Source organism: Chenopodium quinoa, unplaced genomic scaffold (assembly GCF_001683475.1).
Source record: "Chenopodium quinoa cultivar QQ74 unplaced genomic scaffold, ASM168347v1, whole genome shotgun sequence".
Taxonomy (NCBI): domain Eukaryota; kingdom Viridiplantae; phylum Streptophyta; class Magnoliopsida; order Caryophyllales; family Amaranthaceae; genus Chenopodium; species Chenopodium quinoa.
In genome coordinates this window covers 4,181,841-4,253,929 of record NW_018743783.1, presented here as the reverse complement: position 1 = coordinate 4,253,929, position 72,089 = coordinate 4,181,841, and the positions used below count along the sequence as shown (strand labels likewise).

At 40.4% G+C, this 72,089-nt stretch overlaps 1 long non-coding RNA gene across 1 annotated transcript; it reads left to right on the top strand.

The window, feature by feature from the left end:
- Window positions 1-41,340: 41,340 nt before the first annotated feature.
- LOC110684785 lies at window positions 41,341-42,414 on the top strand. Its single transcript, XR_002503820.1, has 2 exons — window positions 41,341-41,843; window positions 42,191-42,414. It is a non-coding gene; the product is annotated as an uncharacterized LOC110684785 (long non-coding RNA).
- Window positions 42,415-72,089: the final 29,675 nt, after the last annotated feature.

Sequence of the window (72,089 nt, the reverse complement as noted above, 5' to 3'; positions counted from 1 at the left end):
AGAGATGGGATTATAACAGCCTTGGAATTATTCAGGGTTGGTCGACCCAGAATCATGTTGTAGGCCGAGAGTTCTTCTACAACCAGGAACTGGACTACCACGTGTCGTCCTTCCCCTTTTTCGCCCAGGCGGATGGGTAAATCCACTCGTCCCAGTGGGTGGACGACTCCTCCTCCAAACCCTACTAAAGGGTGGGAGGCCGGATGTATGCAATCAGTCTGATATTTTAGTTTCGACAGACATTTGCTACTGATGAGATCTGAGGAGCTTCCGGTATCTATGAGGATTCGGCCAACTCTCTGGTTGGCCACTTTACATTCAACAACGATAGGGTCGTCATGCGGCCCTCTTACCCCTCCTAGATCTTCTTCAGTGATGACAATCTCAGGAAATGAATATTTGTACGGCCGTTCTTGGTGAATGGAATTTATATCTAACCGCCTGATATTGTCCTTGTTGCCCCTAATAGTGGGGCCGCCTCCTGAGAAGCCGCCTGCAATGGTGTAGACGACTGCATCATCTGTATCGGAGTTGTCAGCCTGTTGATTCTTTTTGGCCGACTGCTTTTTTGAGGAAGTGTTCCCCGTAGATTTCTTGACATAAGTGTCAAGATCACCTTGCTCAGCCAGGCGGTCCAGATACCGCATGAGACTGATGCAGTCATTGGTGTGATGACCAACATCATCATGATAAGCACAAAATTTATCTTGGTTCCGGTTGTTTGCAGAACCCTTCATGGGGACCGGCTTCTCAATTGAGATCCGTCCCTTGATTTCTTTTAGGATAAACTGGTTATCCTTGTTAAACGCATACTTTGGGGAGTATGGTTTGAATTCTTTTTTCTTTTTCTGGGCCGGCTGTTTAGAGGAATCAGCCGCCCAGACCTCTTTTCTCTTCTCATCTTTGTTTGACGACTGTTTCTGTCGTCCTTCTCTTTTGTCGAACCTTTTCCCGTCCGACTGTTTTATCGTACTACAAAGATCAGTCGCCTGTATATAGGCTTCTGCTTCAATCAAGGCCTCTTGAAGAGTCGCCACCCTCTTTCGAACCAAATCAAATTTGAAGGTAGACCCGTCTTTGAGACCTCTGAAAAAGTCAGTATAGGCTACCTCATCCGGTAACCCTTGAATCTGTATTCTCATCAGGTTAAACCGCCTGATGTAAGAACGAAGCCCCTCCTTCTCGCCCTGCTGAATTGTTCCTAAATCAAGGGTCGTTTTCTTCGCAGGGATGTTCATGGCGAAGTTGGAGGTGAATAAGTAAGCAAGCGTCCTGAAGCTATTTACACAACCAGTCGGCAGGTTGCCGAACCATTGTTGTGCGATTCCTTTGAGAGTCGCTGGGAAACACTTGCACCAAGTGGGATCATCCAACCCTTGAAGGTACATCAGGTTGGTGAATGCCATCAGATGGTCTTCTGGGTTAGTAGTGCCGTCATAGGCGCCTACTAGTACATTTTTCACTTTGGCCGGCTGAGCGACTTCAGTAATTTCCTTGGTGAAGGCTGACGGCTATTCACCAAGTCTAAGCAACCGTAGCTGCCAGTCCATAGGTTGGACGTTTTTTGCTGCAGGTCCACCAAACGGAGGTGGCTGCAAAAAATATTGTTGTTGCGGCACAAATGGTAAGTTTGGTACCGCCTGGTCGCTATGAAAGCCGGACTGACGGGAGGTGCCACCTGACTGACTCTCATGATACGACTGAGTATGCCTCATCGAGGCATTTCGCAGACTGTCTTGAAAGTTTGAAGTAGAGGCCGACTCTGACAATCGGTCACTCTTCTTCTTCTCTAGCAGTAGCCGAGCGTCTGTGAATGTCTGCTTCGACCCGTCCGCCTGAATATGACAAACAGGTTTCCTATTTCCTGTAGGAAAACGGAATTTTGTGAAATCAAGGGTAGGTGGCTCCCGCTTCCTAGATTTAGGATGAGGAGTCGCCTCTCGCCCTTGAACTGGCTTCCTCTTCAGTGAAGTGGAGGGTTTCTTAGCCGACTGCTCCTTGACTGGAGCAGGCGGCTTCTTGTTGATCAACTCTTGAATCTCTCCCTTGAAGTCCCTCATGAAGGTCATGAGTTCGTTCCTTGTGATGGAAGCAGACCCATCAGTCGGCTGTTGCCGAACAGGTGGTGCGCCTGCTGGCTCACTTCCAGTTTGAAGAGGTTCCCGTTCCTTCCTTTCGGTATGACGGGTACGTCGGGCCCTTAGGGTCCCGTCTGAAGCTGTGTGAGCTTCAACTTCAAATTCACTCTCGGTATCATGGTCCGACTGAACTTGAGGGTCGTCTAGGGGACGCCTCTCTTCAGGAGTCGGTACAGACTTGGATGCCATCTCAGAAGTACTCTCCCCACAGACGGCGCCAAATGTTTCGGGGTTTTCTGATGTCCTGCGGGAGAGTTACAATTCCGAGACTGGAACCGGACGCCTGTACCTGCAAAATAACGGAGACTCCTGGTGTTGGGAGCTCCGCCTCCAACGGTCAAGTTAGTACTTGATTAAGGAGTAATTAATGCGGAAATTAAAGTGATTGGGTCTCTCTAGGTGAGAGTGTTTAATGTAGGTAATCTGCTTTGTTAGCGAGATCAGCCGGTTATTACTGTGTGTAATTAATGTGTTTTTTTTCCGTAATTCCCCTTAATGAGGATTAAGGGAGGTATTTATAACCTTGGGAAACGTGCCCATCCTAGGTGTAGGTTAACCTAGGGCCGATTGGGCTTCCCTCGGAAGTTGGGCCTAGGTGGCCGGTTTCTCCATTAGGCATGGAGTATGCCACATGACATGACATAATAGGTCCAAGGTGGACGAATAAGCGCGTGCCACGTGGCAAGCCCTGACAGTTCCAACTGGGGGACACTTGGCAGGACCTGATTGGCCCACGTGGCGCATTCCGTGGGAGCAAAATCCCCTAATCAATAAGAAAATAAACAAGATTCGCCTTGGCTTAAGTGATCAACCAACAATTATTTAATTCAATTATAATCTTTATTAAACGCACGATACTATGTGGAATTGAATAATTAATTATTTTAAAGGTGATCAAACAACACTAATTAATTAATTAAAGTCCTTTTAAACAAGAAAATAAAGGTGATTTAACTAAGTGCTCATGAATTTACCACTTCTCTTTGATAGATCTCCGTTTAGAACACTTATGGACTCCTTCTTGTTGGGGAACCTCCACCATAGTAACAAAGTATCGAAAGGGTGAGTGTTTAGGACAAGAGGGCTAGGTTGCACAAGTTCACAAGTTATTTCGCCAGAGTTTTAGGTAAATTTCTGTCTGTTTAAGCCTCGGTTTAAGCTTGTATTTATAGGGAATGATTAGGTTTAGGGTTTCAAGCATTCTGCCGCAGCAGGTGTCGCGTGCAACAGATGGAGTTACGCGCGGCATCCCAGCGCAAGTTATAGAGTTGCGTTGCTATGTGCAGCGCAACTAATTTTCTTGCGTGCGGCTTTATGGTAAGATTTGATTTTATATTTTCCGTATAATTCCGAATAATTCTGAATCTTCCGCAGTGCAACTCTGAATTAGTTGCGCGCCGCAGCGAAGCGCGACTCTTTAAGATGCGCGCCGCTTTTCCAGCGGCAACACTAAGATTTAACCTAGGCACTCCTAAATCCGTCATTATTAGGGTTTAAGCACAGGCTTAAGCGTAATTATGGTCGGGTTTAGTTAATTAGACCCGTTTTTGGCTTTTTCTTTAATTTGGGCTAGTCTTTTGTGTTTTGTGGCTTAACCTGTTATCCATAAGTATTCTTCACTTCGATCTGACACGAAGATGGTTTTATTTATCGTCCTTGCACTTCCTGTCGGAATAGGAGGCCAAAAGTAGATGTCTACACCCTGCAATTTAAGATGTGTCAAGTATACCACCGGCAACACCTGTTTGAAAATAAGAATAAGGGGTTAGACGGTTCTTTACCTCGACCATCATTTTGGCGGCTCTAGCCTCCGATAGGTCTCTCCGGATTTTTGCAAAGGATCGCTTAGGAGTCTTCTCATCAGCAACCATTCTCAAAGCTTTTTCTGCAAAAAATGATGGACATATGTTTAGTACAAAATAATGTTTGGTTAAGAGCAATGGTACAAGTGGCATTTCACCGGATGTATATCAAGCATACGCTTTGGAAACATTGTGCTTAGCCCACAGGCAGATAAGAACGCCTCATCTCTAAACCATGCGCACATGGGAATCCAATTATTAGGGACCTTTATTACATCCCCTGTTGAGAGTGTCTCCGAATGGAGCTTTAAAAACTTAGTTTCCATGATAGCATCATAGTCATCCCTTGGTATATGGGCAAGGGCACATTTGTGACCCAGTACGTTGGGCTTTTTATTATACCGGCATAGCTCCCGGTTCTCTCGATGAGCTGGGACAGATAGCTGTAGAAACGATTTTTCCAACGGTCATATTTGGACACCTTGTCTTTTCTAATATTCATGTTAGTATCATGTTAGGGCTAAAGCTTTGATTTTTATTGTTTAGTGACATGCTAGGGTTTGTTATTAATCTTGTTAGTATCATGCCTAGGATCTTGCTATTATTATGCTTTAACATGATCATGATTATTATTATTATTATGATTGTTATTTCATGATTATTATTGATTATTGTTGTTATTATCATTATGTTGCTTGATTATATTTATTGTTATTGCTTGATCACGCCTTTTATGCGTGTTTAAAAGGAATTGGTACTTGAAATCACGCTTAATAAGATATTTGATAATCTTGTGTAGGGTTAAGATGATTATAATTCAAGTGATCGCCAATAATAGTTTATTTGTGCATTAAAATCAACCAACATAGATAAACAGGTTTAGGGTAAACCTATTGATTGCATGTTAGTAAGAAAGCGCACATGAATACGATCGGAAAAAAGTAGAGGCATATTATTATGGTAGGTTTAATCACTTTTAGGTTGTATTTGTACCTTCATCCCCGAACTACCACCAGTCATGGTTCCAAACCTATTGGAGTTTACGATCGTTAAGGGGCGTTACCTTCACCTCGTGAACGGTTTAAAAGTTTCTAAACTTGTTGGCGATTCTTTTGCACTATCTTCTTTCTCTTTGGACGCCACCGTACTTTAGTGTATGATCACAGTGGGGATCAAGTTTGGGGTAATGCTTGAAATATTCCCTACAATGACCCAGAGTCATCATCAGAGTTTTCCTTGGAGCTAGTGGCTTGTTGACTAGGGCCAGCAGTGTCCTCCCCCGTGTTCTACATCTGGCACCGAATCACTCGGCTTAGGGGATTGATTATCATCTGACTCCTCAAGAATTGAGGAGCTCGTGTGCTAATAGTGCTTGGAGGGTCCTGGCGAACCTCAAATACAGGCGCCCTAATGGAGCCTTCAGAATAGACTGTTGAACTTTCCGAATGGTACCAGGAACCATCCGTCCTATACGTCCGAATGGTTTGCTTTGATCTTGGCATGGTGTCCTGTAGGGGCACGAACACTGTTAAATTTTGAGAAGTTCTTAAAGGGGATTCCTCCAACGAGCATTTAAATCTCCTAGTTCTATATTTAGTCGTCCCTAGTGACCGGCTTATCGCTAACCTAGGTCGCGCCGGGTGCGGTTGGGAAACCATTTTTGAAAAAGAAAAATGCAAAAATAAAGTAAAGAAAGGATCAGGCTATTACCTTAGAAGAAAGTACTAGAGGCGCTTGGTCTTGAAGTTTTCTAAAATAGGCGGACGAACGACTGAGTTTTGGATGTTGTCAAGAAAAAGTCAAGTCTTTGAAAGTCAAAGATTGAAGATTCCCTCAAGATTCATGCAAGTGTGAATCCCAAGGCAAGTCAACCCCTATTTATATAAGGGGTGAAAATCTAGGGTAAATCCCCAAAAGTAAAAAGTTATAATTTGGCCATTAAAAGGCCAACACCAGTCACATGCATCACGTGGCATGCCTCGTCACCCCTGTGAGGGTAAAATGATGATTTGGGTTTTTATACCCCTCTAAGTTGACCAATGAGAGGAAGACACATGTCGCTCTTAGAGGTGTCCAAATGGAATCCTTCTATGGACGACACGTGTTATTTTGGATGTTTTTGTCCCTCGGGAGAGTCACTGCTCGGAGACTGGTTGCTCGCAGCCTGTACCTGCAAAACAACGGAGACTCTTGAAGGTAGGAGCTCCGCCTCCGATGGTCAAGTTAGTACATGGACGAAAGTGAGAAAAAGGTTCAGAAATTTAGGTGGGATCTTCTCGGATTCCGAGATCAGATGTTTCTCTAATGTAAGAGAAAGTGGGGTATGCTGTAATAAATTGTAGATGCCCCCAAAATGGGGGAAATTTCCCTATTTATAGGGTCATCGGGAAAGGTGCCCTATATTAGGTCATTCTGACCTTACCTTGCGGGCTTGCGCCAAATCAAGGCTTTCTCGGGATTTGGGCCCCTTAGAGCCGCTTTTTTTATCCTAAATTCTAGGATGGAAACGTGTTATCGTTAAATGGAGTTTAGTCCAATTTGGACCAATCAGAGTATGACAAGTGTCAAGACACGATTAGCCCACGTGGCATGGGTAAAATTACCCAAAACATTTGCCACTCACAGATGTGATGTGGCGTGCTACGTGGCATCTGTGGCACATGCCACTCAGCCATAGTAAACTTATTTTTTTTACTGTGAAAATTTTACTTTTCACACTTCGGGAAAAATGAAAAAATTGCCCTCGTTTTTACCCCACAATAAATATGTATTTTACCCCTCTCATTTTGGAGGTTTCAAAAATATTCTAGAGAAAGAAAGTTATAAAGTTTTAGAGAGAGAGAGAGAGAGTCTGACTTTTGTCTGAGTGTGAACATACTGCTCATTTTCTGCCTGCCCAGTCAGTTTAGAACCTCATGTGCCCCATGCAAGCAAGGTCAACTTTAGTAGCATGTCAGTCGGTCATCACCGTTTGTCCCCCTTTTAGAGACAAACGTAAGGTACCGCCTCTACCCCCTTCATCTCATTTGCATTTGTTTCAATTCATTCAATTAACGGACTCATCAACAACACACATGGCACGACCTAGGTCAGTAGTAAGCCGGTCTCCTGGTACGGGAGAGTATATGACTGGGAGTGCCGGCTCAAGATGCATGGAGCAATTTTGTACTCTTCAACCGACCATCTATGTGTCTGTGCATGACACGATGGCTAGAACTGAACAGAGATAGCCACCAGACGGCGTTGAAGAGACGTTACTTTGGAAGTGTCGTGCAATGAGGTAACCCCGATTGAGGGGTCAGAGAGCAATGAAGACTCAGGGTAATACTCCTCGTGTGGGATTCCTAGAACCCCAAGTGAAACAATTTTGTACGATGAGGGTAGAGACAGTGAGGGAGCTGTCTCCCAGATGGACGTTGATGAATCTGGCCTCGAAGATAGAGACGGGGAAGAGTCTGCATCAGGGTCAGCTAGCGAAGAGGGAGACGGCGACAGTTCCGCCTTAGGGTCTAAACCTAAGGATTATAGTGATGCCCCTCTTTCCCCGCTTAAGGATAGTGAGCCGAAGAGAGGAAAAAATGGGAAGCAAAGGATGATCCTTTTATGATCCATATCTCCGCCAAAGATATGCAGGTAATGCTAAAAGGCATTGAAAGCTTTGTACATAAGCGACCCCTGCAAGATAGATATCATATCCGGGTGCCACCTAAGCTAGGCACTATCTCTTGGAAAGATGGCCAGGAAAATGCCAATGCCTACTTCAGATACTATGAGGCGGCATTCCTGGCAGGCATCCGGTTCCCGCTTCACAATGCGGTGAAGGCCATACTCAGGGGTTATGACCTAGGCGTCTGGCAGCTCACCCCTAATTCACGGGATAACATTCTAGGGTATTTTTCCGCCTACGAGATGAAAAACTTGAACCCCGGCTGGGAGGCTTTTGCACATTTGCACTATCTCAACCGCAGACCAGGCGGTAGGAGGGCGTGGTACACCTTGACCACCCTTCTCAGCATCAAATGACTTTGGACAAGGTGTCCAAATATGACCGTTGGAAAAATCGTTTCTACAGCTATCTGTCCCAGCTCATCGAGAGAGTGTCTCCGAATGGAGCTTTAAAAACTTAGTCATTTGATAAATTACTATACATGGGAGGTATCTATGGTGTTAAGGGGGTAGATCTTGATATAGAATTTATTCATACCGCCTTAGAATATTGGGACACGGATACTCATGATTTTAGACTAGAGTGTGAAGAAATTAGCCCTTTACCGGAAGAATTTGGTGCTGTCTTAGGCTTCCCCTCATTATATCTTGTAGTAATCCCTAGAATGAATGAATATTATTATTAATATTTTGAGCGCTTCTTTAATTTAACAGACAGATCTAACAAATATTGTAGATGGTAGCATAGTTAATTTGAAATAATTTGCACGCCATTACTTTGATAGACCTTATTCTGAATCTTTTCATATTTATAGAAGAAGGGCTATTCCCTTTTTCATACTTAACCAATATCTTCTCACTAATGGTAGAACTAATGAGGGCAAAGCAATCATATCAGCAGTTTTGGAGCAAATCGAATCTGGGCGAAATCTAATGCCATTAATTGTTGGAGAGACTATGCTTAGTCTTGATGAATTGAAGAGAAATCCAAAATCACCTTTTCGAGGCTCTCCAATTTTATTACAGATAGAAAATTAATATTTTTAATTACAAAAACATATTTTTGTATAGTAATATTAATTTATTTGCATTGAAATTTTGCAGATATCGCTAATAGAGAGACTAGAATTAATTAGTCCTCCTGACAATGTTGAAAAATACACTCCAAATTGCTTTGTGAGGAGAAAGAAACGCTTCTCTAAGATGGGGCGCCATGAATGGAGAAAAGTCTTTGCTTCATGCAACTTTGCTTTCAAGTGGGTCATCCCTTGGTGGAAAATAGAGAAGATGATTGGTGTCAACAAGCAACCTTTCTGTCGTCTTCCAAGCTTAACCAAGATGACTTTTTATTATCCCTGCAGGGTAAAAAGACAGTACGGCCTAGTTCAAACAATTCCTTCTGGGAATCTTCGTCGTCCCTATGAATTCAATGTTTCACAAGAAGTAGAAAAATTTGATGCATATTGGAGCGCTAGACATTTATAGGAAGTGATTATCCAAAAAGTTCCTCCTTCCTTTCCCAATGATGTAAAGAGGTGGCTTCTTGAGAAACCTTCAAAGGACATGAAGAAAAATCAGAGTAAAACCGATGTGAAGAATCGTCTAGGTGACAAGGTGATTCCTGTTACGGAACGCTTGGGTGAAAAGATTGAATTCAAAACACCTATGATGCCTAAGAAGAAGAACTCTACAAAGGATAAAGGGAAAAGAAAATCTAACACTTTAGAGAAGAAGGTTTGGGTAGAGAAGAAACATGGAGTCCTAGCTAAGGGAGAAACTATTTACTCCAAAATTGAATGTAGGTCCTCTAAAGAATGCCTACTAGCTAAAGTCATGGACGATGAAGAGGATGCAGATAAAAATTGGAAGGGAGCAAAGAAAGAGAAGAAAGATTGAAGCATTGCTTAACTTTCAATTTATTGGACTTAGTTTTAAATTTAAAGTTAATTTGTTTTATTAAGCTTTATTTAAATTTCATCAATAATGTAATTTTTAGTATATTTTATTAATGAAGTTTCAGCATTTTAATTAAATCATCTTCTTTAAATCCCAATGCCAAGGTTGTTTCAAGGCCTACCGCGCATACTTCGTATTCAGAAGCGTTGTTGGTAACGTCGAAATCTAGCTTTATGGAGATTGGAACATGCTCTTCTTTAAGTGATACTAATAATACTCCAACGCCACATCCCTTTTGGTTTGAGGCTCCATCAAAGTATAAAGTCCAAGTATCATCTTTTGTGACCATCAAGTCTTCGTTTGGAAATTCATTGTCGTGTATTGGCGTTGAATCTTCTATTGGAAAATCTGCTAGGAAATCCGAGACCACAGATCCTTTGATAGCCTTTTGAGGCATGAATCTTACGTCGAACTGGGCTAAGTTGACTATCCATCTCGGTATGCGCCCATTGAGTGTAGACTTCTTGAATAGATACTTAAGTGGATCCATTTAGGAAACTACAAAGACTGTATGCACGAGCATGTAATATCTTAACTTGGTTGTGGCCCACACCAATGCGTGACACAATTTCTCAAGCGGTGTATAGCGTACTTCATACTCGAGCATCTTTTTGCTTAGATAGTAGACTGCATTTTCCTTACCTTCTACTTCTTGTGCAAGCATGGCTCCCATTGTCTCCTTGGTGACTGTTAAGTATAACCTAAGAGGTATTCCTGGAAGTGCAGGTGCTAATACAGGAGGATTTGCGAGATAGGCTTTGATCTTTTTAAAGGCTTTTTGACACTCATCGTCCCATATTACTGGTACATTCTTTTTGAGCTTCTTGAGTATTTGTTCACATATTGTTGTTAATTTTGATATGAACCTACTTATATATTGCAACCGGCCAATAAATCCTCGAATTTGTTTCTCGGTTTTGGGCGGTGGCATTGACATGATTGCCTTGATCTTGGCTGGGTCTATCTCTATTCCTCTAGAGCTTATGACATATCCTAAAAGCTTGCCTGAGGTGACTCCAAAAGCGCACTTGGATGGATTCAACCTCATGTTGTATTTCCCAAGCCTTTCAAAGAATTTTCTTAAGGCTACTTGATGTCCATGGCAATCTTTTGACTTCACAATCATATCGTCCACATATACTTCAACTTCTTTGTGCATCATGTCATGGAGTAAGGCAGTCGCTGCTCGTTGGTAAGTAGCACCCGCGTTTTTCAACCCGAATGGAATTACCGTGTAACAGTAAGTACCTCATGGTGTTATGAAGGTTGTTTTCTCCATGTCTTCTTCTGCCATGAGAATTTGATTGTATCTTGCGTATCCATCCATGAACATGAGAAGTGCATGATTTGTTGTATTATCTACCAAAATATCGATGTGTGATAAAGGGAAGTCGTCCTTTGGACTTGCCTTATTTAAATCTCGGTAGTCGACACACATTCTTACCCTTCCATCCTTCTTCGGAACTGGGATGACATTGGCTACCCAACGGGGTATTTGGATACCCTGATAAAACCTGCAGTTATTTGTTTTTGAACTTCTTCTTTTATTTTAAGAGCTACGTCGGGTTTCATTCGACGCAACTTTTGTTTTACAGGTTTCATTCCTGGAATTAGTGGTATAGTGTGTTGAGCTATTTCTCAATTAATACCTGGCATATATTCATATGACCAAGCAAATACATCGATAAATTCTTTAAGTAGATTAATTAAATCGGTTCTTTCTTGTTCATTAAGTGTTAATCCAATTTTAACTTCTCTTTTAATGGTTGATTCATTTGAGATATCAACCATCTCAGTTTCCTCAATTATCGGTGTTTTCTTTTCAAGTGTTTCCATTGCTTTAATAATTTCTTTGTCATTTTAATTGTTAGTTAGGCAATGCTCGTCATCTTAGGTTAAAGAGAAACACGAGGAGTAAGCAGAAGAAGACATATTATTGAATTCAGAAATCATTACATCAAAAAGGGAGATGTCCTCAAGGACTTGATTACTAACTATCCTAGGAGAAGAAATAGAAGAAGGAGGGGGTGCTATAACTAAGGACTTGGGTGACTCTACAGAAAAGGACTCTGATTCAGATGACTCTTCAAACATCGGTCCTTGCCCTATTGTTATGGAGATTTTTCTTCTACTTGAAGTAGTCACCTTGACTATCTTGAGCCACCCTTGTACTGATCCTTTTGCTGGAGTGAGGAGCTTTAAGGGGTCTAAGTTCTCGCTTTGTAGGACCGTTGGATAAGCGAGGAGTTATCCTTTATGTATCTCGGCTCATCTTTTTCTCATAACATTAAAGTCAAAGCATTGGGGTGCTTTCTTCTTGCGAATAGGAGTTGGGATTTCATCTAGAAAGTAGCAATCTAAGAAAATTTCGAATCCCGGTTGCCTTATGCCATTTACAAAAAAAGGTTTGGGAAATTCATAGCATGGATAGTCCTCTCCTTCTTTTATGAATTGTCCATTGAGAGTAAGAGGATACTGATCCATTGGGATTGCTTTCTTTTGGATGCAATCGTTCCTACACGCTTTAGACCTTCCTGGGCTCGCTTAAGATCTTCCCGAGTCGGTTCGAAACCAAGTCCGAAAGTATTTAACTTAGGGAGGCCAGGTAATTCCAGCTATTTTGCTATTCCCTTCTTCTTTCCTAGAGTCATTCCAGAAAAATGCCCTTGTTTCTTAAGAATAGCATTTACCATCATATTGGAGTGGGGGTCGTGGCAGAGAGGAGTCCTTTCATCCTCCTCTATTAAGGAGACCTCTTCATTAAAGCCCCACAAGTCTTCATCGTCCTCATCGTGCTCTACATTAATGATCGGATTTTCCACAGCTTTAATCCTTATGGGTGAAGCATCGATTGTGATAGGGATTCCTTCAACTATGGCTTTTACCTGTTTGTGGAGAGATGAAGGGACGACCTTTAGGTCATGAAGCCAAGGGTGTCCAAACAATAAGTTGAATGAAGCTTTAATATCTACCACTTGAAAGGTAGTAGCATGTTCTATTGCTCCCGCCGTTATATTCATGGTAATCTTACCAAGAGCTTGACGACGAGTGTTGTCATAAGCTCTTATTCCTTGTGTTGACGGGGTTAAGTCTTCATCCTTTATGCCTAACATCTTCGCAATTCTGAGTGGACAGAAATTAATTGATGATCCATTGTCTACAGGAGTCATTGGGACGTTCATTCTCTTGCAAACCACTGTGAGGTTTAGTGCCTTGTAATGTTGGTCACCTTCTAGAGGTAAATCTTTGTAAGAAAAGGTGATCAAGTTGATAGGACTAGGTAGATCACTCGTAAGGAAGTTAGCAAACCCCTCAGGAGTGGTGTCAGAATCTATCCCTATCTTATTCAAGGCATTCATCACTGCCAACCTATGTTCTCGAGATGTAGCTAGAAGCTTCCATACGTTCATCTCGACCTTGGTCTTTTTGAATTGCTTGACAATATCATTGTCTTCTATGATAGGTATGGGAACTTGCTGCGTAGTCGGCATAGGTTGTGTTGAGACGGGAGGTTGTGTTCTTCCGGACCTTGTGAGGACGTCTATGGGTGAATCCTCTTCATCCCAAAAGTCATCTACTGAATATGATACTGAAGGTGGAGGTTATTCCATGTCATTTAGATAGACTTCTTCTTAATTGCTGTCCCAAACCCCATTGATTCTTATGTCTTCTTCTTGTGGGATCTGAACTAGCTTCTAATCATCAATCATTTTCTGCATTAAATCTTTAAATTTAAAACAGTTTTCAACGGTATGTCCCCCTGACTGATGGTATTGACAATAGAATCTGTCTTTCCTCTTTAGCAATTCAAATGGTCTCGGTTCGAGAGGTTTGACCTTACCACTCTCGGAGAGCATTTTGAACATTTTATCATATGAAGTCCCAATTGGAGTATAGAATTTATTACTCTTCTTGGGTCCGTCAATTACTTTTAGAGAGAAGGCTTTCTTTTTCGTGGGTGGAATTTTGTCGCACTTTTTCTGAAGCTTCTCTGCTTGTTTCTTTGCGAATTTGAGAGCCTCATGTAGCAAATCTGTTCCCTCCCACATGGACCATATAAGCATTCGTACATCTTCCTTGCTTGCTGGTTCAGGAAAGTCATCCATGGCATCGAAAAAGATCTCCTCCTATTCTCCGATAGAATGAATTTCTTCAACAGACTTGATGAGAGATGAGGGATCAACCTCGTTTTCCTCATCAGAGATGGCCAAGGAATGAGCGAGAGGTGTGTTGTCGATGCTTGGCTTCTTACTAGCAGGGGGCAATGGTAGTTTGTTATTATCTATTAAATCTTGGATAGCTTCCTTAAGCTTCCAACAATTTTCAGTGAGATGGCCCCTACCTTAGTGATATTTGCAATGTGCATTGGGGTTCCAATTAGCTGTCCTATTTTCAACTGAGGTCCCCAAATGGTCCAATAGGAGTTATAAAACCTTTTGCATTAGTCGGTCAAATGCGGTATCATAACTCATACCTATAGGAGTAAAGTTCTTCCTAAATGGTTTCTATTGTCCTTGGTTGTTCATAGCAAGGACTTCACTCAAATTAAAGGTGCTATCATTGTTTGAGTGGGTGGTATTGGAAGAAGAAGGATTGTCATTCTTCTTGCCTTACCAGCCACTGTTGGAGTCACTGTTATCAGCTTTTAGCTTAGCCAGGTCATCTTCAATATTAATGCCAATGTCATAGACGACCTTGAAGGTATGTAGATTATTTTGGTACTTCAGATGCTTGGAGTACTTCTCTTGAAGGTTCTTGATGAACAACCTCACATATTCTTTCTCTCTTGGTACTTCAATGATCCTAGCAGAGGTATCTCTCCATTTGTTGAAGAAAGAAGTGAAGCCTTCATTCACTTTCTGTTGGAGTATTTCAAGTTCACTATAATCAGTTTCAACTTGAATGTTGCACTTGTACCTATCAATGAAAGTGTTTACTATTGATTCCCCAGTACAGGTTCTCTCTTTGTCAAGGGAGAAGAACCATTGTTGGCAAACAGTTTCAAGAGATAGAGGAAATAAAGAGGGAAATACTTTGTTATCAATACCCTTTATACTCATTATTGTTTCAAAAGCTCTTAGATGAAAATAAGGGTTGTCAGTTGCCTTGAATTTCGGGATGTCGTTGGCATTGAACTTCTGCGGAAGAAGCTCCTTGTCCACCCTGACCCCTTATGAACTAATGCCTTGAAACTTGTAGTCACTAGATAGCTTGCTCAAGCTTTCTTGCATGAGGTCCATCTGTTATTGCTTCACAGGGTCATTGATTTTGAGGATTAAAGCCTTCGACGCCTCAGTCACGTCTGTCAATTGATTCTTAAGTTTATTGACTTCATCCTAAGTTGCCATTATCTTCTTAGCTTTCTTTTTTCGAGCGATTAGTTTGTCGAAAAGTTGTACTTGAATGAAAAGATTGTCTTTGATTCAACGCCCTTCCTTTCCTGACCACGCGCTGTAAATTAAACCATTTATTTTAATGACTTGACTCAAATTGACTTTGACTTTACGGGTTTATAAAAAAAAGAAAAAAAAATAGGGTGTATATTTTTGGGAATAAAGTATAGGGTTCAAACAAGTGGTTTAATTGGAGGATTAATATCCGACTTACCCCCCTAAAAAAATGACGGAAAACACGCGCATACAAGACTCTCTTAGACATGGTCAAAGTGTACATACATATTAGTGTGTGCTTTATATGGTGAGTGCAAGTGACATGCTTTGACTGTTGTGTAAGACCATGGGACTTAGTGCCTAGACTCGATTAAGGATTTAGCGAGTTATTATTATTAATAAAATAATTGAATTGATTAGTAAATTTTTTAATTAGACACAAAGTGATGACTCGATCAACATACCGAATTGTTGCCAAAGCAACAGGACTGTCGCCGCACTTTGCAATGTAGCGCCAGACGACAGAGCTATCGCCTGGCGCTGCACTACATAGTGTGGCGCTGCAGTCCAAATCGCTGCGCCATTGCTGGAACGTTGATCTTGGACTGCTTTCGGTATTATTACTCTACAGGGTATGCCTAAAGTCGTACTAAGTCAATTCTGATTAAATTATTAGACTTTAATTACTCTAATTAATTAATTAATTAGGAAAAAATTTTTTAGTCATTAATCAGTTTATTTAGTCTTAACACAATTCAAACAAACGGTTAGGAAAAACACATAGAGTATGCACAACAAATAATGCACAATTAGTCAAGTAGGCACAATATGATGCAATGAGTTCGCAACCTAACCATGGCTCTAGTTCTCTAAAGTTTGGAATATAGGTTAGTAAAAGAAGGTCCATGGTTAATTGTCCGGATGCACCGCGCGAAAGCCTTACATTTTGAAGGGTTGGCGCGAGTGGATGGGACACCGCGAGTTAAGAACTCGCTTCCATGGTTTGGTGAATTCAACATTCTCGGATGTACCCTTTGTTGCACAGAGCGTTCAATCAGGTAGATGGAGCATGAATTCCTAGAGGGTTATGTCCATATGTAGAATACATATGGGTTTCATAAAAGTGAGAAAAACTCAATCAGGAAGTAGGATCGAGCAAACAGTGCTAAAAACTGGACAAAATTAGAACGCATATTTTTGACTCGGCATTGGAAGAACTTGGCGCCAGAGAACAGAGGCCGACGCCGCAATTTGGCTCTGGATCCTGGCGTTAGGAGTGTCGCCTGGCGCCAAAGTCAAATTCTCGGTGACAGACTCTGTTTTCTGACGCTAGTTCCTACATGCCTTAGCAGCTTTCTATGCTCGATAAAATTTTCCAGTTTCGCGCACCATTATTTCGAACCTAGTTGTCAAAGATATTCCTCAAATTTCCCACGTGTAAAAATCCTATGTTTTTAACTCATTACAAATGGTCTTTCCAATGAGATCTTTTTTATGCATATGACAATAATGTTAATCAAAATTACGCACATGAAATACTTAGAATTTTTCGAGTCTCATCCACTCATTCTAAATCATTGCCAAAATAAATTTTAGGAATTAAAATAGAAATCCTCCCTAGTGGAGTCGCCAAAAATTGTAGGGAATATTTCAAGCATTACCCAAAACTTGAACCCCACTGTGATCATACACTAAAGTACGGTGGCGTCCAAAGGGAAATAAGATAGAGCAAAAGAGTTGCCAACAAGTTTAGGAACTTGTAAACCGTTCACGAGGTGAAGGTTACACCCCTTAACGATCCAGGAGATCGTCAACTCCAATAGGTCTGCAATCATGACTAGTAGTTCGGGGATGAAGGTACAAATATAACCTAAAAGAGATTGAACCTTCCCTAATAATAGGCCCCTACTTTATTCTGATCGTATTCATGTCGCTTTCTGACTAACATGCAATCAATAGGTTTACCCTAAACCTGTTTATCTATGTTGGTTGAATTTAATGCATAAATAAACTATTATTGGCGATCACTTGAATTATAATCGTCTTAACCCTAAACAAGATTATCAACTATCTTATTAAGCGTGATTACAAGTACCAATTCCCTTTAAACATGCATAAAAGGCGTGATCAAGAAATAACAATAAATATAATCAAGCAACATAATGATAATAACAACAATAATAAATAATACTCATGAAGTAACAATCATAATAATAATAATAATCATGATCATGTTAAAGCAAAATATTAGCAAGATCCTAGGCATGATACTAACAAGATTAATAACAAACCCTAGCATGTCACTAAACAATAAAAATCAAAGCTTTAGCCCTAACATGATACTAACATGAATATTAGAAAAGGCAAGGAAGCATCACAAGAATCACAATTGTCATATTTGATATTAGAAATTATAACCTTTTCCCTAAACATGATACTAGGAAGATCAAAACGCCCTAACATGACATTAGGAATCATAATAACAACCTAGACATGATTTCTATATCATAATAACAATACAAACAATTAAAGTACTTACTTGGATGCCTCGTATCTCTTTCTAATAACAAAATACACTCGTTAGTAACTTCAAGGAAAATAACAAAACAATTAAATTAAATAATTGAAATAGATATTTGGAACCAAACCCTCAAAAATTAAAACCTTTCACGTCTAGAGCGAAGGCAAGTTCGAACTTGGCTAGGTGTGTCTAGATCTTGTGAATGCGGAATTTTGTAAACAAAATTCTAGTTTAGAAAAGAGAGAAAGAGAGAGTAATCAAGAGATTCTTGATGAGAGTTGGTGATGGAAAACGGAGGTTTTAGGAGGCTATTTATAGAGAAAATCAGCCGAATATGATAAAAAACGAACCACAGTTTTGAAAAGAATAAAACACGAACGCAGGGCCAAACATGCGCCTGGCGTCAAACGCTGGACACTAGCACCAGACGCCAGGTCTAGCGCTAGACGCCAGGTATGGCCTCAGGTGCTGGTGCTGTCGTCAGACGCTGGAAATAAATTTCCACCCGTTTTCTTAATTAAATAAATTTTTTCCGTACGAGAGGGAAAAATCGTATTTCCTTTAAAAACACTTCTTTTATTTTGATTAAAACTCTTAAAAGTCAACTAAAGTCAATTTATCAATGCTAATTAAATTAGGAATGAAAACAACCTTCTAGAAGAATCCTGAAGACTATAATCAATTCTAATTGCATTAGGAAAGATAAAATCAATATTAGTCCCTACTCTAGATCATTGGGCCGCATATAAAGATCAAACTGGGCCTAGTTCAGTAATTTTGCAATAACTTCGTCATTATTCATCGGAATTGGGCTTATAATATATCGTTGGAAAGCTCTTTTCGAATCCGACCCAACTGCACAATTATTGGACCCTTGCCATGGACCAAACCAAACTGGATTGGTTGTTTTCTTAAAATAGGTTTTCAAAAACAGAGAGAAAGAAAAGAAATAAAAACTAACCACAACACTAGACTTTCCACACTCTCACTTCATTCGATTATGATTCAACGTGAAAGGTGTTTCGGGGTTTTCTGATGTCCTGCGGGAGAGTTACAATTCCGAGACTGGAACCGGACGCCTGTACCTGCAAAATAAAGGAGACTCCTGGGAGCTCCGCCTCCAACGGTCAAGTTAGTACTTGATTAAGGAGTAATTAATGCGGAAATTAAAGTGATTGGGTCTCTCTAGGTGAGAGTGATTAATGTAGGTAATCTGCTTTGTTAGCGAGATCAGCCGGTTATTACTGTGTGTAATTAATGTGTTTTTTCGTAATCCCCCTTAATGAGGATTAAGGGAGGTATTTATAACCTTGGGAAACGTGCCCATCCCAGGTTTAGGTTAACCTAGGGCCGAATGGGCTTCCCTCGGAAGTTGGGCCTAGGTGGCCGGTTTCTCCATTAGGCATGGAGTATGCCACATGTCATGACATAATAGGTCCAAGGTGGACGAATATGCGCGTGCCACGTGGCAAGCCCTGACAGTTCCAACTGGGGGACACTTGGCAGGACCTGATTGGCCCATGTGGCGCATTTCGATTGGTGGGAGCAAAATCCCCTAATCATTTGCCCCTCACAGGTGGCACGTGATTGGTCACGTGTTACCTGTGACAGGTGTCGCACTGTAACAGGCGGCGAAAGGCCGAGAGATTTTCCCGCCCAAATTTTGAATTCTGAAAGTGACCCTTCGCCTTCTCACTTCGCCTATATAAAGGAGAGTTGTCTTGAGTCATTTTCACACTTTGAGAACTTTTTGAGAACATTCGGACCCCTGAACTTGCTCTGACATTTCGGACCTTTTCTGCCTACCGCCTGTTCTGACAAGCCGCCTGCACAGGATTTTCAGAACTTCATCAACCGTCACTCGTTCAGGTAACTGTCAGTTCTCTTACTCTTAATTTTCTTTTTATTTTTTGAAATGGCACCACGGAAGCACACGACACAACCTAGGTTAGTGATCAGCCGGTCACCGGGGACGGCTGAATCTAGGACTAGAAGTGCCGCCTGCCCTTTTCCGGACCCATCTTTGCCCTTTATACAAAGTCTGACTGTATCTGTGTCTATGCAGAGCAGGATGGCTAGAACGAAAAAGACTGCTAGGATCTCAAATTCAGACGGCTCCTCCCACAAGGTGCCGCTTAGTGAAACATCTGACCAGGCGCCAGATGTGGAAGTGAAACAAGGTGGCCTGAAAGCCGGCAATTCTGAGGGAGGAGTCATAGTGACCCCTTCCCATTTAACAGTTAACAATTCTGCTCCTTTTCAAAGAGAGGAGGCGGGCCCTCCGGGAGAGGGGAGGAGTCGTCCTCTTCGGACTCGTCAGAGGACGATTCCGAGTCAAGCTCTTCTGGCCATGCTTCTTTGGACACAGAAGAGAAAAACAGCCGCCTGCAAGAGGCGAGACTTTCTCACGCAGTTGAGAAGGGGGACAATTGGGCGGAGCCATCCGCCTCTCACCGAGAGCTAAATACCCCCTATTACTACACGGTACCTCGGGGCCGGATCACAGCCATGCAAGAGAAAGTGGAGAGCTTTATTGCAAAACACACCATGGGCCCCGACTTTCTAGTGTTTGTGCCAGATCCAGAAGATACAGTCGTCTGGCCGGCTGATTCCAGTTATGATAGCGCCTGCTTTGGCTGCTACGAGGCGGCCATCAAGGCAGGGCTGCGCTTCCCATTACATCCGGCTGTTCAGCGGATTTTGGATGGGTATGAGTTGGGGTTATGGCAGTTAGCCCCAAACTCCTGGGTCAACGTACTCGGCTATGTGGCCGGGTGCGAACTGCACGGGGTGGAGCCGAGCTTCGAGGCTTTCGCCCATATGAACTATCTCAGCCGGACCCCTAAGACAGGCGGTACCGGATGGTATCAATTGACAAGCCACAGGGGCTACCTCATGACGAGAGGTAAAGCAAATAAGTAGAAGGACTGGCGGAGCACCTTCCTCATCATTGAGAGTTCAGACATTGAGCTGAACAAGCGCTTCAATAGGTGGAACAGGAATCCGCCCCTTCTTGCAGGCGGCTGTAGCATGCCGCCTGTTCCCCCCAAGGCTAAGAAAGAGATCCTTGATAAAGGACTCTTTAAAGTAGAGTCGAGGGTCGACTCTACTTCAGGGGTACGAGAGCAAGTACCCCTGCACTACGTCCCGAGCTTCAAATGGCTCTACGACGAGTACTTTTTGGCCGCCTGTGGCCTCAGCAGTCGGTGCTCAAGAGGTAGTCGGCCTGTCGAATACTCTGTTGTTCCATACATTTGTTGTTATCTTTTATTAACTTTGCTGTTTGTTTTTGCAGCTGACGCCATGAGCAAAATCACCGCCTCCAAGACTGCGGCGGCCATGTTGCGGGCCTTCATCATGCAACAAACTTCACCGACTCCCCCAAGAAGGGGGCTCCCTTGGTGAGCTCCGAACCTTTCACCCTCTTTTTGGAGTTGTGTTTATGCATATACTGACTTTTTTGTTTTTTTTTTTTAGACGGGTGCTCCAAGAGCTTCATCTTCCCAACAGCCAGACCCCAAGGCCCGGAAGACGACTGTTGGGAACTCTCCTGGTTCTTCTAGGAAACATGTGGCGGCTGAGAAACAGCCGGCCACTTCTTCTAAAACTCCAACTGGACCGCCTAGAAGTATGAAGTTGTCCTTGTAAATTTTAGACTTGCTCCCTTTTTTACTAGGTCTAATCCGTTTGTTTATGCTTGATGCAGCCGGCCCTCAGGAGCCTGACTTGGTAGAGATGGCCAAGTCTATGATCAGGGCAGTTCCTCCAGCTGAAAGGGAGGCGGTCAGGGGTGTCGGCACCCTTGACCTAGACGGGATTGCAGGGGTCCTTGCTGAGGTATACTTAGCATATTTTTGAGTATTTGAATTTCTGGACGTCTGTTTTCTTTTTGTTTGGAAACTGACGACTGTTCCTTTGTACTTAGGCCCTGCTCCGAGTGAACGGCCTTCGCAAGCCGCTTGATCGGAAGAACAAAGAGGTAAAGGCTGCAAAAGCTATGGCCGCCTCTGACTGTGATAAGGCAATGTTTCAAATTGCCCAAAAGGAAGTTCTGACCATTGATATTCTTTATTATCAGGCGCAGGCTACCGCCGCTGTTCGGGCTCAGTTAGAGGCGGCCCAGAAGAGGAATGACGAGCTGGAGGCGACCATCACCAATCTCAAGGCCGAGCTGAAACCTCTTCGCCTAAAAATGTACTCAAACGAAGCCTTGGAGAAATCCTTGGCCAACGTAAAGGAAGGCCTGGTGACCCAAGAGAAGAGTCTTACCCAGGAGCTCTCGAAAAAGGCCGAGCAAGAGAAGAAAGAGCTGGTCCGGGAGATGATGGAAGACTCCGCTCAAATCCAGCGCATGACTTGGGGTCGCCTCTTCCCCAATGCCGACTTTGCCTCTTGGGAAAAAACGTACCGCCAGTGTTCTGATACATATAATTAAGAGATCCTGGCGGCTGCTGAGGAAGAGGCGTTGGAGGAAGCGTTGGAGGAGGAGGAGCCGGTAGTGGCGCTTGTGCCGCTTGGGGGTAAGGCATCAAAAAAGGATGCAGCTGAAGCCGAGTCCAGCAAGAAGAGTGCTGACCAGGCGGCAGCTGCTAATATTGAAGATCTGCCCCCTTCTTAAGCTTTATGTATTCTTTCCACGGCCTGCGTGCCGTTTGTTTTGTATTTACCCGGCCAGGGGGCCGGGGCTTTGAATATTTTGCCGGTCTTTAATGACCGGCTTCTTTTTAATGAATTTTTGTTTTGCCTCAAATTTGTCTAAGTATTCCATATTCTAATATCCAATTGTTCACTAGACCGACTATTTTTCATGGCCGATAGTTGTAGACAGGTACGGATAGTTAGTCACGCCGCCTATGCCCCTGGACGACTGGTTGTCTGTTTCCAGGATAGACGATCAGTCGGCCATTTATCCAATCGGTATTCGAACTATTTTAAAGACTGGATCCTTTTTAGGCAGGCGGTCCTGTCATTTGTAAATTTAACCAAGTAGGAAAGTGGTCTGACCAAGTAAACATGAGTATTACCTAGTCGCCAAGGAACTGAGTAGTAGAGATAACAAGCGGCGGGTACCGGTTGTTTCCCTTTATTCGCCAATGTTTGTTGGCTTTTAACTCATAATTTGTTAACCTAGCAGGAGTAGTGGTTGAGAGCCCCTGTTTGCTAAAAACAGGCGGACGACTCATACCTTTTAGGCTCCATACTAAGTTTGAGTGACTATAAGTTAACATAGGAGATACTTAGTCTTCGTCACACTCTAGATTCGCCAATGTTTGTTGGCTATTAACTCAATAGGTTACCTAGTAGGAATAGGGGTTTGAGTGCCCCTGTTTGCCAAAAACAGGCGGTCTACTCAAACCTTTTAGGTTCCCTACCAAATTTGAGGGAGTGACTATGAGTTAACGTTGAAGTTACTCAGTCGCCGTCACTCTTGCTTGAGAAGTAGAGGTACCAGGCGGCGGAGGCCGGCTAGACCCCTTGATTCGCCAATGTTTGTTGGCTATTAACTCAAGAGGTACACCCTGCATTTATCCCAAGTAATACAGGCGGTCATCTGACTCAGATGTCAACTGCTACCACTGGTTTGGTTAGTGATAGAGTTATCCTTGTCTCAAAAACGGCTACGTGGTTGCCCTTGGGGACAGTCGTATAGGTGCCGTGTAATTAGTTTATAGAACAATGTTCCACCCAAAAGGGAGCTGCTCTCTGCAACGAATTTCATCCGGAGGGATGCCGCCGGACGCCTGCTATGATGTTGGGACAGGTCGTATTAGTGTTGTAGATTTGATCAGTTGGCTTGGCGCCTGGTCTGATCATTCGGCCTGTGGCCTTGGTAAGTTCTTGGTGAACGTAGGTGCTAAGTAAAAGGAGGGTAGCCGCCTGTTAGGCACAGGGTCGACCAGGCCCTAATCTTTTTAGCTAAGTATTAGGGGGGTGGCTATGTGTTTGGAACCAGTCGGCCATCTTCTTATGGAGAGTAGCCGACTATATGTCCAGACGACATGCCCCTATTGTGAGTAAAATACTCAATGGAGAGTAGCCGACTGTAAAGGTACAGACGGCATGCCCCTCTGAAGATAGAGTGAAACTCAATGGAGAGTAGCCGACTGTAAAGGTACAGACGGCATGCCCCTCTGAAGAGAGTAAAAATACTCAATGGAGAGTAGCCGACTGTTTGTTAGTAGGCGTGCCCCTCTTAGTACAAAATTGAATAGTAAGTATGCAAACTTTTATTAAGTAGCTCTTGACTATTTATATCATTCAAAAGAAATATTTCTTAAGATTATCTACATTCCAAGTTCGAGGCAACGATTGTCCGTCTAGTGTTTCCAGACGGTAGGTACCGTCCCTAACTTCCTCACAGATTCGGTAGGGTCCTTCCCAGTTGGGAGTTAGTTTGCCAGACTCATTAGCCCTACCAACTGCTTCCATTTTTCTAAGTACAAAGTCTCCTACTTTGAGTGGACGCCTGTGTACTTTTTTGTTGTATGATCTAGTCATTCTCGGGCGATAGATTTCATGGCGCAAGACAGCATTGCCCCTCTTTTCAGGAAGTGAGTCTAATGCCAGGCGCATGGCTTCCTAGTTTGCCTCTTCGTCATATAGCATTACTCGAAGAGTTGGCTCGTAGTGTTCTATTGGAAGAACAGCTTCCGCACCGTAAGTTAGGAGGAATGGAGTTTCTCCAGTCGCCCCTTTTTTTCAGTCGTCCTAATGGCCCAGAGAACATGTGGTAGCTCATCCGCCCATAGGCCGCCTGCTCGTTCAATCTTTTTCTTGAGACCGTCCGAGATGATTTTATTAAAGGCTTCTACCTGGCCGTTTGCTTGTGGACAGCCGACAGATGCAAAGTAGTTTGCAATTCCTTGGTCACCCAACCAGCTTTTGAGAACAGGCGTCTCAAATTGGGGACCATTATCAAAAACCATAGACATGGGAACCCCGAACCGAGTGATGACATTTTTCCAGATGAATGAAATTACATCCTTCGTCTTGATTCCCTTTACAGCCTCCGCCTCTACCCATTTAGTGAAGTAGTCGACGGCAACAAGTATGTACCTCCTTCCGCCTGGAGCAGGCGTATATGGACCCAGAATGTCCATGCCCCACTTAGAAAACGGTAGTGGGCTATGAATGGTAGTGAGGTCAGTAGCCGGACGGTGAATTAGTTTGCCAAACCTTTGGCACTTTCACATTTTTTCACCATCTCCATTGCATCTGCTTCCAAAGTAGGCCAAAAGTAGCCCTGCCGCCTTGCCCTTTGAGCAAGCGTCCTACCGCCTATATGAGAAGCACAGTAACCAGAGTGAAGATCGTCTAGTATCTCTCGTCCCTTTTCTGGAGTAACACACTTTAAGAAGGGTTGAAGGTACCCCCTTTTGTGAAGTTCTCCCTTTATCATTTCAAAACAGGTGGCTCGTTTTTTCAGTGCTGCCGCCTGTTGAGGATCATCCGGCAGTGTACCGTTTGTCAGATATGTCCTGATTGAATCCATCCAAGTTGAACTTCTGTCTAGGATTCCAATAGGGTTTTCCTCGATGCTTCTCTTCTCCATTACTTCCCAAAAAACAGTTCGAGGAGTATCAGAGGAGGCGGATGATGCTAATTTTGACAGTGCATCCGCCTGGTTGTTTTCCGATCTCGGCACTTGGATCAGATGGAAATCCTCAAGGGAGCCGACTGCTTGTCGGACCGCCTGTAAATACTTGATCATGGCCGGATGGGTTGCTTCGTATTCGCCATTGTACTGACTCACTATCAATTGTGAATCGGAACAGGCGTCTATTTTTCTTGCCCCTGCCGCCTTGCACATGCGGATCCCGGCTAGTAAAGCTTCATATTCTGCCTCATTGTTTGAAGCCTGAAAACTGAAGCGTAGAGCATACTCGTACCTGTCGCCCTCTGGCGACTGACATAAGACGCCTGCTCCACAACCATTTGAAGTAGAGCTTCCGTCCACATATACCTTCCATACTTGGTCTGGAACTTGAGAGTCAGGAGGACGAGTCATCTCTACAATAAAGTCAGCAAAGGCTTGCCCCTTCACTGCTTTTCTAGGCTCGAAAGTAACTTCGAGGCTCTGTATTTCTATGGCCCATTTGATCATTCGGCCTGACGACTCCATGATGGTAAGTGCCGCTTGATAGGTTGGTCTGTATACACGACGACTGCATGTGCCAAAAAGTAGGGCTACAATTTCTTAACAGCCATGAAGAGTGCAAGACCAAATTTCTCCACTAGGGGATACCTCAACTCGACATTTTTCAGTACGTGACTGACAAAGTAGACCGGGAGCTGACAGCCGTCTCTTTCAGCAAGGAGAACAACGCTTAACGCATGATCAGAGACGGCCAGGTACATGTAGAGTACCTCTTTGGGCAAAGGGCTGACCAGCCTAGGCAAGGAATGCAAGTGAACTTTCAATTTCTGGAAGACGGCCTCAGCATCCGGCCCCCATTCAAACCTTGCCTTTTTCTTAATTGCCTGGAAAAAGTATAGGCATTTGTCGCCTGATCGGCTTAGAAATCTTCCCAAGGCCGCCAAACAACCTGTTAACTTCTGAACCTCTCGGATGGTACGAGGCGACTGCATGTCAATGACCGCCTGCACCTTCTCAGGGTTTGCCTCTATTCCTCTCTGATTGATAAGGATTCCGAGAAATTTCCCAGACTCAACTCCAAATACACATTTCTTGGGATTGAGCATGACATGGTGCCGCCTGAGTGTGGCGAAAGTTTCTCGAAGGTCCGACAGATGATCTTTCTGAAGTTTAGTCTTGACAATCATATCATCAATGTATGCCTCGACGTTTCTCCCAATCTGATCAAAGAACACAGTGTTTATCATTCGCTGGAAGGTAGCCGGAGCATTCTTAAGACCAAACGGCATGACCGTGTAACAGTATAACCCCTGATCAGTGACGAAGGCCGTCTTCTCCTGATCTTTCTTCCATAAAGGAATTTGATGGAAACCAGAATAGGCGTCCATAAACTCATCAAAGCATGGCCGGCTGTTGAGTCGACCAGGTTATCAATTTTAGGCAGAGGGTAACTGTCTTTGGGGCACGCCTTGTTTAAGTCTGTGTAGTCTACACACATTCGCCAGGTGCCATTCGGCTTTTTAATAAGCACCACATTTGCAACCCAGTCTGGGAAGTAACATTTCCGAATGAACCCTGCATCAAGTAATTTTTTAACTTCGGCGGCTGCCGCCTGACTTCTTTCTTCGCCATGGTTCCGCTTCTTTTGCCGTACCGGCTTCTTTTTCGGATCCACGGCCAGTTTATGTACCGCCAGATCAGGACTAATGCCTGGCATTTCATGGACTTCGAATGCAAAGATGTCCGTGTATTCTTTCAATAGTTTGTGAAAGTCGTCACCAAGGTTTCTCAGAGCAGTCATCCCAACTTTGACTGTTCGATCAGGACGTGAGTCGTCTAAGATCAGGTCCGTATGCTCACCAGCCGGCTGAGGGCGGAACTCATCCGACCGCTCCTCTGCCAATGATTGCTATTTTCTTTCTTTTCTTGCGGCCCCTGTCTGGGATGCCTTTCTCTTCTTGCCGCCTGCTTCTTGAACAAGCGCACTCTCCTTGACATTGTCAAGGTCTGTTTTTTCACCGCTTGACCCAGTGGCCGTAACAGTGGGCTTGACATCCGAGAGATAGCACTCTCGGGCCATCCTCTGATCTCCTCTTGAGGAGCCGACTGTTCCATTATCCCTCTCAAACTTGAGCAACATAAGAGATGGGATTATAACAGCCTTGGAATTATTCAGGGTTGGTCGACCCAGAATCATGTTGTAGGCCGAGAGTTCTTCTACAACCAGGAACCGGACTACCACGTGTCGTCCTTCCCTTTTTTCGCCCAGGCGGATGGGTAAATCCACTCGTCCCAGTGGGTGGACGACTCCTCCTCCAAACCCTACTAAAGGGTGGGAGGCCGGATGTATGCAATCAGTCTGATATTTTAGTTTCGACAGACATTTGCTACTGATGAGATCTGAGGAGCTTCCGGTATCTATGAGGATTCGGCCAACTCTCTGGTTGGCCACTTTACATTCAACAACGATAGGGTCGTCATGCGGCCCTCTTACCTCTCCTAGATCTTCTTCAGTGATGACAATCTCAGGAAATGAATATTTGGACGGCCGTTCTTGGTGAACGGAATTTACATCCAACCGCCTGATATTGTCTTTGTTGCCCCTAATAGTGGGGCCGCCTCCTGAGAAGCCGCCTGCAATGGTGTAGACGACTGCATCATCTGTATCGGAGCTGTCGGCCTGTTGATTCTTTTTGACCGACTGCTTTTTTGAGGAAGTGTTCCCCGTAGATTTCTTGACATAAGCGTCAAGATCACCTTGCTCAGCCAGGCGGTCCAGATACCGCATGAGACTGATGCAGTCATTGGTGTGATGACCAACATCATCATGATAAGCACAGAATTTATCTTGGCTCCGGTTGTTTGCAGAACCCTTCATAGGGACCGGCTTCTCAATTGAGATCCGTCCCTTGATTTCTTTTAGGATAAACTGGTTATCCTTGTTAAACGCATACTTTGGGGAGTATGGTTTGAATTCTTTTTTCTTTTTCTGGGCCGGCTGTTTAGAGGAATCAGCCGCCCAGACCTCTTTTCTCTTTTCATCTTTGTTTGACGACTGTTTGTGTCGTCCTTCTCTTTTGTCGAACCTTTTCCCGTCCGACTGTTTTATCGTACAAAGATCAGTCGCCTGTATATAGGCTTCTGCTTCAATCAAGGCCTCTTGAAGAGTTGCCACCCTCTTTCGAACCAAATCAAATTTGAAGGTAGACCCGTCTTTGAGACCTCTGAAAAAGTCAGTATAAGCTACCTCATCCGGTAACCCTTGAATCTGTATTCTCATCAGGTTAAACCGCCTGATGTAAGAACGAAGCCCCTCCTTCTCACCCTGCTGAATTGTTCCCAAATCAAGGGTCGTTTTCTTCGCAGGGATGTTCATGGCGAAGTTGGAGGCAAATAAGTAAGTAAGCGTCCTGAAGCTATTTACACAACCAGTCGGCAGGTTGCCGAACCATTGCTGTGTGATTCCTTTGAGAGTCGCTGGGAAACACTTGCACTAGGTAGGATCATCCAACCCTTGAAGGTACATCAGGTTGGTGAATGCCATCAGATGGTCTTCTGGGTTAGTAGTGCCGTCATAGGCGCCTACTAGTACATTTTTCACTTTGGCTGGCTGAGCGGCTTCAGTAATTTCCTTGGAGAAGGCCGACGGCTGTTCACCAAGTCTAAGCAACCGTAGCTGCCAGTCCATAGGTTAGACGTTTTTTTCTGCAGGTCCACCAAACGGAGGTGGCTGCAAAAAATACTGTTGTTGCGGCACAAATGGTAAGTTTGGTACCGCCTGGTCGCTATGAAAGCCGGACTGACGGGAGGTACCGCCTGACTGACTCTCACGATACGACTGAGTATGCCTCATCGAGGCATTTCGCAGACTGTCTTGAAAGTTTGAAGTAGAGGCCGACTCTGACAATCAGTCACTCTTCTTCTGCTCTAGCAGTAGCCGAGCGTCTGTGAATGTTTGCTTCGACCCGTCCGCCTGAATATGACGAACAGGTTTCCTATTTCCTGTAGAAAAACGGAATTTTGTGAAATCAAGGGCAAGTGGCTCCCGCTTCCTAGATTTAGGATGAGGAGTCGCCTCTCGCCCTTGAACTGGCTTCCTCTTCAGTGAAGTGGAGGGTTTCTTAGCCGACTGCCCCTTGACTGGAGCAGGCGGCTTCTTGTTGATCAACTCTTGAATCTCTCCCTTGAAGTCCCTCATGAAGGTCATGAGTTTGTTCCTTGTGATGGGAGCAGACCCATCAGTCGGCTGTTGCCGAACAGGCGGTGCGCCTGCTGGCTCGTTTCCTGTTTGAAGCTGTTCCCGTTCCCTCCTTTCGGTATGACGGGTACGTCGGGCCCTTAGGGTCCCGTCTGAAGCTGTGTGAGCTTCAACTTCAAATTCACTCTCGGTATCATGGTCCGACTGAACTTGAGGGTCGTCTAGGGGACGCCTCTCTTCAGGAGTCGGTACAGACTTGGATGCCATCTCAGAAGTACCCTCCTCACAGACGGCGCCAAATGTTTCGGGGTTTTCTGATGTCCTGCGGGAGAGTTACAATTCCGAGACTGGAACCGGACGCATGTACCTGCAAAATAACGGAGACTCCTGGGAGCTCCGCCTCCAACGGTCAAGTTAGTACTTGATTAAGGAGTAATTAATGCGGAAATTAAAGTGATTGGGTCTCTCTAGGTGAGAGTGATTAATGTAGGTAATCTGCTTTGTTAGCGAGATCAGCTGGTTATTACTGTGTGTAATTAATGTGTTTTTTTCGTAATCCCCCTTAATGAGGATTAAGGGAGGTATTTATAACCTTGGGAAACGTGCCCATCCCAGGTTTAGGTTAACCTAGGGCCGAATGGGCTTCCCTCGGAAGTTGGGCCTAGGTGGCTGGTTTCTCCATTAGGCATGGAGTATGCCACATGTCATGACATAATAGGTCCAAGGTGGACGAATATGCGCGTGCCACGTGGCAAGCCCTGACAGTTCCAACTGGGGGACACTTGGCAGGACCTGATTGGCCCACGTGGCGCATTCCGATTGGTGGGAGCAAAATCCCCTAATCAAAAGGTACTCATCACTGGGTTTTGTTTTGGGGAGACACAAATGGATGTCTACAGTCATCATCTTCTACCAGCGCCTCTATAGACTCGGAGGAGGCCCGGTCCAAATTAAAGGACACCCGAGATTCCCTCTTAGTAGAAATGGGAGAGGGCTAGGCAATGCCATCTTCTTCGCGGTGACTTGATCGTTCCCCTTATTTCTTGCACGTTGGCAAGAGCAGGCAGGAGAAGATGACATCCGACTTCGGCAAATTTATCTCCACCCATGTAATGGGATATGGGTTTCTAGTGTCCATGCCGGATGGTAAGGACATGTCACCTGCTGATAGGCTAAAGTCGTATCACCTAATCAAAATTATTACCTAAGTCCTCCAACTAATGTAGATAGGAAAGTACGGTCGAATCCACAAGGAAATGAGTCTTTCTATTACTAATTAATTATTATAATCTAATCTATTAAGTAACCAAAATATTGTTATTGAAAGGGAACTATACTACGAAGATTATGCATAGGGATAAATCAATAATAAAAGGCCAATGTTTGAGGTTCACCAATAATAAATATTCCGGGATAAAACATAACAATCAATAATTAACATTGCACATATAACAAGATTAACAAGCTCTCGCAATTTATTAATCAACATAGATCTAACAGGCGCTAGCATTTCACTAGATCTAAGTTCCTATTGAAAATAGCCTTTAATATCAAATTAACATCCGCTCGATTCATCAATTCAATATTGCTATACTTTTACAATCAAGTCACATCTGATTGATTTATAATCCAATTTAAAGAATTAAAATAATTCAATAAGAAATTATCAAGCAATATTAATAATCAATAATAACAAATTTTTCCTTCATATTAATTACGGATCCCTAAAAACCCTAGAAATTAACTACTCACACATAATTAAAATTAAACTAATAAAAGCAATTAAACTATGCATGATAAAATGCAAAAATTAAGAGAAACAGAATAATAGTATTAAGGTAATAAGAAAAACAAAACAATAAATCTTGATATGAAAGTGGAAAAGAAAAGAAAACTAAACTAAACAAAAGAAAAGAAAACTAAAACTACCTAATCTAAAAGTTGCCCCTACGTACTACTACTACTACTCCACTTAAATAGGAAAAGAAAAAGAAGTTCTAAACCAAGTCAACTTCTCTAATCCCCACTCAAAGCTAAGGCTGCGTGAATTTGGAGCAAAACAACGAAGCCCAATAGCTGAAGGCCTCGCCCAATCGGGCCTGGTTAGTTGGGGCTGCGAATTAGGCTTTAATGCTCCATCTCCCTTTTGTTCTTGGAATTGGGCTTTTAGAATTCATTATCCTTAGTTTCTTCACTTCTTTGGTCCGTGATATAATTTGTAAAATTTTGGACCATCTCTCGTATCGAGTCCTTAATAACCGGATTAAATTTCTCTAACTTTGTCTTGGGCTTAAAATATACGGTAATAAAATACAATCAAACTCCAATATCTTTGTAGTGGCTCAGTAAAATCTGGAATTGTCACAAATCTGCAAATTCCAACAAAATAATACCAACTCTACAAAAACACTAGAAAATGTAAATTAGTAATAAAAAAATAGCTCCGTAGTTTTCAAATAAGCACAAATATCACCGTGGGACGGGGAATAAAATTTATATTTAATGGACTTATCACCTAGCCAGAGAAATCCAGTTATGGTGACCAGTGTTTTGGATGTTATGAGGCAACCATACAAGATGGTCTGCGTTTCCCTCTCCATCCGGCAGTGGAGAGGATTTTGGACGAATACCAACTCTAGGTATTTGGCAACTAACCCCTAACTCTTGAGTAAACATTTTAGGCTACGTTGCCGCCTATGAGATGCTGGAGGTGGAGCCCAACTTTAAGGCATTTGCTCATTTGCATTATTTGAGCAAGACTCAACATGCAAGTGGGGCCGGCAAGTTTACCCTTACCAGCAAGAAAGGTTTTATGATGAGGCTGGGAAAGGAGAACAAGTGGAAGGAATGGAGGTTTAATTTTTATATAGTCACTTCCCCATACTTTTAAAGAAATAGGCGGTACAACCGTTGGAACAAGGAGCCGCCCCTCCTTGCTGGGATGAAAGCCCTGCCGCCTGTCCCAAGGCAGGCGCAGGAGGAGATATTGGATCGGGGCCTTTTCTCTATGGTCGTCCGAACCAATGAGGATACGAGGGTAAAAGAGGCAACCCCTAGATCTACATTCCCCACTTTAATTGACTCCCAGACTGGACATATTTGGCCGCTTGTGGACTTAGCTCTGATAAGCCAATAGCTAGTAGGCCGCTTGGATTTACTTGCTTTGCTGCTCATAATGATTTTTATTTTTGTCTAAGTTTCTAACTCTGTTGTTGTATTGTGCAGACATAGCAATGTCCAAGCTTCCATCCCACAAGAAGCTGGCTGCACATGCGGCAGCCTTCTACCGTTCGAACGTTCTAGGCAAACGGACGAACGAGGAGCAGCCACCAGGCGGAACTCCCAAGGTGAAAAATATTTCTTTTACACTTAAGTAAAGATTTTTTGAAGTCACTACTAAAATGTAAACTCTTTGCAGGGTGGCACGTCCAAGCCTTCTCCCTCTCAACAACCGGGCCCTTAGCTGCAAAAGCAGTCAAGAGGCGATGTCATTGCTGCAGTAAAAAGCCTAAAGCACATCGCCTCCAAGCTAAAGAAAGGGACCGAAGCCTCCACCCATGTCAAGACCTCCATAAAGTCGGATACTACTCAGGGAGTATCGAAGAGTGGCAAGCCACTCAATACTTCTCTCGGCTCAGAAGCAGGCAACAGCAAAACCGCCATACAGGAAGAAGAAGCTAATATCATTCGGCCATACTTTACTTATTTGATCAGATAACACTGACCACAAAGGGAACTGGCTCTTCAAAATTTTGACAGAGATCCCGAAGAGGCCAACTGTCCTATAAATGGCCAAGCAGATACTCAAGGCGCTTGACCCTGGTCACAAGGTGTCTGTAAAGGTAGTTGAGACCCTCGACCTAGACGCTATATTGGCCCTTCTCTGCAAGGTAAAACTTGTAACTTTTTATTTGAATAATTGCTTGGCCGATTGTTATTGATTTCTTCTTCTGTTGTCGTCGAATGCAGGCTATGCTATGCGTGAGTTGGCTAGGATGCCACTCAACAACAAGTCCAAAGAGGTAAAGGCAGCTAATGCTCTGGCCGCCACCTCCTTAGACAAAGTTCAATTTGAGATTGCCTAAAATGAGATTCTGACTCTTGATATGATGTATTCCCAAGCGTCAGCCAATCTGCAAGTCTAGCAAAACTTGGATGCGGTGAGGGGGCGGATCACAAAGCTCCAAAATGAGGTCCAAAGCCTCAAGCAAAATTTAGAGCCCCTCAAGGATGCGCAGGACAAAGCTGGTCGCCTAGAGGGTTAGGTTACCAAACTCAAAGATAATGAGGCCATCATGTGAATGGCCTGGGCATCATTGTAGCCATCCGCCGATTATCAGATTTGGAAATCTATGATTGATGCGAAGAATGATGAGTTTAATAACCGACTCATGCGGGAAGTAAAGGAGGCAGCTGGCGGGGGCAATGAGGAGTCCGACTCCTAGAATGGTTCATCCTCGGGGGATGAAGAGGATCAAGAGGAGGGAGAAAAGAACGAGGAGCATTCGCTGGAGGATGAGGCGGCTGCCAATGCTGAAAAACTCCCCTGATCTTTTAAGCTTATTGGTATCATTTCTGCGGCCAATGGCCAAGTATTTTGCTTTTCCGGCCTGCATGTCAAGTACCTGTGTATCTTTAACGACCGATGGGTCAGGATATTTAACAATTTCTGGCTCTGCCAGCTAACATTCACAATCGTCAATTTAGACGGTTGTTTATTTATTTTAATGAAGCATTCGGTTGTTTGACCAGTTTTATTCATATTGGTGTTATGCTTTAAATTTTTTTTAAACCTTTCAATTTTTATGCATAGATTTTTTGAATAAGTATTATTTTAACCTGTATACTATGCAAATGTCCCTACCCCTGGCCGGATGTCGGTTGGATTCAAAAATGGATTGATTGACTTAGAAATTATTTATACTTTTAGGAGTATGTATGGTTTCTAAGTCAATAAATCACTTTGGTGATTGCCCCAAACCAAGCACAAGACGGCCATGTAGAGCATATGATTTAAATGGCTTCAATGCATCCGGCTAAAGGCCTCTTGAGATCTAGTTAAGCCACTAAGTGTTTGGACTTAGCTTATAATTTGAAAGAATAATCAATCGCTTGGCTTGCCCCAAAGAAAGAACACGCGGTAGAATAGCCTCTAAAATGAAACATTAGCCGCTTCCGCCTGTACTGAAACAGTCCAAAAAACTCAACGCCTTTTAGATTTAAAGTTATATTAGATCAAACGATTGTGAGCCTTGCCTTAACGCATTTAGTAGGGCCGCTTGTTTTTGTTCATAGTGCAATGTGCCACCCAAATGGGAGATGCTTCTCTTTGATGAATTCCCCCGAACGGACGTCGTCGATTGTCTGACTCATGTTGGAGCAGACAGTCGTACTCATGTTGGAGCAGACGGTTGTTTATATAGGAAGTATTCGACCATTAGCCTCTTTTTTTAAGAATAGATAGCTGCTAAGTCTTTTGTGACGTAACCTGTAAACGTTGAATAATATGGAGGACGACTGCTTTTTTGCAGTCGACACTTTTAGCAAGGTTTGGGCCGTCTACTGTTGGGGCAGATGGTCCCTTTATAAGATAATCAAACAAAGTGTTAAGCAAATAAAGCCGCCTGCACAAAGTGCAGGCGGTACCATATAGAGTTTAAACATTGTCCTCTTACACATTAGGCAAGCGATGTTCAATTGTGTAAAGAGACTTGAGCTTTGTCCGTCTGTACATTGTGCATGCGACACTCTAATAAAATTTTTGAGCTTGGTCTGTCTGCACATAGTGCAGGCGGCGCTCTAATAAAATCTTAAGCTTGGTCCGTCTACACATTGTGCAGGTGGCGCTTTAATTAAATCTTGAGCTTGGTCCATCTACACATAGTGCAGACAACGCTCTAATAACATGTTTAGAAGACAAGTTTGGAGATGAAGGAAAATTTTGATTAACAAGTCAAAAATTTAAAAAAATTCAGAAGAAGTACATTTTTAAGTTATGTAGATTCCATGTTCTGGGTAGCTGCCTGTCGTCTGGTGACTCAAGACGATAGGTGTCGCCTCTTACTTCTTCTTAGATTTAGTAAGGACCTTCCCAAATTGAGGTTAGCTTCCTTTGCTCATTCGCCCTACCGATTGCCTCAACTTTCCATAGCACAAAGTCCCCAACTTTTAGGGGGCGCTTGTGTACTCTCTTTTTATAGGCCCGAGTCATTCTCAGACGGTAGATCTCATGGCGCAAGGCGGCATTGCCCCTGCGCTCTGGGAGTGAGTCCAATGCCAGCCGCATGGCCTCCCAGTTTGCCTCTTCATCATACAACATGATTTAAAGAGTCGTCTCACAGTGTTTGATGGGAAAGACAGCCTCTGCACCATACACTAGGAGAAATGGAGTCTCTCTAGTTACCCCTTTTACTGTTGTTCTAAAGGGCCATAGGACGTGTGGTAATTCATCCGCCCATAGGCCGCCAGCTCTTTCACTCTTCTTTTGAATGCCGTCTGAGATTAACTTGTTGAAGACTTTGACCTGGCCGTTTGCTTGGGGTCGGCCGACTGATGCAAAGTAACTTGAGATCCCTTGATCTCCCAACCAAGTCTTAAGTTGAGGCATCTCAAACTAACGTAGGGAAAATGTAGGTCGTTATGCAATCTTCCCTAGATCCAAACAAATTTATAAACACTTAACAAACCTAAATACGAGTATAGAGGTAAGTCAAGGGTCAAACCCAAAGGAACGATAATATTCAAGCACTCTCAATTATACGCTTAAGCTAGGCCAAAATTTAAGGTAAGAGGCAACACTAACAACTAACAAAACAAACAACCAAACTAATGAAACAATAGGAATGGGGATCAACAAGTAATCATGACAATTGCAACAACTTGAGAAGATCAAGCCAATCAAAGGTTGTGAAGACTAATGATAATAGCTATCAATTGGAATCAAAGAGCTATCTCCTAATTGTTAAGCTAGGGTTCACTATGAATACCAAACTACGAGAATTACAATCCAAACCATTAAATAATTGTAATTCCTAAATAAATTTCTCGTGTCATTAGCAATTACAATGCAATCTAGCATAATTCTCAAGGTTTAATCGAATTAACACATGCAAACCTTCATTAATCACTTTAATCTCAACAATCAATCAACACAATTCCCAAATTAATCACAATCAATCAATCATACAAGTTTCACTCAATTTCTAGCCAAACAACTAATCAAGAATCATCATCTATTAACAAACAACTAAAGAAATCAAGAATCAACAAAATATCAAGAACAATTCCACTAATCAAGAATCAAACATCAAAATTAAACCAAACAAACATGAAATTAAATAAAGCAATAAAATGAGATATAGTGAGAAATGCTCATTAATTGATTAAGAAGATCTTCAATACAATTGTCACCGTTGAATCTTCAATCTCTTAAAAAACCATTGAAATTCCTCAATTTCTCTCTCTAAAACTACTCCTAAACTATCCCTAAAACTAGGGAGAGAAGCTCTCAACCAAAGCTAAGATATGAGCAAGAAAGTCTAAGCTAATCTAAAGATTGTCCTCTAAAAATAGAAAGGTCAAAGTTATTTTATAATAAAATGAGCCAAGGGAAGGAGAGCAGGCCGTGCGCACGCACCAGCTCCTTGTGCACATTCACAGCAAGGTGCAGAGCAGGTCGTGCGCATGCACCAGCCACCCCGTGCACACGCACAGAAGGGTCTGCACGAACGCACCCCTGATGTGCGCACGCACCCCTGTTGTGATGCTCGAGGCTAAGCTCCCCTTGCTTGCTCGATCGATCTTCGTGCTCCCGTGCATCCCTATCACCAGTGCACTCAAGGCGATGCCCGAGAGGAGGGAAGCCCTTTTATTCTTCAAGCACCTGTACACTATGGATCTATTCATTACTTCTTTGGTGCTCGTACTTGCAAAGCTAGCTTGGTTTGCTTGAGCTGCATGCATGGATTCCCAAACGTAACTCCATTGACTTCCTTGAATGTGCTTGAGCTTCCTCCTCGATAATTAAATCCCAGGAAACTCGGCACACCTACAAAACAAGTAAAGAAATGGAGAAGTTAGAGAAATAGCTGAGAAATGAAGAAAATAACAAGAAAACCATCAAAAGCACACATTTCTCTTAACTTATACACAAGCACGCAAAACAAGTATTATTATGTAAAACACAACATAAAAGACTAAAAACGATCATAAAAATAAGAAGAAAACCTACCCTAACAGTGCCATAAATGGCACAAATCACAAACTGCAAACCTTTGTCAAAAACCATAGAAATAGGCACCCCGAACTAAGTGATGATATTCCTCTAGATGAAGGAGATGACGTCCTTTGTCTTGATGTTTTTGACTTCTTCTACCTCTAACCATTTGGTAAAGTAATCAACTGCCACTAAGATGTAGCGTTTGCCGCTTGAAGCAACCGTATAAGGCTCCAAAATGTCCTTGCCCCTTTTAGCAAACGGTATGGGGTTGTGGATTGCCGCTAGATAAGTGGCAAGCCGATGGATCAGCTTGCCAAATTTTTGACACTTATCGCTTATTTTAACCATCTCCATGGCGTCTGACTCAAGGGTGGGCCAGAAGTAGTGTCGCCTGACTCTGACGGCCAAGGATTTTCCGCCTGTGTCAGAGGCGCAGTATCCCGCATGCAATTCTCCGAGAACTTCTTTTCCCTTTTATGGGTGTTTCGGCTGTTTTTTTGTCCCTAAGGAGAGTAACAACTCGAAGACCAGATTTGACAAGGGCGCCTATACCTGCAAAACAAACGGAGCTCTAAATGGTCAGAGGTCCACCTTCGAAGATTAATTTAGTACGGATTCGGAGAAAATCGTGCGAAAAGTAGGTATCCTCTCGGATTCCGAGATCAAGTTTTCTTTATTTTTCGAAAGCAATAAATGTCTTAATGATTTAAACGTAAAGTTCAAGATGTCCCAATTATTAGGGGAATCTCCCTATTTATGGGGTCCTAGAAAAACATGTCGTGTCCCAGGGTTTGATGACTTAGGGATTAGGGCAGCACCGTTTTGCGGTACCACTTGGAATTTGGGCCTTGAAGACCGCCATTCCCAGGGGCATATCTTAGTGACACGTGTCGTCCATCTGGGGAGTCCATTTGGACACCTCTGAGCCCGACACATGTCATCCTCTCATTGGCCCACTTGGAGGGGTATAAATACCCAAATCAATCATATTATTAATTTCACCTGTAGGTGTCGTTCGAAGTGCCCCTACGTTAGCATGTTGTGAATATGCTTGGCACTCATAGGAAGTAGGAATTGACATTAAGATTAGGGCCAAAGCAAAGTAGGGAGCCGCCAACAAGTTTTTAAGGAACTTGTAAACCGTTCACGGATCATAAAAGGCAACCAAAATAAAGGGACAACGAAAGGCAATAACGATTGACCCGTGAAGGTTACACCCCATTCATAATCCATGAGATTACTAACTCCATATGGTTCGAAATCACTAAAGGAGGATTGGGGATGACGGTACGAAGTGAATCATGGAGTCACATTCGCTCTTATTGGCCTCTACTCGATTCTTATAACGAAAAGTGATTCCTGCGATCTCAAAGGCATGCAAACAAAGAATCAATTTGCTCCAAACTATTATTATGCTAAATTAGTAGAATATTAATTCAACATATAATTCTAAAATATTGTGCTCATTTGATTTAATTACAAGATTTAAAAGGAACCTAAACCGGTCGTCCAAATTATCTTATTAGGCGTGATATTCAATTACATATTCCCTTTAAACATGCAATATGGTGATCAATAATAATATAATAAACATTAAATTTGGAAGCAATTCAACAATAAATAATGTTAGTCAAATCAAATAATTACGATAACTCTAATCATAATACTAGCAATATTAATAATAAGAGTAATTTAGAGAACTAATTACTTACTTTTCGCGCTTCCTTAAATTGCTACATCATGAATAAATTGTTAGTAACTTCAATAAAAATATAAATCAAATAGAAACAGTTAAATTAAATAAAAAAGTAGAGTTGATATGGTCTAACCCTCACTCAATTATACCTTTCACACCTTGCTTAAAGGACGGATCCTCGGGTTAAGTATGGACTCCTTGTAGTGCTTAAGGAAGGAATGATGTAGATAGGATTATAAGTTTAAGGCTTAGAGTATGAGAGAGAGAGAGAGAGAGAAGAGAATGATTTTTTGGTGTAGAAGAGAGGAAGAGAGAATGATTTTATGCCCCGAATTGCATAAATGAGGGGGGTATTTATAAGGAAAATGAATAGAGGGAACATCAAGAACCCTACAAAGATAAAAACCCTAAAAATAAATGCCGCAGCATGTTAGCATATTGCCGACACGACAAAATATGTCGTGACACTGGAGAATTTAGCGTGACACGATAAAGCTAGCTACAACCCTAAAAAGGATAAAAACACATTCAGGTTTATGCGGAGAAAACACAGGAAAGTTTCGTGACACGGCGCATGTACCGTGACAGGACAAAAAATGTCGTGGCGCGGCAAAGTTCATTGAGGCGTGACACGTGGCGCCGTGTCACGGTGTTTTATTTTTTCAAAATGTGGTGGAAAATACACAAAAAAGGCACTGTAACTCGGTTTAGAATATCGTGTCACAGAAATATGCACCGTGCCACGTCAGCCTTATCCGCGATGTAGCATTTTAGCTGTTGGGCGATAATTCTAGTTTTTTACGCATTTTTAAAACTACAATAAATTTTGATCCATAACTTGGAATAAGGAATATAATATATAATTAGAATGATTATAAAGTCTACTTTCCAACCTAATTGAAATCAGGTCAAAAGAATTTGCAGATTTTAAGATATGGCCGTTTTAGTGAAAGGGTGTCGGTTTTGGGCCGAGTTTAGTATTTTGCTCATTTCTTCTTCGTTTTGAATCGGAATTGGGTTTATGATATATTGTTGGAAATATTATTTCAAGGAATATACAACCAAGTAATAATTGGATCAAAATTAAAAGGCCAAAAAATCAGTTTCTCTCGATCTTGATTTTGTTATGTGGACACGAAAAGTGGAAAGTAAGTTATGGTTTAGGGAAATGAGCTATGAATTGGATTGGTTTATGAAATGTATTGAATGGAAAAATGGATTTTAGCACTTTAAATATTAAATACTCAACTTGAACAATAATGGCGGTGAAAGGTTGTTCATCATCGGGTTTGGTTTTAGGGAGAAATTTTTAGGTGTCTATAGAAGCCCCCACTTTGACCGAGTTTGTAGAAACGTCATTTTTGAAAACGATAGTCAAAGTAGTTGATAGGGACTGAGAATTATTTAAGACATTCTACGATCCTAAATCACTCTGTATATGCCGATACCTGCAGAAAAATGTAAGTTCCATACATAAAAGAGTAAAGGGATAGAATGCTTATCTGACACTAGTGTATCGGTGGCAAACATGTTTGATAGTATTTGACACCAGTGTATCAATGACAAATGAGTTTGGTATCTTTCTATGCTTGAATAAATCTAGCCGATGATATTTGTTGTGATACTTTCCATGCTTGAGGAAATTCGAATGATGAATTTGGCAGTTTTCTATGCTTGAAGAAATCCAACGGATAATGTTTGTTAAGATACTTTCCATGCTTGAGGAAAGTCAACAGATGAATTTGGTAGTTGTAACACCCCAATAATTCTCTCTTAAAACCTGTAAATACCCTGAACAAAATCCAAGAGAATTGCTGGTGTGCTACCTCCACGTGTTCAAACGTTAAGGCTTTATCAGATAATAGCAGCGGAAAAACTAACTCAGTTATAATTAAGTTTTGAAACCAATAACCAAAACCAAATTAAATGATACAAGATGGAACCATTAAGGCCCACTACCACAAAAAGTGGCAAAAGTAACACATAATACATAACTGTTAAGTTTGACAGGCGTTCTCTAGAAGTAAATAGAACGCCTTTGTTAGAGGATAGCTTTTTATGTTGAATCAAATAGAACGCCCCTCATTAAGAACAGTTTAATATAATTTACCATAATAAAAATAAAAATAAAATAAAATATGGATATATATTATAGAACGGTGTTCTAAGTTGACAGTTCCCACTTGATTTATCAGTTTTTATTTTATTTCAACCACTCCCCACTAGTTATAACCTAATCCCCCTAATTTTCACTTAGCTTCTAGCCTTCTACCGCCTCCTCTTTCTTCATTTTCTCTATAACTCCTCCTCTTCAATGAAATTTTTCTTCTCTTCATCTTTAGATCCCTCTATGCTTTTTTTCATCTCCAACAAAATGTAGAGGTTTCTATTTCAATAATTTCTTTTCCGACCCCCCTTTTCATTCAAGTGCGAAATCAATTCCGATCCATGATTCTCCCACAAGCCTAGATTGGAACCCTCGAATTACTTTCTCCATGGCAAGCATTCCCCGTGAATCTAAGCGCTACAAGCACCGCCACCACTACTGCCATAGAAGCTCCATCACCATCACCTTCACCTTCGTTGCATAGCCACCACCTCGGGTTGTTAGATTGCATCGTCCCACTTCAACAAGAGCATTTAAAATTCGATTTTCGGGTGGTATGGAGAAAATCAACTTATTATGAGCAATACATAATTTTTTTTTATTTTATTCAATTTTGGGTTTGAAATTTTGTCAATTCTTGTTTTTATAATATAAAGGGTAATAATAATTTTATCGATTTTTATTATATATTTCTGTCATATCAGTTCGATTTTTAGGATAATGGGGATTTAATTTATTTTTTTGTTGATGAATCAAGGTATAAAATGGATATGAAATTTGTACAGTTAAACACTATTGCTCTATCAATGAACATTCAACCACTATTTTTTTCTTTTAGAATTACCGAATCCATCTTCATGTATAGCTAAGCCTTGAAATCTAATACACTTTATTGTTGCAGGGATTTACATAATAAGGTTTTGAAGCAAAGGAGCTTGATACAACATAGATTGATTTGGTGATTTTGGTCGTATCAGCTGGGATAATTCTAGAGATTGGAGTTGGTTATTAGCATTCTAATATGAACTGTAATTTTGATTATATTAGATTGATTTTGTACCTGATTTCATTTTCTATGTATATATTATTACTGAGTTGAATTGAAATCATAATTCATTAGTCCATTTGAAAATTCTTGATTAAAGTTAATAACGCATTAGTTTTCTTACTTAGATCTAATCTCTTATTGTAATCCAAACTACCACTATTTAGCATTCGAAATTAATGCTTTCGTATAATATTTTTTTCCAATCGTTTTAATATTTTTTTTTTTGAAAAAATAGAAATAAAAAGAGAACTGATTTGTGAGATAGGCGTTCTCTTTTTATAGACTTATGAAACGCATGTCACTAAGCAACCGTTCCATTTTCCTTGTTTTCTAACTAGTCGGTATATATCATTCGAAACGCTTATTTATACCAAGTGTTCAATATTGTATTGAATATAGAACGCCTCTTGAAGACGTCTTGTAAACTTTATAAGGCACCCTAGTTGAAGAACGCCTCTAAGGCGTCCTATAATGCCTATTTAAGGCGTCCTATAATGCTTATTTAAGGAAAAACTAACTCAGTTATAATTAAGTTTTAAAACCAGTAACAAAACCAAATTAAATGATACAAGCTGGAACTATTAAGGCCCTTATTCAAAACCCAACAAAAGTACTAAATAAATAAAACCAGAGTTTAAATAATTCAAACTTATGAAAAGAAATAAACTGCGAATAATAACCAACTCTCTACTCAAAATCCCACAACCCTGATGTGAATGCTGCTTATGTAAGAACATGTGGTTAATCTACTCCCCAATATTACAAGTGTAAAAATTGGATCGTCACAGGGTCATTGAAAGGCAAAGGCCATGACCAAAGAAAGACACACAAAGCACGCAATCAGCAAAGCTGAGTACATATAAGCTGCAAAACGTAAAAGAAATACCTAACACGCTACTAATAGTCAATCATCACGCAACATTAGTTTATAGACTCGACACATGACTCAACTATCAAATTTATTAAGACTTCACTAGTTAATATTAACTAACTCATTTATTTATTTCATTGGATTTAGCAATAGACAAGGTTGTCCAACCCATGTCCCATTTGGAACATCAATAAAAGAAAAACTTCATGCCTCCTTTCAGAAACATCAATAAACATCCAACGACCACAGGCGCGACTCCGTGACCGTAGTTAGTATGAGATCTCACCTAACTCCTAGTTTTAAAAAAATATTTTAAATAGGAGACTCGTAGATCAGACGGCCTCGATAAAAGTACACGACTAATACCCCGTGTACCCCAACCCCTGATTGTCATTACTCCAGAAGTGCACCAATCCAGAGTTTTATTGCTCATCCATCTTGCACTTTACGTGATTTACAAGTTTAGACTTGGTGATGACTCATATGCATAACAATACAAACATTCTAAACACAATTCAATCAAACAAGACAAGTTTTCGATTTCAATTCTTGATTTATTAGTGACAAACAACAGTTATTATTTATTCCTTTACTACCTCGGTGTATAAACACCTTGAGTGCATAAGGCACCCCAAAACCTTAACCTCGTCTTATAAGACTTGAATTCTTCCTTTACTCATCCTGTTTGCATAATCATGAATGAGTAATAAATTAATCTTTACACCAATTGCATACCTTTGCCTCTAAGCGCACCTTGCATAATTAGAGCACAAATAATACTTGCAATATAAAATAGTGCACATCATACAAAATTCACAATTTATAACCAAACAATATAACTCAGTCATCCCTATACATGATACTAAGTTCTCGATCCGTCCTTAAACATGCACCTAAAAGAAAGGTTTCATAACTTGTACGTACCTTGAATAAACGAATTGGTATGCCACTTTACTATCTAGAAATCACCATCAATAAACTCCTCTCCTAAACCAAAGAATTACATCTCAATCAATACCCAATCAATCAAATTTACAGCAATACTAACTTACTTTAAAACTTTCAAAATCCAAATCAAACAACACTTTAAAACCTTCCCTTTAGTTAAAATTAAAGGCTTATATATAGTTCTTTAAATTTTCTTCATAAAAACCTTAAAATACACTCTTATACATGAAATTACAGCAAGTTAAAAGTCTAATAAAAATCTGAAAATTATTTAAAAACCCCTAATAATCACCCTTTTTAATGGGTGATTAAACCGTCTTTATAAAACATCAAAAGTAATACTTAGAAACTATTTTCAGCATTTAAAACTTCAATAAAACATATATTTATGCTTAATTAACTTTAAACATAATTAATTTTATCAATCAAACTCAAGGATAATATTTTAAGTATAAAAAAACGTCGTTAAAATCAAAAACTGCCCGAAAATCATATTTAAAAGCTGAATTTGGCCACAAGAGGATGGTACACACTACCAAAGGTGGTGAATCTTTCCTAAAACATTGTTTCCACATGAAAAATACTACTTTTTCATCAAAATCGGATGAGTTCAGAACCTGATCGGGTTTAAAACGGGATTAATATTAATGAACGAAAATCTTAAAATTAAAACACGAATTTAAGTGTTTAAAATAATTTGGAATTAAGTTAAACTAATTAGTAGTTATAATCACCAAAATTTCAAAACATCATTACTATAAAAGCCGTAAATCAATTGTTCATAAAAACCCTAAAATCATGATTTTCAATAATTAAAAACCCTAGGTTATAAAATTTATAAAACCTGAAAATTACGACACTTATAAAATCTGAAATTATAAAGTTTAATCATCAAAATACAATTTTATACTAATTAAATTAATTTCAAACAATAAAATCAAAACCCATAAATCAATAATTATAATTACACAAATTAATAAAACTAAGGAGAAAGAAAATAAGACTAACCTTTATGTGTGAGAAATTTTTGGGGATTCATGGGGTATTTATAGGAGAGAATTGTAGGTTAAATAGGAAGATTGGGCCTCATAAAAATAATGGGTCGATTAAGTAAATAAATGGGTTAGGCTTGTGTGATTGGACATAAATTGTAGAATAAAGGTGCATAAAATAATTTGTTCAAATAATTTTCAACCCAGATTAATAATTTAAAACTTTTGAAATTAAATTATGAAAAATAACAAATAAATATTATAAATAAAATAAAATTCCATTTATAAAATATTTAAAAAATACGGGGGATTACAGTAGTTTTCTATGCTTGAAGAAATCCACCGGATGATACTTTCCATGCTTGAGGAAAGTCGATAGATGATATAATCAATGACTTCTTCACCTTGAGAGGTGGAATCAACCGACAATTTTCCATGCTTGAGGAAAAACTAGTCTAATCATGATATAGTAAGTCTCTATGTATCGAGAACCTTGCGTCGTGAATCGTCTTCACTTGGGAGATGATCACTAAAATGATGATGTTTCGCTTGTCCCTGAACGTGGGTTGTAGATGGTTCACTTGTCCCCGAATGTGGGTTGTAGATGGTTCGCTTGTCCCCGAATATGGGATGTAGATGTTTCGCTTGTCCCCAAACGTGGGTTGTACATGGTTCGCTTGTCCCCGAATGTGGGTTGTAGATGGTCCGCTTGTCCTCGAAAGTGGGCTATAGTTGGTTTGCTTGTCCCCGAACGTGGGTTGTAGATGGTTCTCTTGTCCCGAACGTGGGTTGTAGATGGTTCTCTTGTCCCGAACTTGGGCTGTAATTGAGACCTGCAAACTAAAATTTTCCAATGGACTCGTACAGACTATGATTGATTTGACCAACTAACTTCACCAAGCTTGACTTGACTTGAAATTACATGACATGTGTATAACTTGTGGTTGTGTGAGTGTATATGGTGTGTGTGTGCAAACACAAGCAACCGAAAATGCAAAAGCAAAAATTTTATGCCATTTTTGTCATAAGACGAGTGGAGGGTATAGACTTTCTTCTGAAAAAGAAAGACGTGAAAAATGAAGTTTTGTTTTCGAACTTCCTTCGATTAGAAAATTTTGAAAAAGTTATTGAACCTCCCCAAAAGAAAAGACATAAAAAAGGGAAGAAGTTTTGAACTTCCTCATTGAGCAAACCGATATAAATCGGATGGATTTTCTTCTTGTCAACTTAAATTTCTTGTCTTGATAATAATGTATGCATGATGAATGTTCTTAGGCCAGGAGGCTAAGAATAATTACATCATGTGACACGATCAATGAATGCACTTGTTAATGAAGCTAAGCATAATAGTGTATGAAAAAGAATCTTGATGAACGTTGCTTAGGTCTAGAAGCTAAGCACGATATGCTTTGTATGATTACAAATCATTGATAGATAAATGTTGCTCAACACATTATGCCATGCGTGAAACAATGAACATTTCTTAGGTCAGGAAGCTAAGCAAGTATACAATGTTTCTTTTAATGAATGTTAACTTGAAAGATGATTTAGCATGCGCGGTAGGGAAAAAAGATTGCATGATAAAGGGTTTCTAAGGGAAAGATGATATGGCTATGTATGTGTGAAAGAAGTGTGTTAAAGTGATACTAAGGTGAGGCTGCAAAGGCTATGGTGATGGAAAGAGATGTGAGAACAGTCAAAATGGTGACTCTTTAGGCTAGGTAGGCTAAGTGACGTGGGTTCTAGCCCCCAAGTCTAGCTCTAGATGGATAGGTTCATAGGGATAAGAATTAGATATTCTTCGACTCGATCATGCATATAAATGTGGCCGCACCTCAATGTGAGGTTGCCTACATATCCGTTAGGAATCAGGTCAAACGTAACTCTAAAAGAACTTTGCACAAGTGTATGTATACCTCAAAGAGGTCTCTCAAGGGTTGTAATGTGGTTAATCTGAAGGTTTAAGGAAGAAAAGGGTAAAAGGATCAAGACCCGAGCAAAGCCCCCAAGATATGAAATTGTATATTTGAAAATTTGGACTTTGCAAGTATTATATAATTTTTTGTTTGAATTTCTTTTCTTTTTTTTATTCTTTTAAATCGATGTAGACAACCTAGGATCATGCAATCCATCACTCACTTAGCATTCATGTTTCTCAGGCACGGTACCACGTACTCAATGAGAGACGCAATTTGAGACGTGTTCATATTGAAGACATTGAAACACTTGCCTTTAGACATTGTTTTTTTTTTATTATTTACTGTAGACACCTAAAAATTTCTCCCCAAAACCAAACCCGATGATGAACAACCTTTCACCGCCCTTAATAATCGGTTTGAGTATTTAATCTTTGGAATGCTTAAATACATGTTTCCATTCAATACATTTCATAAACCAATCCAAATCCTAGCTCATGTCCCTACCATAATTTATTTTCCTCTTTTTATGTCCACATCACAAAACTGAGATAAAAAGATATTGTTTCCTAATAATTTTGATCCAATTATTATTTGGTTTGATAGGCCTTGAAATAAGCTTACCAACAATATATCATAAGCCCGATTTCGATTTAAAACGAAGAAGATATGAGCCAAACACTAAACTCGGCTCAAAACGGACACCCTTATACTAAAACGACCATATCTTTAATCTACAAACTATTTTTTACTAACTTTAATGGAGTTAGAAATTAGACTTGATAAGCTTTCCAATGATATATTATACGCCTTATTAAAAGTTACAGATCAAAGTTATGATGATTTTAAAAACGTGTAAAAAACCAAAATTACCGCGCAAAGTGTAAAAGCATCGTGTCACGGCTCCTGATGACGTGGCACAGTGCCTGGTACCACGGTGCATTTTTCCATGTTTTTAATCAACCGTGTCACGGGAATATTGCCATGCCACGGGTTTTGCACCGCGTCACGGTATAATTTCCCGTGTCACGGTGCCCATTCCGTGACACGGGGCTGTTCCGTGTAATTTCCGCACACTTTTTTTTATTGTGATACAGTGTACTATACCATGCCATGGTGGACACTGCCTTGTCATGGTACGTGTGTCGTGTCACAAAATTTTATCGTGTCTTTTCCACGTAAACCCTTCACGCGTTTTTACTCCCGTAGGTCAAATATTTCCCGCGTCACACAAGAGTTTCCCATGTCACGACACATTTTTCCGTGTCTTGGCAATATTTTTTAGGGTTTTTATCTTTTTAGGGTTTCGTGTGTTCCCCCTACTCATTTCCTCTATAAATACCCCCCTTCTTTCTACAGTTCGGGGCATCAAATGATTTTCTCTTTCTCTCTTTTATTCCAAAATTCATTCTCCTATCTCTCTCTCTAATATTCTAAACCTTAACCCTATATTTCTAATTACACCATTCTTCCCTTAAGTACTCCAAGGAGTCTATACTAAACCCGAGGTTCCGTCCTTAAACCAAGGCGTGAAAGGTATAAATAACTGAGGGTTTGGACTAAATCAAATCTACATTTATTTAATTTAATTTCAGTTGATTTATATATTTAATTGAAGTTACTAACAATTTATTCATGATGTAGCAATTAAAAGGAACGCGCGTAATGTGGGTAATTAATTTACTCTTATTTTATTTTAATATTGCTAGTATCATGATTAAGTTTATTTATATTTTATTTGACTAACGATATTATTGTTGAATTGCTTCCAATATTAATTTTTATTCTATTATTATTATTTGATCACCATAATACATGTTAAAGGGAATATATAATTGAAAATAACGCCTAATAAGATAATTTGGACAACCGATTTAGGATCCTTTTTAATCTTGTTGTTTAATCAAGTGATCACAATATTTTAGAATAATGTGTTGCATTATTATTCAACCAATTTAGCCTAATAATATATTGGAGCGAATTGAATCTTTGTTTGCATGCCTTTGAGATCGCAGGTTTAACTTTTCTCTATAAGAATCGAGTAGAGGCCAATACGGGCGAATGTGACTCAATGACTCACTTCGTACCATCATCCCAGATCCTCCTTTCGTGGTTCCGAACCATATGGAGTTAGTAATCTCATGGATTATGAATGGGGTGTAACCTTCACGGGTCAATCGTTGTTGCCTTCATTGTCACTTATTCGTGGTTGCCTTAAATGATCCGTGAACGGTTTACAAGTTCCTTATTAACTTGTTGGCGGCTCCCCACTTTATTTGTCCCTAATCTTATACGTCAATTCCCACTTTCTATGAATGCCAGGCATATTCACAACATGCTTTAACGTAGGCGCACTTCGAACAACGCCTACATTTACTTATTCTTTTTTTTTTTGTTTTTTTTTATTATTTATTATTATTTGAACTTTGTTTCTGACTGTTACACAAATTGCACACCTTCCCATCCAAGGGTTAAGTGAATGTGGGTTGAATAAATAAGGTCAGTCATTAGACGAGGCTCAAAGTGGTTGACGAAGAAATGGATATGTGATTGAATGGTTAATAGAGAAGGAAAGGGTTGCAAAGGTGCCTCAAGTTATTGGTGTACCTTGTGTTTAGTTCGGTAATTGATTTTTTTTTTTTTTTTTTGTGGAAATGATCAAGATGTATACTCAATTTGTTAATGAAAATGTTGAATAAGCTAACAAAATTATCAAATTATAAAAAGGGAAATCTATGCTACACTTGAATTGGGGAAAGGGAAACTAATAAAAAGAAGAAATCATGAAATCTCGTGCGAAGGGCTCGCCGCGCGCCTTGTCTTCATTACTGCTTGTCACTTCTTACCACCTAGAGGGACGGTAAGTTTGTTGGCATCTACTAATTCTTTAATGGCATCCTTCAAATTCTATCATTGTTCGGTAGAGTGACCCCTTCCTTGATGGTACTTGCAATGGGAATTGGGATTCCATTTGGTGCTTCTTTCTTCAAGTTTTGGCTTTGGAAATGGACCAATAGGTGCGATCAATCCTTGACCGTAGAGGCGATTAAATGCCTCATCATAAGTCCTTCCTAAAGGAGTGTATGTTCTCCTTTTCTTGGGCAACGGAGCATCAAGAGATAACCCTTCATTGAGACCAACTTGGCTTGTATTGTTGGTAGTATTTTTGTGCTTAGAAGACGAAGAAAAGGAAGGTATTTTTTCTTGTTTTTCCAAGTGATATTATTGTTACTACCATCAGTATTTATTAGCTCGTCCTCGATACTGATGTCAATGTCGTATACAGCTTTGAAAGTGTTCAGTGGAAGAAATTTGAGATGTTCCCTATACTTGTGAGTCAGATTTTGGATGAAGAGGCAAACCATCTCTCTTTCTTTGGGAGGATCTACCAAAAGTGGAGTCATTTCCCTCCACTTGTTTAGATAAGTGGTGAAGCCTTCATTCTCTATATGTTTGAGAATGGAGAGTTCATGTTCAGAAGTTTTAGTTTGAATGTTACACTTGTAACGATTCATGAAACTATCGGTGACATCTTGCCAAGTTGCAGTACACTTGGCATTTAGGGAATAAAACCATTGTTGGCAAGCATTCTCTAAGGAGAGAGGAAACACCGTAGGGAAGAGTGTTACGTCCAATCCCTTAAGAGCCATGGTTGCAGAGACGCCTTCAAATGGAATATTGAATTGTCAGTAGGCTTGAACTATGGAATATTAACAATGGAGATATATTTAGGGAGCCAGTCTTTCACATCCAAATGAGTGGGAGGCTGTTCCACATACATGAAATCCTAAGAAATCTTACTCATCTGCTCCTTCAATTTGTCAAGGGTAGAAATAGTGACCTTGTTTTTTTCCATGGTAGTGACCCTAGTGGTAAGGGTTTTTATAATGGTAGGTAGAGCCTTGATGGTTTAATGATGTTCTTAATATCTTCCTTAGTGGCCATTGGAAGAAAGTGAAAGTAGTTTGAAGGTGAACGCCTCTTAGATTGTTGCGGTGATGATTCAAACCGTATTAATCTACCCCTACTCCTTGACCAAGTACTGAAATAAAATAATTCACTTAATTGTTTGACTCATTGCTCAATATAGGAAAGGAAGAGGAAAAAAATTAGACATTTGAAAACATGTGAGAAAAAAATCATCCACTCGTTTTTTTTTTATTATGACGAAAAAAGGGTGCATGAACCTAGTATACGATCATAAACGACATGGTGCATGACTCGAGTCAAAGAATAAAAAAAGTGTGTGGACTATACTTGACTCGTGAGTGATTAAATGATATTATAAGACTCGTGGTATGATCGTATTGCTAGACATGTGAACAGTAACCAAAATGACTGATGTGAGGACCAAATTAGCACGGAAGACTAAAAAAAAAACTGACTAGACTTATTCAATTGGCACCGTGACACGGCGAATTGTACCGTTTCGTAATACAACCTGCCATGACAGGGCATTAATTGTCGTGACGCGGAATTTCTGTCGTGGCGCGCTGATCAGTTCCAAGTGTTTTTGTGTTTTTTTCAGTATTTTTTATGTTAGTGTTTGAGATAATTACTACTCCCTCTGTCCCAGTTTACTTCCAATATTTTGACTGGACACGCTTGCCGATGCACATGTTTGACCGTTGATATCTTTTATTATATATTTATATAAGTTATAAAAAGTTTATATTAAAAAATTATACATTAAAATAGACCCAAAAACATCTTACATGATTAACTTGACTTTCATGTACTAGTTTAAAAAAGATGGTCAAAGGGAGATGTGTGAATAGTGCAAAAAGTCAAACCGTTGCGAGTAATTTGGGACGGAGAGAGTAAGTGAGTACGGTCCATTGGAATTAGTAAGTCATAAAATAAACCACCATAGACAAAGAAACTCGTTAAGGTTAAAATAAAAGATGATCACATATAGGGCACGTAGGCACAATGATGCAAAGAAGAGTTCGCAACCTAAGGTAAAGTTCTAGGTTCCACTATGGTCAAGTTTATTTGGTGTCAAAGGGTACCATGGTTAAAAGTTTGACGTGTTGGCAAGGCAGCCTCCCTTGAGGGTGTATGCCAACGGGCGGCTCCACAAGTTCGTGATGAAATCGAACTCGACTCCATGGTTTAGGTTTATTTAATAACTCGGATGAACCCTTATTTCCATGAGCGTTTTTAGGTTGAGAGAGTTTAAATCCCTTGGGGCTAAGACGTATATGGAACACACACATTTTTTCAGAAAAAATTAAAGGAAGCTGACTGTGAGAGAGAAATAAAGCCTCTAGAAGGATTTCAGGACTGAAACGACACGGCAGAATCTACCATGTCAAGGTGCTGCACACCGCGTCACGGTGCCCTGCGCCGTGACACGGAAAGCTCTGTCGTGACGCGACAGTCAGGAAATCTAACTGGTGCCCCTATTTTCTACATTCACGACCAGGTTATCTAATTTTTCTTACGTGACAAATCTGAAATACGACGTTAAAATGTCTATGCATATGTAAAAATGCCAATTTAATCACAGGAATTTTTTCAAGAATCTTTCAAGTCTCATCCACTCATCTTAATTAAATACCGATTACTCAAATCGATAAATAACCTATAATCCTCCCTAGTGGATTCCCCAAATTGTAGGCGTCATTCGAAGTGAGCCTACGTTAGCATGTTGTTAATATACTTGACACTCATAGGAAGTGGGAATTGACATTACGATTAGGGCCAAAGAAAAGTAGGGAGCCACCAACAAGTTTTTAAGGAACTTGTAAACCGTTCACGGATCATAAAAAGCAACCACGATAAAGGGACAACAAAACACAATAACGATTGACCCGTGAAGGTTACACCCCATTCATAATCCATGAGATTACTAACTCCATATGGTTCGGAACCACGAAAGGAGAATCGGGGATGATGGTATGAAGTGAGTCATGGAGTCACATTCGCCCGTATTGGCCTCTACTTGATTCTTATAGCGAAAAGTTAAACCTGCGATCTCAAAGGCATGCAATCAAAGATTCAATTTGCTCCAAAATATTATTATGCTAAATTGGTTAAATATTAATGCAACATATAATTCTTAAATATTGTGATCACTTGATTTAATAACAAGATTAAAAAGGAACCTAAACCGGTCGTCCAAATTATATTATTAGGCGTGGATTTCAATTACATATTCCCTTAAACATGCAATATGGTGATCAATAATAATATAATAAACATTAACATTGGAAGCAATTCAACAATAAATAACGTTAGTCAAATCAAATAATAACAATAACCCTAATCATAATACTAGTAATATTAGTAATAAGAGTAATTAAGTTAATTAATTACTCACTTTTCGTGTTTCCTTGAATTGCTACATCATGAATAAAATGTTAGTAACTTCAAAAAAAATAGAAATCAAATTGAAACTATTAAATTAAATAAAAAGTAGAGTTGATATGATCCAAACCCTTAGTCAATTATACCTTTCAAGCCTTGGTTTAAGGACGGAAACTCGGGTTAAGTATGGACTCCTTGGAGTGCTTAAGGAAGGAATGATATAGATAGGATTAAAAGGTTAAGGCTTAGAGTATGGTTTTTTTGGTGTAACAGAGAGGAAGAGAGAATGATTTTATGCCCGAACTACATAAATGAGGGTGGTATTTATAGGAAAAATGAGTAGAGAGAACACACGGAACCCTAAAAAGATAAAACTCTGAAAATAAATTTCTCAACACGTCAGCAAATGACATGACGAGGCAAAGTCCAACGTGGCGCTGCACGTGGCGCCGTGTGATGTGATTTTTAGTCCGAAAACTAAGCCTCACAAAGATATGAATCTAACCTAATTCTATACAGAAAATTCACCAAGAATTAAGCAAGAAACTTAGATTAATTAATCAAGAATCCACCTAATTAATCAACCTAGGTGATTGTTTTAACTAAAACAAACAAAACAGCAAATTGGAATCCACCAATCAAGAATTTAAGTAATCCAACTTAAACAAAAGCAATAAGAAATATTATTATGAATGTATGATTAAAACTTGTATATTATTCGAAGATTACAACCCTATATTTATAAACTCAATCAATTATCCTAATCCCACTTGAATTAGAATTCTAATCCCCTAACAAAAACCCACGGATTGCATAACTTAATCAAGTTTAGATAACTTTGATTTAGTTATTTAATCCTACTTAAACTCTAACTACTCTTAAGATAAAACTTGCCTATTTTATCCTAACTCAAGCTTGCACTCCAAGCTATTATTGACGCCTACTAGACTAAAACAATTCCTAATGCAATTAGAAATCCTAAGTGCTTAAAACAAGAAAAACCCTTTCAAGTGAAAGGTAAAAACTTGTAAGCAAAAACCTAAGAAAGCTTTTAAAGAAACCTTAAAGAACTATCAAGAAGCTTCAAGAACTCCCAAGAACGCCACCATACAAAGCGTGGCTTTGTCTTGATGCCCCCGATAGTAAGTTTGACCTATTGAAGAAGCTTCCAAGTATAGATTCATGCCTTCTTGACTTTCTTGGAATAATTCTTCAACATGCTCATCGTTCACATTGATGCACGCATCATCCTCCCCTTCTTCAGAAGAATTTGCCCTCAAATCTTCAATAGCACCATCTGGCAAATACTTCACCAAATCCCCAATATTAAATGTTGCGCTTACACCATATTCTCCCGGCAATTCAAGCTTATATGCATTCTCATTGATCTTCTCAATAATCTTGAACGGCCCCTCACTTCTTGGCATCAATTTATTCTTTCGTTTGTTAGGAAATCTCTCTTTTCTCAAGTGTAGCCACACCAAGTCGCCAACTTCAAAACTTTGTGGCTTTTTGTTCTTGTTAGCTCGTGCTTTGTAGAGTTCATTGACACGTTCAATCCTAGCTCTAACTTGTGCGTGTAGCTTTATCATGTACTTGATTTTAGTCTCGGCATCCTTATGAATCACTTCCCCTTTTGGAATTTCAATTAAATCAATGGGCATTTTTGGATTGACACCATAAACAACTTCGAATGGTGTGTGTTTTGTGGCATAAGTAGGTGATCTATTGTAAGCAAACTCGGCATGAGCAAGCTTAATATCCCAATCTTTTTGTGTTTTGCTCACTAGTCCACGTAAAAGCACACCAAGAGTTCGATTTGTTACCTCCGTTTGTCCGTCCGTTTGCGGGTGATATGATGTACTAAATAACAGCTTCGTTCCCACCAACTTCCATAGTGATTTCCAAAAGAAACTCATGAACTTTGTATCACGATCACTCACAATACTGTTCGGCAACCCATGTAGTCTCACCACTTCCATGAAATACAATTCCGCCACTTTCATAGCATCGTCCACTTTGTGACAAGGTATGAAATGAGCCATCTTGGAAAATCGATCCACTACAACCATGATTGAGTCCTTTCCTCTTTGAGTCCTTGGCAAACCAACTACAAAATCCATAGACACGTCTTCCCAAGGTGAATCTGGCACGGGCAAGGGCGTATATAAGCCTTGATGAAACGTAGCCTTGGCTTTTTGACATGTTGCACACCTAGAAACTATTGATTGTACATCCGCTAGCATTCTAGGCCAATAAAAATGCTCTTGCAGCATAGTTAATGTTTTCGTTATGCCAAAATGTCCCGCTATCCCTCCTCCATGCACTTCTCTTACTATTAATTCTCTAATAGAACACTTAGGCACGCACAAACGATTCCCCTTGAAAAGAAAACCGTCTTGTAAAACATAGGAACCTACGGCCCCCTTGGAACACTCCTCTAGGATTGTAGAGAAATCCACGTCCCCCTTATAGTACTCCTTGATTAACGCGAAACCAAGTAGTTTACAATTCAACACTCCAAGCAACGTGTGTCTTCTAGATAGTGCATCGGCCACTACATTTGCTTTCCCCTCCTTATACTTTGAAGAAAAATTGAAAGCTTGTAGAAACTCTACCCATTTAGCATGTCTAGGGTTCAATTTTTGTTGACCATGAATGTACTTCAAAGCTTCGTGATCACTATGCAACACAAAGTGATTTGGGCGCAAATAGTGACTCCAATGGTCCAATGCTCGCACAATAGCATAGAACTCCTTGTCATAGGTAGAATAGTTCAATCTAGCACCGTTTAATTTCTCACTAAAATAGGCAATAGGGCGCTTCTTTTGAACCAAAACGGCACCAATCCCTACACCACTAGCGTCGGTCTCTACCTCAAATGGTTGTGAAAAATCCGGCAATGCAAGTACGGGTGCTTCACATAGCTTCCTTTTGACCAAATCAAATGCACGTTGGGCTTCCTTGGTCCACTCGAATTTTCCCTTGTCTTTCTTCAAGCATTCAGTCATAGGTGCAACTATCGTGGAAAAATTCTTCACAAATCTTCTATAAAACGACGCTAGACCATGAAACGATCTAACTTCACTCACATTGGTAGGTACGGGCCAAGTCTTGATAGCTTCAACCTTGGATTGATCCACGGACACACCATCTTTGGATACTACATACCCTAGAAACGTCACGCTAGGAACAAGAAAATAACATTTTTCCAATTTTGCGTACAACTTCTTCTCCCTAAGAACCTCCAAAACGCTTCTCAAATGCATTAGATGATCATTGAAATTTTCAGAATAAATTAATATGTCATCCAAGTAAACAACTACGAACCTTCCAAGAAATGGTTTCAACACCTCGTTCATCAATCTCATAAATGTACTGGGCGCATTGGTTAGACCAAAAGGCATGACCAACCACTCATACAACCCCACTTTAGTCTTGAAAGCCGTCTTCCATTCATCTCCTTCCCTCATGCGTATTTGATGATAGCCACTCATAAGATCAATCTTGGAAAATAGCTTTGAACCATGCAATTCGTCTAACAAATCATCAAGTCTAGGTATAGGAAATCTATACTTGATGGTTATGTTGTTCACACTCCTACTATCAATGCACATACGCCAACTCCCATCTTTTTTTGGAACTAACAATGTAGGCACGGCACATGGGCTCATACTCTCTTTCACGTAGCCTCTTTGCATCAATTCCTCTATTTGACGTTGCATTTCCTTTGTTTCTTCCGGATTACTTCTATATGCTGCCTTGTTAGGTAGTGGAGCTCCCGGAATAAGATCAATTTGATGTTCAATACCACGAATTGGTGGTAATCCCGGTGGTAATTCACTAGGAAAAACATCACAATACTCTTGCAATACTACTTCTAATTCCACGGGCCTCTTTTCTTGTTTACTTTCATTCACTTGCACATTGTTAGCCACCATAATATATACTATATTGTTGTTGTTGATCTCTTTCTCCAACTCCTTTTCCCCAATTAAATATGCACCTTTTGAACTAGGGTTAATTCTATGATCAACAAGTGGTTTCAATGCATATGATTTTTCCCCCTTTCCTTTTCGAATTATATACACATTTGTCCTGCCATTAAACTTGACAAATCTATCATATTGCCATGGTCTACCCAATAAGATATGACAAGCATCCATAGGGCATACATCACATAAAACTTTATCATGATATTTGCCAATTGAAAAGGTGATTAGGGCTCGTTTCGTTACCTTCACGTCACTAGCATCATTGAGCCAATGTAGCTTGTAAGGTTTTGGGTGATCGGTTGTAGGCCACTCTAATTTGTTGATCAAAGTTGTAGACACCACATTTGTGCAACTTCCCGAGTCTATTATTACGTCACACAATCGATCTTCCACCTTGCACCTTGTTAAAAAGATTTTCTCTCTTTGATTCTCTTCAACGGGCATAGGTTTAGAGTGAAGAGCTCTCCTTAGAACCAAGCTCTTTCCTTGCGTTTCACCATCAACCTCTTCGGCACTACCCTCCTCTTCTTCAAAATCACGTTCTTTCTCGACCACAACCTCCATGTCACTATTTCCCTCGCACCTAGCTTTCTCTTCTTCCCATTCTTGAGCCGTCATAGTGCGTTTTGAGTAGCAATTGCTTGCTATGTGGCCAACACTCCCACATTTGAAACATTTTCTATCTTCGGTCACCTTCTTGCTAGCTTCGTTTCTGAGTTTGTTATCTTTAGCATACGGATTAGGAGAAGTCCTATCAAAGGTAGGCTTGTCACTAGCCTTTGTGAACGTGCGTGTGAACGGTTTCACACTTGAGGTCTTCTTGGCCTTGAATTGTCTTTCAACCTTAATGGCCGCCTTGCATACTTCTTCAAACGAATAGTATTCGTGCAATTCAATCTTCTCTTGAACATTTTCGTTCAAACCTGCAATAAAACGTGCTATTTTGTGCTCTAGAATTTCTTCTAAATCACACAATAAACATAGTTTCTCAAACTCACACAAATAAGCCTCCACGGATTGATTTCCTTGCTTAAAAGTCTGCATCTTGAGATACACTTCTTGCACGTACTCATGGGGCACAAATTGACGCTTCATATATTTCTGCAATTGTGTCCAAGTAGTGATCTTGGATCGTCCCTCCTTGCGTCTCTTTTTCTTGAGATTATCATACCATAAACTCGCATAACCTGTGAGTTTTAATTCAGCAAGTTTGCACCTCTTTCGTTCATCATACTCCTTGTAATCAAAGAGTGTTTCGGCTCTTCTAACCCACTCAAAATATTTTTCGGGGTCTAGCATACTACCATTGAATTCCGGAAAATCTAACCTTATATTTCGGTCATCATCTTTGGCCTTGTTCTTCCGTCTATGCCTTCTAGGTTCATCACTCGAAGATGAATCTTTATGGCGTGATCTACTTGCTTTTCTCCTTTCATATTCGTCTTCACTTGAACTAGAAATTGCAACTGATTTGTTCTTCCTTGAAGATGAAGTTTTGTCACGTTCGTCAAGCCTAGCCAATACTTCTTGCAATTGTTGTGACAATCGCTCTATTTGACGATCCCTCCGCAAGTTATGCGCTTGATCAAGGTTCAAACCCCTTGGAATCCCTGGGATTTCTTCGTCACTCATTGCTCCTACACAAACCAGGTTGGTTATGCAAAAATCTTGATTAAAAGATCAAATCTTGAAGGAATCTTGAAGCAAACAAAAACCGGACTCCCAACCACAACCCAGTGCAACAACACCAAAAGTTTAAGGCTGTACAGAGTTCGTTACTCAACCAAAAGCTACGAAATTTTATATGGTGATAGCTAGACGTTATTAGAGACTAATGCAAAAAGAATCACTCAAAAATTCCCAGCCAAACGTTACCAGTTTATTTTCTACCGAAACCTGGCTCTGATACCAAGATGATGTGATTTTTAGTCCGAAAACTAAGCCTCACAAAGATATGAATCTAACCTAATTCTATACAGAAAATTCACCAAGAATTAAGCAAGAAACTTAGATTAATTAATCAAGAATCCACCTAATTAATCAACCTAGGTGATTGTTTTAACTAAAACAAACAAAACAGCAAATTGGAATCCACCAATCAAGAATTTAAGTAATCCAACTTAAACAAAAGCAATAAGAAATATTATTATGAATGTATGATTAAAACTTGTATATTATTCGAAGATTACAACCCTATATTTATAAACTCAATCAATTATCCTAATCCCACTTGAATTAGAATTCTAATCCCCTAACAAAAACCCACGGATTGCATAACTTAATCAAGTTTAGATAACTTTGATTTAGTTATTTAATCCTACTTAAACTCTAACTACTCTTAAGATAAAACTTGCCTATTTTATCCTAACTCAAGCTTGCACTCCAAGCTATTATTGACGCCTACTAGACTAAAACAATTCCTAATGCAATTAGAAATCCTAAGTGCTTAAAACAAGAAAAACCCTTTCAAGTGAAAGGTAAAAACTTGTAAGCAAAAACCTAAGAAAGCTTTTAAAGAAACCTTAAAGAACTATCAAGAAGCTTCAAGAACTCCCAAGAACGCCACCATACAAAGCGTGGCTTTGTCTTGATGCCCCCGATAGTAAGTTTGACCTATTGAAGAAGCTTCCAAGTATAGATTCATGCCTTCTTGACTTTCTTGGAATAATTCTTCAACATGCTCATCGTTCACATTGATGCACGCATCACCGTGTCACGATGTTTTATTTTTTCGAAATACGATGGAAAATACACAAAAAAAAGGCACCGTGACACAGTGTAAATAACGTGTCATGACAATATGCACTGTTTCATGGAAATATGCATCGTGCCACGTCAGCCTTTGCCACCTCGCGGCATTTTAGCTGATGTACATTAATTCTAGTTTTTACACGTTTTTAAAACTGCAATAACTTTTGATCCGTAATTTGAAAAAAGACATATAATATATCATTGGAAATCTTATCAAGTAGAATTTCCAACCCAATTAGAATCAAGTAAAAGCAATTGTATATTTTAGGATATGGCCATTTTAGTGAAAGGGTGTCGGTTTTTGGTCGAGTTTAGTATTTTCCTTATATCTTCTTCGTTTTAAATCGGAATAGGGCTTATGATATATTCTAAGGAAGCTTATTTCAAGGCCTATCCAACTATATAATAATTGGATCAAATTTATACGGCGAAAAATCAGTTTCTCTCGGTTTTGTGATGTGGACACGAAAAGTGGAAAGTAAGTTATTGTTTTGGGTGTTTTTGTCCCTCGGGAGAGTTACGGCTCGAAGACTGGTGAACGCGGCTTGTAACTGCAAAACATTAGAGAATCTGGGTGGTTGGAGCTCCGCCTCAGACGGTCAAGTTAGTACTTGAGTGAGAGTAGGAAAAAGTGCGGAAATTTAGGTAAAATCTTCTCAGATTCCAAGAATAGGTGTTTCTCTGATGTAATATAGTGTAGGGTATGCTGTAATAAATTGTAGGTGTCTCAAAAATGGGGGGAAAATCTCCCAATTTATAGGGTCATCGAGAAATGTGCCCCTGATTAGGTCATTCCGACCTAATTCTGTTAGGCTGCGCCGAATTACGGTTTTCTCTGGATTTAGGCCCTTGAAGGCCGCCTTTTTCTCCCTGATTCTGGGAATGACACATGTTAAAGGCCACCTTTTTCTCCCTGATTCTTGGAATGACACGTGTCATAAGCTGGTTAGCCTACGTGGCATGGGTGAAATTACCCAAAATCTTTGCCCCTCACAGATGTGACATGGCGCGCCACGTGGCATTTGTCACACGTGTCACTCAACCACCCTTTTTTTACATTGAAATTTTAATCTTTCACATTCCGGGGAAATTACAAGGATGCCCCTGCCTTTACCCCTCTATAAATACATATTTTACCCCCTTGCTTTCACTCCTCTATTTCGCTTGCCTCAGCCATTAGCAACCACTTGTGTCTCTTATAAGCAAATCAACCCGCGTGAAGCAGCCAGTCAACGCCTGACCCAACTCAAAGTCAAATTCAAAGGTACCGTCTCTACCCCTTTTAGCTCATTCTTAATTTTTCCGTTTGTATACTTTTATTCAAATTAATGGACTCATCACCAACACACATGGCACAGCCTAGGACAGTAGTCAGTCGGTCCCCTTGGATGGCTGAGTCTAGGACTAGGGGTGCTGGCTCTAGGTGCTTGGAGCAATTTTGTACTTCCCCCCAACCGACCGTCTCTATATATGTGCGGGACACAATGGCTAGAACCAATCAAACAACCATCAGACGGCGAAGAAGAGACGGTACGTTGGAAGTACCGTCTGATAAGGTTATTTTGGTTGAGAGGGAAGCAACGCACAACAGTTCTGGAGAGTATTCTCCGTCTAGGGCTCCTAGGACTCCCAGTGACGGAATTTTTGAATGTGATGATGATGATGATAATGAAGGGAGCGAGGAGGCTGCCTCCAATGCTGAATCTGAAGATGGCCCTTCTACCTCAGGGTCAGACGGTGAAGAAGTTTCCCAAAGACGGGAGGGGTAATACCACACATCTGAGTCCAGTTCTGAGGACAACAGTGATGATGACGACCTTCCCCCACTTGAGGACAATAAGGAGAAGTAAAAAGTGAACTGGAAAGAGAAAAACAACCCACCTGAGATTCATGTGTCATCTAGAGATAGAGCTGCAATGGAGAAGGGCTTAGAGAATTTTAAGCTCAAACATCCCCTAGGAGAGGGGTTTGACATCCGGGTGCCGCCTGAGCTAGGAACTATTGCGTGGAATGATGAACTGCGGAATGCCAACCAATATTTCGGTTTTTATGAGGCAGCATTTTTAGTCGGTCTTCGCTTCCCACTCTATGAAGCAGTGAAGGCTATTCTCCGGGGGTATGGCCTGGGTGTGTGGTAGTTGACCTCAAATTCTTGGGTCAACATTCTGGGTATATTTCTGACTGTGAATGGCAAGGGCTCCACCCCGGTTATGAGGCTTTTGCACACATGCATTACTGAAGCAGATGCCTAGGCAGATAGAGAACGTGGTACACTCTTACCACACATCCACAATACCAGATGACCTTAGACAAGTTGTTTAAGTGAGATAACTGGAAGGAGCTCTTTTACTTGATGTCTTCTTCTAGTGATAGAGAGAATCGGGAGTACAAGCGGTACAATAGGAAACCGAATCTTCTGGGGAAGAAATGCAAGTTCCCTGCCATCCCGGATGAGGATTATGAAATAATTATAGAGTCAGACTTCTTTAGGCTCAAAACTGATTATCTTTTAACCAGGGAAGCTATTAGCGTTCCAAAGAACTAGATTCCATGGCATATTTAGCTGAGAGACGAGGGGTTTATGTCCGTCTGCGGCCTTAGTTCAATGTTTGATAGACGTATGTCTAGCTTGTACCGACCGTGACTATCTTGTAGAATTTTATTCATATACGTATCCTAACAGAAGTTTGGTTTGTAGAGACAGCAAGAGGCATGGTTTCTGAGGAGAAAACCCCAGACGGTCCCAGCCCAGATCTGCAAGGAGAAGGTGGAGAAACAAAAGAAAGAGCTCCTTAATAAGGGACAAATATCACCCGTCCGACCAATTCACTTAAATTCTTCTTAATTTCTCTTCGTGAAACGGTTGAAAACCGGATATATGCTTACCAAGTCATTTTATTTTGTAGGAGCCTCCCCATTATTTTCAAAAGCTTTTCAAACGCAAGACGGATGAGGCTGCTGATAGCCCATCGAAATCTCAAAAGGTGTCGTCCATTCAGAAGGCCCTTGAGATTCCGATTGGGAAGCCCCAGATAGCCATTGGGGGGAAGAGCATCAGCCCACAAGGCTTCGGTGTAGGGGTTGACCTAGGCAAGAAGTTTAGCGTGGTTTTGACGCCATATGCAGACGAGAAGCCTCATGTGGTTGAGCAGCCCACGGGGGCTCAAAGCTCTACCCCGTGATGAGTGACATTTATGTCACTCTTAGGAAGTATTTTTAGAGTCATTTTCGTGTTTATTTTATCTTATTTTTCCTTTCTTTCTCTTGTTTTCTCTTTAATAACATTTCTTGTTTATTTAGTAATTTTGTCGTGTTTTAGTTCTTTTCGTAGTTTTTATTAGAATTATTTTATTTTCGTATTTTATTTGCTTTTGATTTGTTATTTTTCGTTCTTTATTTTTCCTTGAAAGTATTCTAATTTACTTTTATTTATTTTAATTAGTTTTGAGTCTATTTTATTTTACTTTCTTTGCTTGTATAGTTTTTGTTTAGTTTTTATTATTTTTAAGTTTATTTTGTTATTTATTTGATTTTATTTACTTGTATAGTTTTATTTAATTTTTATTAGTTTAGTGTTATTTCTCTTTTTCTATTTTACTTTATTTATTCCTAATTTATTTATTTCATATTATTTGTCTTGATTTCTCCTCGGTTTTGTGTTTAGGGTCCCGGGTTTCATGTCAAGTGAGTTCGGAATTCGGGGACGAGACAAAGTGTGTGCCTTTACTTTGCTGGCTGCTGCCCACCTCTTATCCATCACCCCACCTTCTTAACCTCCACCACACCAATTCCCCTACTCACTCACGCACACAACAGCCCACCAAAACCTCGCAACAACCACCAATCAACTCCACCTCACAGCCAAGCCAAACCAGCAGCAGCACCACCTACAACCAATTCACAAACCACCAAAACTCACACCAATTAACCTCCTCCGTCCACCCTTCAAGCTACAACCCAAACCAAACCATAGCAACCACTGCAATTAACCGCACCTGAACCACCATCACCCACCAATTCCACTCCAGCTCCCACGCAACCAACACCCCGCAACATCCCTCACACCAACCATCCCGTAACAGCTACACCAGTATAGCAGCTGCACCAGCCACCGCTGCTGCCTTCAATTGCCACCAATAACCCTGCACCACCGTCCACCAAAACCCACACCAATCAACCACCTTCAGCCACTCAAATCGGCGCACAGAGCAGCTCTCCTCTCCGCGTAAACCCATCTTTCCCAGAAGCAGCAATTGCGCCCTAATCAACCCCATCAATTCGCACATGCATCACCCAAATTCAGAGCAATTCAAGTTCATTTGGGTTTGAGCAAACCGCATAGGAGTTCGATCGAAGTGCGAGTCAGAAACTTTTAAAGTTTTGTAATTTGAAGAGGTGTGGTCGAACACACTCATGGTTCGATCGAACCAACCCCGTAGTTCGGCCACACCAACCCATGGTTCGATCGAACCATTTCACGAGATTTGCGCGTGATTATTATCGAAGACCAACAACTTGAATTGATGCTCGATGAGTGTTGTTGAAGATGAACGATGGCGATTTCATGATAAATCTTGATGATGCATTTTGATAGGGTGTGAAGTAGGGGAATGAATCCAATTTTTAAGAGCAGCCAAAATATCGAAGAAGAGGGGGAAAAGGGTCTGATGTTTTTGGGAATTTTGGGGTGTATTTTTCTTTTTCTTTTAATTTATTTCTTTTCTTTTCCCTTTTTCTTATTTCTTTCTTTTATTTTTTATAATTAGTTTCTTTCTTTATTTTTCCTTTTTATTATATTTTCTTTTCTTTTATTTGCTTAGTTTTATTAGCTTTGTATATATACCCATTTTTGGGGTAATTAGTAGGACATGAAATAAAACAATTAACATTTTATACAATTCTCTAATTAGTTTTTAGGAGAACTTCTCTCTCTAGGTTTAGGTTAGGAATAGAGTAGTTTAGAGAGAGAAAGTGAGGGTTTCACCATTGTTGAGCTTGGATATTGAAGAAGAAGATTGATCATCTTGTTTGTAGATTTTCACATTCAATCAATGAGAATCTCTAACTCTCTCTCCTCTATTTTATTTGCTTTCTTTTGATTATTATTTTAGTTGTTGGTATTGCTTGTTAATCATGTTCATTCTTGATTATTTGTTAATTAATCTTGTTATTAGCATGATTAGTGAGTAAATGTCCTCATTAAGGGGATGGTTGTGGTGTAGTTGGACTTTGAGCATGTTCTAGGGTTTAGAATTAATTTATTTGTGATTTAAGTCTTTATATGCTTGATATTCTTTAATCTTCTTGCAAGTGCACATAGTTGGTTGATTAAAGGTGAATCTTTGCTAACAAGGAACGGAAGTTGACTTAGTTAAGGTTCATTACTATCGATTGTTCTTTGATTGCACCTCTCAATATATGGTTCTAGTGTGGAAACATAGAGGCTATGTTAGGAGAAGCCAATTGACCCCGGAAGGCGGCTAGATTGGATCATTTACTTTGATATTCATGCATGTTTAGTTCATAATTAATTCAATTTCTATGCCTTCGTTTATGTTCAAGTGAATGCCATACCTAAACCATTTCCCTTAATGTTTTATTTCTTGTTTTAGAATATTTAGACTTTGGTTTATTTATCTCTTATTCCGGACTAGCTTAATTGTCGATAACATTTGGTGGTGTTTATTCGTTCCCTGTGATTCGACCCCTATGCTTGCCTTATACTCGTATTAGGTTTGTTTAGGTTGTATAAATTGTATTTGATCTAGGGATAGTCGTTTAACGACGTGATTATTCCCTTGTCAAATTGGCGCCGTTGCCGGGGAACGGCTTCCATTACCATTGTGTTATCTTATTGAGACTAGTCCATTGTATATAATTTTCATTCTATTTGTTGGTTTTAATTTTAGTTGCTTTATTTGAAAAAATGGCTTATATTTCTATTCCTCAATTTGATAATGAACTGTTTTGGGTGTATTTCAATAGACTTAAGGATTTCCTATATAGTGTTAAAGGTTTTACCAAGGGTGATTATTGTGAAATCATCAATTTGGGATTAAATGAGCATTTTAGAGGAGTAGTTGACAATATGTTAAATAGTAGATTTCAAGACATGTTTTCGGATGAAGCTTGGGATTTCTATTCATGGTTAGCTAGGGATAATTATGATAAGGAGAGGGCCAATCATGAGACTTATGTTCGGGATTCTCATGATTTTAATGTTGATGCTAATTGTCATGATTTGTCTAATATGAATTCCCATGATGTGCTTAATGCTCCCCATAGTGACCATGTAATGCATGATTTCAATTCCCCTCCCTCTATATCTCAATGTAATGAGGTACATTATAATGATGATGAAGTGCATGTTCTTTATCACATTGCATCCGATTTTTGCATGAATTCTAAAGGTGTTCCCCATAGTCCCCTAGATGATTCCAATGAGCAAGAATTTGACTCGTCTATCCATGATGATTTGGACTCATTTGAGATTATGGCCCAAATATTTCTTGAGTTTCAAACGGTAGCCCATAACCTTATGAGTGAGTTCATTGATAAGGCTTCATTAGAAAGAGATGAGTTTGAGAGAAATTTTCCCCCATTCACTCTTGATTTTGAGATGGTAGGCCTTGAGAAATTTAAGGGAGATGTTGTTCAAGGTTGTGAAGAGGAGGTTGAGGTTGAATCATTTGGAGTTTTTGAGCTTGAGGGAGACGTAGAACGTGAGGGTTCTTCATTTGAGGATTCCATGATTGATTTTCATTCCCTCATTAGTGATGTGAGATCTTGTGATGAGGGATTAGCTACCCCTTTTTCCCTTTCTCATACACCTTTCTCTCAAAGATTTAACCATATATCCTACTATCCTATGTTCCTCCCTTCTTTTCTCAAAGAACCTCTTAGGGATCCTTTTCCTATTCATGCTTCCGAAGCCCCCAACTCTTTCATTGTTGATGAGGAAAAGAGTTATAATGCCAACCAAAAAGATTTTTGTGAGGAGAGTTTGCCTTCCTATCTTTCTTTTTATTCTTCTACCTTTTCTTCTTATTTTCTTGATTTTTCTTTTGATTCTTTTACATTTTCTTTTCTCCCTTCTCCCAAGCATAAAGTTTCCTTGTACTTTATGTTTGTTTGTCATATGAGCATCGCATATGCTCTATTTCTTGATATGTTTTCCGGTGAATATGACAAGCTTTTGCGTTCTTTGTTGGGTTATTTACTAGATTGTCATGCTTGGACGCTAAGCAAGCCTTTCTCAGGAAGTAACCCATGTATTATTGCTTTCTTTTTCTTTCTTTTACATTTCTCATTTTTGTTTACTCTCTTGTCTATGTGTATAGGTACTTGATGCATATACTCATGTGCAAGGATTTTTGATTGAGATTCTTGAGAAGAAGCACACCAATGATTGCTTGCATTTGGAAAATCAACAAAGACGAGGAATTAGATGAAAATGTGGACAATGTGCTCAATTGCGAGTTTCAACACCCACCTCACATTTGGTTTACTCTTTCCTTCTTCCCTCATCTTAAATTTGCTTTCTTAAATGCATGTGGATTGAATGAATTATGATTTGTTGTGTGGATGTGTTTTCTTTCCTCGCCTCCCTCCCACCCCTTTTTGCCTTTATTTTGAGCATTGAGGACAATGCTCCATTCTAGCTTGGGGGAGTAGCTATTCGCTAGCTTGGGGGGTCATCTATATCTCTTGGTGGTTTCTTAGTTCTTAGTCTCATGATTGCTTGATTTATTTCTCCCATACTTGCCAAAGTCTATTATTGAGATTAGTTTTCTATGTTTGGATGGCCGTGAGCGCCTTATTAAGTTGACTTTTGGTATTTGTAGCTTTGATTGATCATGCTTTCATCTTACACAATTGTATACGAATTTTTTAGTATTGTTTGTTTTGTGAATATTCGTGTGTATAGTGTCTTTCCATGGCATTCAAGTCAAGGTTTCAAAATGTTTTGTTTCAATATTGGACATATTTGGGCTTTAGCACCTAGAATACTCTCTTTCCTAGTTGTTAGAGGTTTTCGTGCACTTGGATGTCGGGGTTGGTTCACACATATATCATTGCCAAGGTAGTAGAACTTAAGGGCTATGAGACCTTAGCTCACTCGGTTTTGTGGTAAGATGGTTGTCGCTCTCTAGCTAGTTGAAGCTTTAAAGGTGATTTTTGCTATTCCACTACTGTCATTCTTGTGAGGATGTGTCTATATTGTTCTAGCCTTCTACATTTCTTGCATGTGTGGCGTTTGGATCCTTGGCATTGCTAGCTTATATCGAGAATTTGGCTTGATTCTACCCGAGATCGAGACCGAACCAACCTAGGGGAAGACGAAGGCAATTAGGATTTTGTTTTGTTTTATTATTTTCTATTCTTTTATTTTTCTTTTGCATTTGCTCATTTAGTAACCCAATTTGAGCCTTTTTTTCCCTTCTTTGGCATAACCACAGTACAAACCAATGGACCTTTGCTTTATTTTCACCTTTATTAGTTTTTGTGAAGCATTCTTGGGACTTGATTTGTATTTTTGGTTAATGAAAGTGAGAAATAGAATGGAAAAGAAGTGAAAACTCAAATTTTGGTACTTGTGATTATCTTTGTTATGTTGAATGGTTTGAGCAAATGAGAAGAAAATAAAGGAAATGAAAGAAAAAGTCGCTCAAAGTTAAAAGAGGCGAGAGCAAAGAATAAAAAGAAATGAAAAAAAAAGAAAAAAAAGGAATTTTTTTTGAGAAAATACAAAAAATTTTGTTGTTTGGTTGAAAAAGAATAAGCTTGGGGGAGGAGTTGCTTTGTGATCTATTGCTAGAATTTTTTATTTGAAAGTTGGTAGTTTATTGAGTTTGAATTGAGGAATGATCAACCATGCTTCACTTCTAAGTTTACCACCAATTTCCAAATTTATTTCCACACCCTTTACCCTAGCCAAAACGTTTCAACCCTTTTAAGACCTTTTGACCTTAGTGAGGTTTAGTTACTACCGGTGGAGGGTAATCAAGCCAAGCCTATTGAGCGAGCTATCGATGCCAAGATGTTGGGTAGCCTAAATGTTTTTCATTGTTTATTTCTTCCGGTTCCTTCGAGGAATTTCGAGATATCACCTTAAAAGTGGATACAAAACTAGTGAGGACGCGGAAGTTTAGTTGGAGATAAGGAGGAATGTAAGTCCCTCTAAGTTCTCTACCCTTTGCATGCTTTATGTGTGTACCAACCTTAGGTATTCTTTTTCTTGGCTACCTTTAATGTCTAGAAAGGATTGTATTCTTGTGCACTGAGCCCGTTGTTTGTGTTTAGTTTGAAATGTCAAAACTCGAGTTTTCTTGATTTCACCTTTGCCTTGAATGTTATGTGTTGCCAAGAGTTGTGGGTTAAACCTCTTAGGAAACCCTCACGAGAGCTTACTCGTCCTCTTTGGTGACATGGGGGTTTAAAGGGCTTGATGCATACGCTAAATGCTTCCATGATTCTTACGGCAGTGAGTTAGTGTACATTCTTTCTCTTTGTTTCTATTTTGTTTCTTTTGCTTTCAATAATTCCATCTTGTTCTCTTTTGCTCTATCTTTGCTCGAGGACGAGCAAAGGTTTAGCTTGGGGGAATTTGATGAGTGACATTTATGTCACTCTTAGGAAGTATTTTTAGAGTCATTTTCGTGTTTATTTTATCTTATTTTCCCTTTCTTTCTCTTGTTTTCCCTTTAATAACATTTCTTGTGTATTTGGTAATTTTGTCGTGTTTTAGTTCTTTTCGTAGTTTTTATTAGAATTAGTTTATTTTCGTATTTTATTTGCTTTTGATTTGTTATTTTTCGTTCTTTATTTTTCCTTGAAAGTATTCTAATTTACTTTTATTTATTTTAATTAGTTTTGAGTCTATTTTATTTTACCATCTTTGCTTGTATAATTTTTGTTTTTTTTTTATTAGTTTTAAGTTTATTTTATTATTTATTTCATTTTATTTACTTGTATAGTTTTATTTAATTTTTATTAAGTTAGTGTTATTTCTCTTTTTCTATTTTACTTTATTTATTTCTAATTTATTTATTTCGTTTTATTTGTCATGATTTCTCCTCGGTTTTGTGTTTAGGGTCCCAGGTTTCATGTCAAGTGAGTTCGGAATTCGGGGACGAGACAAAGTGTGTGCCTTTACTTTGCTTGCTGCTGCCCACCTCTTATCCATCACCCCACCTTCTTAACCTCCACCACACCAATTCCCCTGATCCCTCACGCACACAGCAGCCCACCAAAACCTCGCAACAGCCACCAATCAACTCCACCTCACAGCCAAGCCAAACCAGCAGCAGCACCACCTACAACCAATTCACAAACCACCAAAACTCACACCAATTAACCTCCTCCGTCAACCCTTCGAGCTGCAACCCAAAAAAAACCATAGCAACCACAACAATTAACCGCACCTGAACCACCATCACCCACCAATTCCACTCCAGCTCCCACGTAACCAACACCCCGCAACATCCCTCACACCAACCATCCCGCAACAGCTACACCAGTATAGCAGCTGCACCAGCCACCGGTGTTGCCTTTAATCGCCACCAATAACCCTGCACCATCGTCGTTGGTGTCATGGCCCACTTCCTCATGGAAGTGACGGAATTTATTCTTGTTCTGCGACTAAACAGAACTCTTCATAGGATTCGGCTTTTGAATGGCCAGCCGATTCTTCACCTCTGTGAAGATGGTTTAACAGTCTTTATTGTATTCATGTTGTGAGACATACGGTTTGAACTCTTTCATTTTCTTTTTGGACGGCTGATCAGGCTCATCAACTGCCTTAACTTCTTTTCTCTTTTTGCTCTCTTCAGCATTTTGAGCCGGCTGAGTAGACCTACCCTCTTTTTACTTGTCGGACTTCTTGGAGTCCAACTGATGGCTTGACAAGCAGAGGTCGGTAGCCTGAATAAAGCTCACTGCCTCTATCAATGCCTCTTGAAGGGTGAAAACCCTCTTTCGGACAATGTCAAACTTAAAAGTCGACCTATCCTTCAGACCCTTAAAGAAGTCTGTATAGGCTACCTCGTCAGACAACCCCTGGATTTGGATTTTCACCAGGTTGAACCGCCTGACATAGGAGCGGAGTCCTTCTCTCTCTCCCCGGATGGTGCTCAAATTAAGACTTGTTTTCTTGGTAGGGATGTTTATTGAGAAGTTGGAGGCAAACAAGAAGGCAAGCTTCCTAAAGTTGTCAATGCATCCGGTTGACAGGTTTCCAAACCATTGTTGGGTGATGCCCTTCAATGTAGCTGGGAAGCACCGACACCACATAGCATCCTCCAACCCCTGCATGTGCATGAGGTTAGAGTAGACCATGAGGTGGTTCTCCGGGTTGGTGGTACCGTCATAGGCACCTACCAGCACATTCTTAACCTTGGCTGGTTGTGCCGCCTCGGTTATCTCCTTGGTGAACGCAGAAGTCTGTTCACCAATTTTGAGGAGACGAAGCTGCCAGTCCAGAGGTTGGACATTGTATGCCGCCTGACCCCCAAAGAGGGTCGGTTGCATGAAATACAGAGAATACAGGCCGCACATCATAAGGGGTACGTACGGTGCATTCCCAACATCTGAGGGCCAGAATGGACAATATTATCATCTGTATGGCTCTCATTCAAGGATTGAGTATTCCTTGCAGATGTATTTTTAAAGCTGTCTGAAAAGCTCAAAGTAAAGGCTGACTTAGACAGCTGCTGACTTCTCCTACGATTGATGATTTCCCAGGCATCAAAGGTGGATTTTTTGTTACCCCCCGGTTGATCCTGCCGGAGGGGTTTTCTCGGACCCTTCTAGGGCAAAAGGATTTTGGACTAGTAAAGTGTTGCAGCTGCCTTCTCCTTTGGATCTGAAGTTGGTTGCCTATCCCTGAATGGCTTCCTCCTCTCAGCCTGAGGAGTCTTCTTTGCTAACTGACCCTTGCTTGGGCTAGCCTGGCTTTTACTTATCAGA